Source organism: Chelonoidis abingdonii, chromosome 5, assembly GCF_003597395.2.
Source record: "Chelonoidis abingdonii isolate Lonesome George chromosome 5, CheloAbing_2.0, whole genome shotgun sequence".
Lineage (NCBI taxonomy): Eukaryota > Metazoa > Chordata > Testudines > Testudinidae > Chelonoidis > Chelonoidis abingdonii.
In genome coordinates this window covers 12382625-12449969 of record NC_133773.1, presented here as the reverse complement: position 1 = coordinate 12449969, position 67345 = coordinate 12382625, and the positions used below count along the sequence as shown (strand labels likewise).

The 67345-nt window shown below is 49.2% G+C and overlaps 1 protein-coding gene across 2 annotated transcripts; it reads left to right on the top strand.

Moving 5' to 3' along the window:
* The first annotated feature begins 7078 nt into the window (after window positions 1-7078).
* On the top strand, window positions 7079-37466 carry LOC116814586 (interleukin-8-like). 2 transcript variants are annotated; one of them, XM_032762318.2, is made up of 4 exons: window positions 7079-7258; window positions 7536-7662; window positions 7762-7845; window positions 9159-9243. In XM_032762318.2, exons 1-4 carry the CDS (start codon window positions 7180-7182, stop codon window positions 9178-9180), a joined length of 312 nt encoding a protein of 103 aa, XP_032618209.1. In that variant the 5' UTR covers window positions 7079-7179; the 3' UTR covers window positions 9181-9243. The 2 variants fall into 2 exon arrangements, with proteins under 2 accessions (XP_032618209.1, XP_032618208.1); XM_032762317.2 differs by lacking the exon at window positions 9159-9243 and adding an exon at window positions 37098-37466 and having other exon boundaries at window positions 7085-7258.
* The last annotated feature ends 29879 nt before the right edge of the window (window positions 37467-67345 follow it).

The following is a 67345-nucleotide window of genomic DNA, read 5'->3' as shown; positions in this document are numbered from 1 at the left end:
TCTCCTCCCTTGATTTTCACACCTCAGCTGCTAAAAGAGGGCATCATCCTCCCTGACTGAACTAACCTCATTATCTCTAGCCTGCTTCTTGCTTGCATATATATACCTGCCCCTGGAAATTTCCACTACATGCATCTGACGAAGTGGGTATTCACCCACGAAAGCTCATGCTCCAAAACATCTGTTAGTCTATAAGGTGTCACAGGACTTTTTGCTGCTTTTACAGATCCAGACTAACACGGCTGCCCCTCTGATAGTATAAACAAGAGAGATTTTGATTATATTCCTACTAACACTAAAAAGAAAAAAGCAAAACATCATTCGTGCCCCTTACTAATTTTATTCTAGCTTCTTAAGTTGAAATTTAATCAATTTCTTTCAGACTTTCAGTTGCTGGTGATGGGGGTGCGAACTGGTGATGCTAGTCACTGGTTACCAGCTGCTAATTATGGCACTGCATATAGTACTGTTTTCACCTCGGTCCAATTAAATATCTGGTTAACAATTTCGAAGCAGAGGATTGACAGTAAAGCTACATTAGAAAGAGAGAAAATCGTAAGCCAGTTGCCCACACTTACTAGCTTTCTCTGCTGGTACTGCTTCAGACAGGGGCAGCAGGTTTGTAGAAATTTTGGTGGTGCCCAAACTTTGTCCCCCCTCAACTCTGCCCCCTACCTGCCCAAGGCTCTGGGAGGGAGTTTGGGTGAGGGAGGGGTGCAGAGGGATGGGGTGCAGGAGTGAGGGCTATGGGGTGTGGCTACAGATGAGGGGTTTGGAGTGTGGGAGGGGCTCAGGGCTAGAGTAGGGGTGTAGGAGGTGAGGGCTATATCTGGGGCTGACAATGGGGGTCTTGGGATGTGGGAGGGGCTCAGGGTGAGAGTAGGAGTGTGGGGGGTGAGGGCTCTGGCTGGGACTGGGGATAAGGTGTTTGGGGTGCTGGAGGGGCTCAGGGCTTGGACAGATGGTTGAGGATGCAGTGGGGGCTGAAAGCTCTGGCTGGGGTGTGGGCTCTGGGGTGGGGCAGGGCTGGGGATGAGTTTGGGATGTAGGCAGGCTGCTCCGGGACAGGGGCCAGAGAGGAGGACTCCCCCCAGCCCTTCCCTGTCAGCTGCAGCAAACTCTGGGGAAGAAGCCCCCCTTTCCTGTCCCCCCAGCAGCACACTCACCCCCACCACTGTCACTACATGTGCTTCTAGGGCCTCTCTCAGGTCCAGGAATCTCCCCCACCTCCCCCGTGGTGGGTGCCGGGGGGTGCTGAGTGCACCTCTTCCCTTGCTGTTGTCCCGACTGTAGCCTCACTGGGGGTGAGGGAGGGGGCTGCCTCCTTGTCCAGCATGGGGCAGGAGCAGTGACTGTGGGCCAGAGGGGTGGGGCTGTGCTGCTGGAGGGTCCTGCTAGAAAAGGGAAAGGAAGGGCAGGCTCAGAGTCAGTCTGCCCTGCCAGTGAGCTGGGGGCACTAGGACCCTGTGGCAGCAGTTGCTTCAGGTAGGCAACATGGAGCTGCCCTGAAGAGACTGTGGGTCAGTGGCTCTCTGCTCTGGAGCCCAGGAAAGGCAAGCGGGGGGTGGGGGCAGCAAATCGGGGCCCGGGCATCCTCGGGGAAGGCATGCGGGGGCCACAGGTGGGGCTGGGTCTCCCCCCACCAGCCCTAAATATTCGTAGAGCTGGGCCCGTAGGCTCTGAATATTGCTGGTGCCCGAGTACCACGTGGGTATGGAACTCGCCGCCTATGGCTTCAGAATCATCTTCCAAAGATGACGGAGCATCTTTCTTGGAAAACAATAATTAAAGTGAAGATACGGATATGAACTTGGTCCCTTAGGAGAGGGCAGAAGACAAAACAAGCATTTCTGAAATCCAGGGCAAAAGCGATGAAGAAAGGGATGATCTACTTTTCCAACCACCTGACCAAACAGAAGATGGAAAGAATAACAGTGCTAAAGAGGATAGAGTTGCCATTAACATCAAACAAGATCTGTCTAAATGGCCTTCTTTGAGGAGGAGTTTCATACTCAGTGTATCGAGAGAGGTTTACTCTATTTTCAGAGTTGTAACAACAAACTTATAGATTCCGAGGTGCAGTACAAACAGCGGAAACAATCTCTCTGCCCTCTTTTTGAACAAAAACTACCAACAGGGAGTGTTATCTGAGGCATTTGATGATGAATTCTAGACCCTCAAGAGTGGATTTCTGTTTTGTGTGAAAACTCTTTCATTACCTAGCAATCTTAGCACTGTCATAGTCCCAGGCTTTATTGATAAGAAAAAAGTAGTGGAGAAGATTTGTTTTCATGAAAACGGTGTGAACATTGCAATGCAATGGTAGCATGGCTCGTGCATTCGCAAGGCAAGAACTCATGGACAGGGCAATGACACAGCTGCTTCTAACACAAAATGGTTGGAAGAAAGTTTTAAGGCATATTGTGACAGTTGTTAAGCTTCTTGCTGAACTCAGTTTAGCATTTAGAGGAAGGGAGGAAGTTATCAGCTCTCCTCAGAATGGAAATGATCTAGGTATTCTTGAAGCCATTACTGAATTTGACCCTTATCTAAGTAAGCATATTAAATGCTATGGAAACAAAGGGAAAGATCCCCCATCCTATTTGTCAGAAATAATCTGTGATGAGTTGTCAGGGCTGAATCCCCTTCTATTACTCTTAGTGCAGAAGGTGGGGGCCTGCAAGGATTCTAAAAAATTAATAACTGCCACTCCAGGCTTGTATTAAACTCCCAATGCTACAGTTTTTCTCTGACCTTGGCTTGGTAAATGCTGCCACCACTCAAATGCAAAAAGACAACTTGGACCCAGGGAGGAGCACTTGGGAATCCTCCCTGTGGCATACCTTCAAGCCCTTTCAGCCCCCGGGGATGAGTTGAGAAAGAAAACAAAGAAAATTAGCTGTTGCCACCAGCTAATCAAACAACATGGACAAACCTCTTAGGACACCAAAAATCCAATCCTGCTCTTAAAACAGTAAATTTTATTAAAAACAAAAAGGAAGAAAATACATCTTGAATTTAGGCTTTTGCTAGATTTTAAAAGAGTAATTCCAAAAATTAAGTTCCCAAATTAGCTTTCTTGGGGATTCAGTTTAAAGGTTACAAGCAAACAAAAGCATCCGGGGTTAGAACAGAGGAGATCCACATGGCAAAATAAAGAAATAAACCTGATCGTGTCTATCTAAACATTCCCTATCCCAATGATTCCTTCCAGGTACGGAAAATAATTTTTCATACCTGGTTCAAACCTTATACAGCATTGCTGCTTATAGCATTGATGTTCTGTGTCCCTGCAGCCCAGAGAACAACAGACAAAGGGAAAGTTTCTTTCCTAATTTTTAAAAAGTTTTAGTCTTCTCATTGGCTCTTTTGGTCAGGTGCCCACTTTCTTTTCTTTACCTGGGGGACTTTTTACCCCTTTACAGGTAAAGCAAGAGAGAACAGCTACCAAGAGGGATTTTACAGCTAACTGGCTGGCTGGGTGTCCATCAAAGGGAGCTAACCCCCACCCTTCATTTATCACATGAGTTCTTTGAGCTAATGGGATATAAAGGTTTAGAATTCATTGTAACTGAAGTCAAACAGGTGACTACTCTTTGGTAGTAGACTCAACTTCTGATATCACTCATGTTGATCATTTTTCTGTCATTTTATGATACTGCTTACATGGTGACATGAATGACTTAGGTTTCTACCAACTGAAAACCACACAGTCAAGTCACTCTTCCAGACCATGAAGTCTTTACTGGATGCAAACCACACTGGTATTGAAAACTGGAGAGGTCAGTCATACAATAATGCAAGTAACATGTCTAGAAAGTATGAAGGTCTTGAAGCTCAGAGCAGAAGACTAAACCCACTAGCTCGGTGTGTACCAGGGACAACTCATTCTCTGAACTTAGTTGGAACTTACAGCACTGATTCTTGCATGGAAGCCATAAACTTTTTCAGTTTTGTTCAGAAACTATATGGTTTTCTTGCAGTATCACTCAGGTGATGGAAGTTTTGTGCAAAAATCTTACCAAAAGCGAACAAGGAACTCTCATTCTCCTAGAATCTCTGTCAGATACGAGAGGGTCCTGCCATGCTGAATCTTGTAAAACAATTGTAGTGAACTATGAGAGCATTCAACATTGTTTGAAAGAAATATCAGAGAATGCTGAGGGAAAGAGTGAAATTCAAAAGGAAGCATGATCATTGTACAAAAGGCTTTGCCTACTGGAAACTGCACTTATGAGTAACTTATAGGATGTGATACTAGAAAGTTTTGACAAAACTAGTCTAAAGCTTCAAAAGCCAGATCTGGATCTTGTCGTTGCTTCCTTGTCAGAGTTTGTCATGAACTCACAGTCTCCATTGGATGATTTTGAGTAGTAAGCAAAACAAATGGGAAGTGATGTTGATCATCTAATGCAGGTGCCACTCTATACAAGGCCACAGGCATCAGCTAAAAACTGACAAACTCACAGTGAGAAGCCAGACCAGCTCACTATGATTCAAAGTAGATGATAAAATGTATAAGAATGAGTTTAGTGTTTAAACTTAATGAAAAAACTGGTGAGATGTTGCACATGTAGTTTTCAATAATCTGTACCATTGTAACACTTGTGATGTATATACCCCTGTAACTGAATAACCCATCAAGCGAGAAAGAAGCCTTGGGTAATGCAAATGAAGAACTTTAACAAAAAAGTGTTAAATCCTGTGCATGGAAAGCAAATGGTCTTGATGTGTGAGATCAAAGACTTTGAAGTGCATTCCTTCCCTCTTGTCCTCCGCCATAAAGAAGAGACCTGTATGGGAACTGCTGCTTCCAGCTTAGGTTCTGTGAGAAGCTATAAATAGGGACACAAGGAAAAAACTCTTTATCTCCGGACTGTTTGGGTTCTTACAGAGCAGAATAATGGAATGAGAAGATGAACTTCCCCAAAGTTACTCTGGTTAACCGTAAAATACTTTTGGGAAACTGGCAGATTACTACATCCCTGCCACCTTTTGAAATTATAGACTGTGATTCACCTGTACATATATATTTTTATCTGCTTTAACCTTTCAATAACTCTCATTCCTTTTTCTTAACTAGTCAACTTTTAGTTAGCTTACTACAGAACTGGTACCAGTGTTGTCTTTGGTGTGAGATCTAGGATGCAACGTGCCCTGAATTAGTGACTGGTCTCTTGGGACTGAGTGTAACCTGAATATGTTGTGATTTTGGGTGAAAATTCCCTTTTATCACATAGTCCATCTTGCCTGGGTGGAGAGATATAAAGAGTCACTCAATTATAAGACTGTTAGGGTAGTTCGAGAGTTCCCATTTGTTACTGGCTTGGTGAAATCTAAATACAGAAGATACCACCAGTTTGGGGTGTTTGCCCTGCTTTAGACAGTCTGCCCTGAGGCAGGCCCTCACAGTTGTGAGCCACTTGAGACAGAATCACAGATGAGTCCTACATGAAAAATACAAACACGCTGGAAAGCAAAGTCTTCCCAATGGCAAAAGTGACTTCCTTCAGGGAGGAAGGAAATGTGAGGTTGAGTGGTTCTGTGTTATTTAACCTTGACAAGCGAAGTTCAGAACTAAAACGAATACATCGATGTTACGCTGAGCCAGCCACAAGATCTGGCTTCTTTATGTCTCTGGATCAAATTTGAAGGGAAAAGAAGATGAGAACATGCACTCAGGAGATGCTCTATGCTCATGAGAATGATCCAGAACCTGCGCTTTTGGCTACAATGTATTTTCAACATTAATTAATTTTCAACATTGTTACGATATTGTGACATGCAGGATAAGAGTGCTACTGGAGTCATCGCATTTTTGCATGACAAAGCTGGGAGTAATGTATTCATGGAGATGAGCCTATACTTGGCTGTACCATTGCCAGCTGTGAAGCAGAGAATTGTTCTGCAGCTTGCCTGGGTGAAAACCAGTCTTTGGTCAAGTAGGATAGAAAAACCTTAATGCTCTTCTTGTTCTGATAATCGAATGTAATTTCCTTTGTACACACTTGTTTGAGCAAATAATAACTAAATTTGTGGCACTTAAGGTTTGCAAGATGCCAGTTTAAACATGCAGCATTTCAGTACTCAGTGTTTTTTACTTTTGATGTTTGTCTAGCCAGTCTACAATCTGTTCATTGTGTTCAATTTCCTTTTAGTCAGTAATATGCATGAGGTTAAAGCAGCAAAGAGTCCTGTGGCACCTTATAGACTAACAGACGTATTGGAGCATGAGCTTCCATGGGTGAATACCCACTTGTTGGGATGCAGGACTCTTTGTTGCTTTTATAGATCCAGACTAACAGGGCTACTCCTCTGATAGTTGAATACATGAGGCTGACTTTCACAAACCAGGTACTCTTTGGCTTTCATTACTACCTGTTCACATGAAAGGAAACCTCCAAAAAACATTAGCCCAGGGGTCTCCAATCTCCTTAATTGTGCCCTGCTTAGGAACAATACATCTTTTAGGGGATTTCATCAGCTCTTTTCTCAATCTTTACATACGATTTAGTAATTTGATTGGAGAGCAGGGGCGGAGGGGATCTAGCGTTGGGAATTGATGGTGGCTTAGTCTGTTGAAATAACTAGCTGGGAGCTCAGAGCTGGCGGCTAGCCATTGTAATGGTTCTGTATTCAAGGATTATTAATAACAATAAAAATATTCATGCATATTAACTAGTTGTGTATTAACTACCAAGCTTGGTACCTTAGCGTTACATTTCCTCCTGAAATGGAACCTCTGCCAGGCTGGTTAATGTTATTTTCCCCGGGGGAGTCCCAGGCACAGGTGGGGCGCTGGGTGTAGAGAGAACACAGCTCACTCCTACTAATGATTACCTGGCTGCTGCTCAGCACGCAGGGCCAGTGACCCCCAGGCAGGCTGACCCCGCCTGGGAAGGGCCGCGGCGGGTTAGCCCCAGGCCAGGGTGTTACGCTCGCAGCCTGACTGTGCCTGACCCATCCACGGCCCATGTGAGCCACGGGATGGGGAATGGGAACTCCCCGCCTCCCCTCCCCGGGTGAGTGAGCCCCGCACCACGGGATGGGGCTCCCAGGAATTCCCCGGACTGCGGGTAGCTGACCCAGCGGGGATAAAAGCGGCCGCGGGGCGCTGCGGTGGCTCACAGCTGAGCCGGGCCCAGATCCCAGCACCAGCCTCCGCCGCCAGCCCGAACCATGAGCCGCCCCTGGAGCTTCGCCCCCGGCAGCGCCCTGCTGCTGCTGCTGCTGGCTGCCTGCGCCGCGCTGTGCCGGGGTAAGGGGCTCGCTGCGCCGGGGTGGCCCCGGGCTGGGGGAGTCTCGCTTCCCACTGGGGCTCGGAAGGACGGACCGGATCCAGGTGTCCGAGAGCCGGGCGGATGCGGGGAGTCCCGGGGGGATGGATGGGACCCAGGTGTCCGAGAGCCGGACGGATGCGGGGAGTGCCCGGGCCGGGGGCATGAACCGGACCCAGGGTGTGTCCCGGCCCCCACCCCTCTGCAGAGTATCTGACCGCTGGCAGGAGCTGACTCTTTCTCCCCCTCCCCGAGCAGGCGCCCCCATGGCCGGCGAGCTGCGGTGCCAGTGCCTGCAGACCGAGACCGCGGTGATCCACCCCAAGCGCGTCGCCCACGTGGAGCTGATCCCCGAGGGGCCCCACTGCGAGGTGCCAGAAGTCATGTAAGTGTCGGGGCCCTGCTGCCCCCCCGCCAGCCTGCGCCCCCCTCCCCGCTCCGCCAGCCCCGCGCTCACCCCGCTTTCCCCTCTGCCTCCCCGCAGAGCCACCACGAAACACGGCAAGAAAGTCTGTCTGGATCCCACCGCGCCCTGGGTCAAGCTGATCGTCACCAAGATCATGAACAGGTACCTGCCTGGGGGTGCTCCGGGTGCTCCCAGCAGGAGCCAGCTCTAATCTGGGCGCTGCCGGGTGTGGAAGGGGGTGTATCGATGTAATGAGCCGCCCCTGGGGGGTAAAAGGAAAATGAGACTTGCCTATAGCAAAAACAAACCCAAATCCCAGGCTTGGCTTCCTCATTGATTTAATAACCCAACCCAGTGCATTGGCTGGAAGCGGGACTGGGCTGGCAGAAGACTGTTCTTTACAGAAATGTTTCTCTTCCCCTGAATAGACTGTTTGTCATCATTCAGAAATTGTCCTGTGAATTGGTTCAAGCATCAGCACAGGTTAATAGTCAAAGCCTTTTAAAAAGGGAGCTGGATTCACCTTAGGACAGTATATGAGATTTCCAGCCTTTAGAAATGATGTGATGAGGGTGCAACTTGGTATTGGCTACCCCAGGTTCTCCAAAGCCATGATATAGACAGGCACGTTTTTTCTCCACCACTGTGCTGGCTGAAAAATACTAACTATATTTACAAAGCAATAGAAAGAAAAGTAGGAGCCTTACAAAGCCACATGCAAATCAGGGCTTACTATTAATTTTCAGATATCCAGAAATCTGATTAGTGTGACTTCTGTGATTAAAGAGCCCATTCCAGCAGCCTGGTGCTGGACCCAGTTCTGCAAACACTTACACTTCTATCTTCATTACTGGCTTAATGAATAAAACTATTAGTCTGTGCATTGTAGAACTGGGTCCTAGATTGCTTTCTTTGATGCTACACTAACCCTATCTATTTCTGTTCTCTTCCAACACAAATGAAGGTAGTTTTAATGATGATTAGCATATCTCTATCGGTAGAAATTCATGTCCTAAAATTGACCTTATGTCTCTTGTAAATATAAAAAACAAAACAAAAACAAATAACCTTTTAATATCCAAGTGACTTGTCATCCATTCCCATTGGGTCCAGATTCTGCCACTCTTGCTCATCCTGAGTAGTATCTCATTCCCCCAGAAGTATCACTGAAGTCAGCTACAACTGGTTCCTGCTACCTATTTCCCTTTATCAGTCTGGCTGAGACAACCTTTACCAAATAATGGACCCTATGACTTCAAGGGAGAAAGCCTGGCTCTGAAACACTCATTGTTCAAAGCAATATATAGCTGAGGGTTATTAGTTATTTTGGAGTTCTCCGTTCAGTTTTCAAAATACTAAGTGCTGAGATAACACCATTCTTGGCAAAAACTATTTTCCTTCAAAGCTAGTCTGGGATGTATCACATTGGCTAAGCGCATAAGTGCTGATTTTAGTTCATTTCATTTTCCTTTCAGTACAACATCAAAAAAACCATGAAGAAAACCTCTGGATTTGCCTGCCAAGAAAATGGCATTTTGTGTCCCTGGACTACAAAAAATTTTTTTTATCTGAATTTGTGCTCATCCTATTTATTAAATATTTGTTTGTAATACTGCAAGATTTTACTGTATTTATTTAAATATTGCAGCATGCTTTGTAATTAAGGTGGCTACATTAACCCCTCACTAAGAGAAAACAGAATCAGAAAGCAGGATTCACTGTGTTCTAGTAGCACACGCTTTTACAAGCATTCCCTTGGTGGACCATTTCAGAAGATGATCTTACGGACTGTCTCATCCCACCACTCTGATGATGTCCACTATTTGATTAACTTTCCGCATACCATCAGGAAGAGCTCTAGACCATGGAAAAGAGTTTAGGAACCGCAGTATTCATGTATTTCATGACGGCATCTCCAGTGTAATACATGGCAGCCCAGAGTTCAAAAGTAAGATATGGATTTTTGTTTAGATTTTCATTTTTTTATATAGCAGCCAAGGGAAGATGATTTGCATAGCTAATCCCCAAAACATCTGATCATTTCTGTTCTGCACACACTCCTGACTGATAGGAAAACGTTTTCCTAGCTAATGTAGCAGTGTTTCTCAAACTGGGGGGCCTGACCCAAAAGGGAGGGTCACAAGCCTATTGTAGGTGGGTTGTGAGATCGTAACAATGTCACTGGGGGAAAGAGCAGTCGGGGGGGACTGGAACAACATCCATTGCTCTCTGGCTGCCCAGCTCTGAAGGCAGCACCGTCACCAGCAGCAGCAGCACAGAAGTAAGGGTGACAGTACCATACAGTGGCACTGCCTCCAGAGCTGGGCACCCAGCCAGCAGTTGCCAGCCACCCTGCTCGGAAGGCAGCACTGCCACCAGCAGCAGAGCAGCCGGAAGGGTGGCAATAGCATGAGTATACTGTACGTACCCATGGCTGCAATTTGCTATCGCTTTTTCTGGGAGGTTGTCACAGCCCGAAATATTTTCAAAGAGGGGCCCAGCAAAAAGAAAAGTTTGAGAACCCCTGTAATATAGGAAAACGGTAAGAGAGGAGAAGCTTCATCCAGACTCCGGTGGGTGTTGGACAGAACCCAAAGTGAACCCAGCAGTTGTTCTTTCCATCAGCTTCACATTCACCCTCCCCAAAAGAAAAGCTCATGCACTGAACTTGTTCATACAAGTGTATATTGCTTTTGTCTAATCTCCAGTGCTCAAATCTGAAGGGAGCTGGTGTATATTGTTCCCTGCAACCTTAGACGTGTTTCGCCATTTAGGTTTGGCACAATGTCCATTTGTCTATGAAAAATGCTGTGCTGCTGATGAATGGTTCATTTATTATGGACAGAATTCTGTCTTTGGATTCCATGTGCACAATTTCCCCTGTCCTTGCTCACATCCTGCCTGGCAGAAAATCTACATTGAAATGAAGAGGAATCTAAGCTAATATTTTCAAGGCCAAACTGACATTTAGATGATTAAGGACTCTAGGATTTGGCCCAAAATAACTAATCAGATCCCTTTTATGTGAGGACATAGTCATTAGGACTGTGACGCTGGTAAGCCAAGAGCCAGCTCCAGCCAGGGCCGTGTCAGCTGAGAACTGACAAACGCAGATGGAAACCAGACAATAAGTTAAATGTATAAGAATGGTATAAATGCATTGTTAAATGTACATGAATATATTTGGTATTTAAACTTCATGAAAACTAATGGGATGCTACTTGCATTATTTTCACTTCGGTGTATCCTGTTATAATGGAATAGCAAACATGTACATTGTATATCTCCCCTTTCTAACGAAAAAACCCATCACATGAGAAAAAAACCTTGTGTAATGCAAATGAAGAACTTTAATAGGGAAGTGCTAATTCTTGCGCGTTTCAAAGCACGTGGTCATTGTGCCTGACCAGAGATCAAAGACTAACTGCACTCCTCTCTGTCTGCTAGCAAAGAAAGAGCCCATGTGGATAGCCAAACTGTCTGTCTGTTTTTCTGTGAGAAGAAGCTATAAGTACGGACACAAGGAAAAGTTCTTCCTCTCTGGACTGTTTGTATTCTAATAGGGCAGAACAGCTGAACGAGAAGATGGAGATCCCCAGAGTTATCCTGGGTAGCCCTAAAAGACTTTTGAGAAAATGGCAGATCACTACATCTCTGCTCCCGTTTGAAATTATAGACTGTGACTCACCTGTACATATATTTTTACCTGTTTTAACCTCCCAATAACTCTCATTCCTTTTTCTTAGCTAATCACCCTTTTATTAGCTTACTACAGAATTAGCTACCTGCATTGGCTTTGCTGTGAGACTAGGATGCAAATTGACCTGGATGAGTGATGGGTCTCTTGGGACTGGGTGTTAGTTGAAATATTTTGTGATTTTTGGTGTCAGTGACCATTTATCACATAGCATGGCTTGCCTGGGTAGCAAGACAGACACTTCAGTAAGGACACTGTCTGTGACTCCATTCTAAGACTGTTGTGGTACTTTGGGAGTTCACACTTGTTACTGGGCTGGGGGAATCTAATTATAGAACATACCACCAGGTTGGGGTGTCTGCCCGGCTTTTGACAGTCTGCCCTGAGGCAGGCGCTCACGGCTATGAGTCACTCCAGACAGCATGATAAGGACTTCAGATGGTACAATAAAAAAAACCAAAACAGAATTTGAATGGACATAATGCCATTCTGAATCTCCTCTTCTTCCTGCCCTTGAATTATTATCCTAGTTATACCATCTGATTTCCATCTGTAAACTCTGTAGGGCAAGGTCCTTATGTTGCACACATTTTGTATCGTGTCTTGCATTTTAAAGCACTAGACTATAACAGTGATGCTTACAAACTATGGAAGAAATCTATTCATCTTCTAAGAAGAATTCACCAAATCAGATAATTTGCTCCCTTTCAAAAATTGCACCAGAGCATAAATACAACAAAAGATTGTTCCAGGCACGTTCTGGGGATTAAATGGACCTTTTGATTCTGGAATTTCCATTGTATGCTCCTAATAGGTTTATTCGTTTTTTTTAAAGAAATAAATGTTTGCTAAAATGTACCTGGCCTTTATTTCCATTCATTGGCATATATTACATAGCTTGGTCTTAAATTATGTATGCAATTAAATCCTGTGAATTTGCCCAAAGGCTCAGCTACACTGTCTAAATTTGCACCGGGATGGAGTTATGGGCCGCAGTGCTTAAACTGAACCTCATATCAGCTCACTGGGAATTCTGCGCGCAGTGGTGGCTCGGTTGGGTCTATGTTGCTTAAATTCCATTTCAAGTGAAACAAAATGACGTGGGCAGTTGATACTTAATCAGCAGCTAAATTCTTAGGAATATTCAGCCCCTTGGGAAGACAAATTTGGTTACAAGCATAAAAAAGGAATAACCTCCTGTCTCTGAAATAAATATTAAAAGTATTGCTTGTAACCGCTCCATCTCAAAACATGTCCCCAGATTAAATTATGAGTTAGCATGACGATTTATTTTATATGGAATGGGGAAAAAAAGAATTCTTGCAGAAGTCAAAATAATTTCCAGGTCAAATCCTGATTGGATGAGCCTTTTCTTTAGAGAAGTAGGGGAAGGCACATTACAAGGTAGCGCCTCACTGTTCTTAAACTGAATGGATCACCTAAATTGGAAAGGCACAGAGGAAGCCTGGGTCTGGTCGTATTCAGTGGAGAGAGGGAGATAAAGGCCTGGGAAAGCCTGAATCCAAGGGAATTTAAGGTGAGTGAAACCACAGGTGGTCTAAGTGTGCTCTCAGTTTCACCAGTGGGGTACATCAAAGGGAGTGGAGTTCAGAAGTGAGATCAGAATCAGATCCCCGCTGTCTCAGAAGGCTTGGAAACTCATCTGCAATTCCAACTCTCCCATCTACATCCCTGCTTCCGTTCTCTCTGACACAAACACTTCTAATGCTGCACCCAGATCAGCAGAGCAATACTTTCCCTCCCTGAGCCACAAATATTTTTTCTCTAAATGACTCTGACTCCTCGATATAAGCGAGGTTGTCAACAGAACTGCCTTTGGCCAGATCCAGTCTGAATAAAGGAGGGGCAAACTTTGCTTACACATCTCAGCCCTGGCATGCAACACACCTGCTCTTCAGGCTGACTCTCTCCTGAGCAAGCCACCAGTTGTGCCAAATTACAGGGTGGTTTCATAAAGTGGGTCAAGCAGCCTCCCAGGGCTTCTGACTTGAGGGGGTTGTTTTGCATTATGTAAAGTTCAATTGTTTTAGAACCCAATTAGCAGTGCCCATGGGATTGTCTCCTGAATCATTTCTTCATACACTCAGAGAAGCCAGACATTTGACTGTCCCAACAGGAACTGTGGCCTATAGACAAGCTATTCTAGCAGTCTGCGTTCATTACATCACTGGTTGGCAATGCCACGGTGTTCACTCTTCCACTATACTGTACATAGGTGTTTCACACTAATGAATTAGGGGAACAGATTATGTAAAATCTTTGGAGCAGCGATTGTCTTCTTGTTGTGGGTTTGTACACAACCTGGCACAATCGGATGCTGGTCTATGATTGGGGTTCCTAGGCATCACCTCAATACAAATAATTAATAGTCAGACTGTAAGAGCCATCTGCCCCAGAAAGTCCCTACACTTGAGGAGGAGAGGAGCATACACTGTATCTCTCTATTCTTGAACACATTGGCCATGGAAAGACGAGCTGAACAGTAGATGACAGACACTTTGCAGGCAGTTCTGCTCATCAGCAAGAGAGGATGGATGCAACAGGAGTACATGGAAGCCAGTTTAGGTATCAGGCTGTGAAACAAGACTAAGAATATGTCTACACTACAAAATTAGGTCAATTTTATAGAAGTTGATTTTTAGAAATCGATTTTATACAGTCGATTGCATATGCGCACACTAAGTGCATTAAGTTGACAGAGTACGTCCTCACTACAGTGGCTAGCATTGACTTATGGAGCAGTGCACTGTGGGTAGCTATCCCACAGTTCCCGCAGCCTCCACCGCCCATTGGAATTCTGGGTTAAGCTCCCAATGCCTGATGGGGCAAAGACATTGTTGTGGGTGGTTTTGGCTACATGTCGTCAGTTGCCCTCCCTCCATGAAAGCAATGGCAGACAATTGTTTCTCAGCTTTTTCCCTGGGTTACCTGTGCAGACGCTATATCACAGCAAGCATGGAGCCCGCTCAGCTCACCATCACTGCTGCTGTTGTGGGCAGGTTTACTGTGGGGGCTGCTGTGATCCAAGTAGCCAATGCAATCATTGACATTCTGTTATCGAGTGTAGTGACTCTGGGAAATGCACGGGCCTTTTTAGATTTTAGGTGCATCATATTCCTGTTCTTTGTCACTGGTGAAGAAGTCTTGCAGCTGTTCACTCCAGTCTGGTTGGCGCTGTAACACCCCATAGCACTTCTGTGGTTGTCACATATAACAGCTCCAGAGCTCTTGCTCTTTTGCCTTGGCCCAGGTACCTTGCCCTACCCGGACCTTCAAGCATTTGACACAGAAGCACTTGCAGCAGCTGGCATTGCTACACAGCAGCAGCTCCTTGCCTTTGCAGCAGACGGTGCAGTAGGACTGTTAACCATCCTCGTCGGACATGTAGGTTGGCTGGGGGTTCTGGGAACTTCTTCCCTGGCTGGCTCCTAGCAACCTCCAGGGCATGGTGTACAACTCCACCGCTTCCACCGCAACTCTGCTCTCCTGCTCCCCAGTGATGAGCTCAGGGGATCCATTCAGGTACTCCTGGGTGCTGCTGGCAGCAGACGGTGCAGTAGGACTGCTAACTGTCCTTGTCCACCAGTTCTGCTGCAACTCTGCTCTCCTGCTCCCCAGCAATGAGCTCAGGGGATCCGTTCATGAAGCCTGGACAGTAGCAAGGAGCAGTTCAACTATAGGCTGACCAAGTGCAGAATGGTGGTAGAATGTGCCTTTGAACGTTTAAAAGCTTGCTGGTACTGTTGGTCAGACCTCAGCGCAACCAACGCTCCCACTGCTATTGCTGCTTGCTGTGTGCTCCATAATATCTGTGAGAGTAAGGGGGAGACGTTTATGGCGGGGTGATAGGTTGAGGCAAATCTGATTTTGAGCAGCCAGACACTAAGGTGATTAGAAGAGCACAGCAAGGTGTGTTTCGCATCAGAGGGACTTTGAAAACCAGTTTCATGACTGGCCAGGCTTCAGTGTGACAGTTGTGTGTGTTTCTCCTTGAGGCAAACCCACCCCCTTTGTTGATTTTAATTTCCTGTAAGCCAACCACCCTCCCCCCTTCGAAATAAAGTAACTATTTTTTTGAAACCAAACATTTTTTCTTTATTAATTAAAAAAAAAATTAGATAGCAGAGAAGGTAGCCCGGGTGGGGTGGGGGAGGAGGGAAGGACAAGGCCACATTGCTTATTGTAGCCACACTTAATATCAAACTGCTTGAATGACAGCCTTCTGTTGCTTAAGCCATCCTCTGGAGTGGAGTGGCTGGGTGCCCGGAGCCTCCCCTCCCCCACCCCATGTTCTGGGGTGTCTGGGTAAGGAGGCTATGGAACATGGGGAGGAGGGTAGGTGGTTAGACAGTGGATGAAGCAGGGGTCTGTGCTCTTTTTGGCTTTTGTGCAGCTCCAAAAGATGTTTCATCATGTCTGTTTGCTCCCCCATTAGCCTCAGCACCAGATCCTGCCTCTGCTCTTCACACTCACTTAATTCTTTCCTGGCCTCTGCCACTGAATGCCTCCATGCATTAAGCTGTGCCCTATCAGTGCACGATGACTGCATGAGCTCAGAAAACATGTCATCATGAGTGAGTTTTTTTCACCTTCTAATCTGTGATAACCTCAGGGACAGAGATGATAGGGGGAGTGTAGAAACATTCTATGCTCTACGATTCTGGAGGGACTGCACTGTCACCTGTGCTTCTGAGTACTCCTGAGTTCACCACACTGACCAAACAGAAAACGAAATTCAAAAGTTCCCGGGGCTTTTCCTGTGTTTCTGGCTACTGCATCAGAGTTCAAACTGCTGTCCAGAGCGGTCACAATGGAGCACTCTGGGATAGCTTCCGGAGGCCAATACCATTGATTTGAATCCACACTACCCCAAATTCGACCTAGTAAGGTCAATTTTAGCGCTACTTCCCTAGTGGAGGACGAGTACAGAAGTTAATTTTAAGAGCCCTTTAGGTAGACGGAACGAGGTTGGTTGTGTGGACACAGTCATTTTTAAATCGACCTCACATGGCTAAATTGGACCTAACCCCACAGTGTAGACGAGGGCTAAGACCCTCAGTGAAAGCAGTGGTCTAACCACCCACAAAGCAGAGAACATGACAGAGAGGGCTACAATAAGCTGTGTGGCTGCAAACAACAGACCTTGCCGGCATCAGCTAAATGACACACATGCCATATCCCAGACTGAAGCCAGAACTTTGACTTCAGCACCACAAAGCCCCTGCCTCTGGTAGCTAAAGAAGAGTGTTGGTCACCTGTGGTCTTCATACTACGGATTAGGCCTTCTGGGGTTGCAGTCACGAGCGAGCGACATAGTTACACCCACTTGAGCAGGTCTGACATACAGATGGCATCAATACACACACACACACTTAGCCAATGAAATTGCAGAAATTAAAACGGGCACCTGATAGCCTCTCGGTGCCCAGATCACAAAGGCCGCCAGCAATATTGACTGTATCTGCAATAAAACTGAGGCTGGACTAGTCATGGAGACTGTCCTCTCATCCCTGGAGATGTTCTTTTGAGATCAGCAAAAGGAGAAGTGTGCAGAAGCTCATGTGATCACTGGATAAAGAGAGGGCTTTGGGCTACTGGGCTATCCATCCAGTTTTTCATTATGAACATGGGTTTTTAAATGTTTGAGTAAATTTGGGAACAGACGGTTATGACAAATTGTGGCTTTTTGCTCTGTTTCCAGAGCCTGGGATGGCAGCTCTGTTAATGGTGGATAGGCCAGGCTGAAAGTTTCCAACCCAGGCTGAAGTGCAGTGGCTGAGAACTCCAGGAATAGAAGACTGGAGTAGATGCCTATTCACTATGCTGTTGGTGTTGCCTTTCAGTGCTACACCTGAAAAAAACAGAGCACTTTGGGCAAACTCTGCTGCCAACTGAAGTCAATGCTGGGTGCTGGATGCTCACTCAGCCATTTTGAAAACCAAGTTACTTAATACAGGCAACTAAATATGTATTTAGGATTATAACTTTAGGCACTGCTAAAAAAATCCATGGCCTGTATTCAAAAGCTAAGGGCCACCTTTTCAACAGAGTTCATCACACGACAGCTTCTATTTGGAAAGTCTGGGCTCTCCCCCTGTGTTTAAAGTGCCCATTATCCAGTAACTCTGGTGGATCCGCGGAAGACAGAACTCTTTTGGAAATCTGACCATCTAAGTGGGAGCTGAGCGGTTTTGAAAATCCAGCCCAATGCTGCTTTTGGCTGTATTCTTCTAAGGATACCCGAAGTGTCCTACAAAGGCATTCACTTACTGGGAGCCGGGACAGGCCCTACCTTGTCCTGTGTCAAGGACGAACAAAGTTAGCACAGCCACTTTCTGATGCCCTCACAAAAACCAAGAAGAATGTCTTCATTCCCCATCCAGAGTGTGACAGTGACATGAAACCAATTGCTGGGAAGTGGAAAATGTGGCTTGCACATTTATCCTTCGATTACAACATTTATTTTGTCTTCTCTGTGTCATCACTTCGAGCAGTTGACATGCTATCCCCTACGAAGATGCATGCTTGTGCAGTTACTCCCATTTCTGAGGTCTTCCCTGTTTCAGACACGTCAGCATGTCTGAGCATGAAATCTGATCCATTGACCTTTGCTGTGCCAACTGTACCGATACAAGAGATTAATGTATTCACTGCTGCTCACTGCTTTAATAGGCACTGAACCACTCAGTCACTCTCGTATTTCACCATCTCCTGGCTGTGTAACCACCCATATGCATATATTGAGGCCTCTACTTATATAGTGGAAGAGTCTAGCCATGAGTTAATCCCAGTTTTGGAATCTAGATGCTGTGCAGATAATTTTCTAGTGTCATGCAGCTCTCACCCTGGAAGGAGTTCGCTCTTTCAGGATGAGCACTCAGTTGTGGTTTCTATTTAATTTTGTGGACAGTGTCTAACCCAAGACGTGAACCTGTGTTACATTGAGATGAATGAGTCTCAAATGTTTTGAAGTTTCCTTATCTGAAAGCTAATTATTAATTATTAATCATTAGTGTTATTATCATTGCAGTAGCACCTTGAAACCATAGTCAAGGGCCACATTATGGTAGGTGCCATAGAAACATGGAGTGAAAAATAAAAAGACCACCTTCCTGGCACCACAGAGACCTCATGGGTTGGAATCCAGGCCCTAAGTCAATGGGAATTTTGCCATTTGCTTCAGTAAGGCAGGATTTCACCTATGATGTGTAACAGAAATGTACACAAATGCAGAGCTAACAAGAAGAACCTGTCTGTGTTAAGTAGGGTGTCTTGCCATGTAGGAGCAGCACCAGCCAGGGTATTTCATGAGGCTCCAGGAAGAGCTCCTCACCTTGCTCTGCTCTCAGGCAGCACAAAAAGCAGCACACAGTTAACAGAAAGGTGACGCATGTGCAGAGCTCTTGTGTGATGGAGAAAGTGCACATAATTTGAGGGCGGGGCAGGGCAGAGAATGGAGCAGGATAGTAGCACAAATGAGAAGGGTTGGGAGAACCATGGCAGAGTGAACTGGAGAAGAGAACAAGCCTGGCCTGGGAGAAGGAGACGGGGGACCCAGCTAGGGACGAACAGAGATGGGGGAATGGGAAGAAGGTTGTGAGAAGCAGATATAGAGAGTGTGGAGACCAACGGGGATGGGAGAGGGATAGGCAGGACAGGGATGATGTGTGAGTGAGAACAGCAAGGGCAAGGGAAGCAGAGGAAGAGAAAATGGAAGAATGAAGAGAAAACATGGAAAGAGGAGGAGACAGAAGCAAACAAACTTCACAGTCAGGCAAGAGGTGAGTTCCCTCTAGAGAAACTTAAACAAGTTTCAGAGTTGGAGAAGCACCAGGAGGCTCAGCCACCTGAGCTAAGGCAAGAAAGCTGGACATGGGGTGGAAGACAAAGGAGACACACATGAGGGAGAGGATGTGGAGAGATCTCCTTTCTCTTGCATGGAGAAATTCCTTGAATGCATCCTTGTATCCAAACCCAACTTCTGCATTTCTCTTGGCTTTCCTTCCCCACCCCCATTCCCTCACCCATTGCATTTGGAGAAGCTGCCTCACCTCTGCCTGCCTACAACTCCCTGGCAGGCGTCAGGCACTCAGCCGCCTTTTGGCTGCTAGCCGTGCTGGGTAGTTGTGTAACATGATTATTGCTGGCTCTGGCTCCAGGGTAATGTGCTTACTTTATTTTCTGAGCCGTGGTTAAATAATTGGTGTTTTCTTGGTGGCTAACTGCTCTGGATTCTGTGGTTACACACCATGATCGGACTTACTTGGAGTGATCTAGTTACTATTATTAGCCTGTTTCTTCCCTCCTTTCCTTTTCCCATCACTGGAATCATTTTGGCGTGTCTCCCACTAGGACGTTATGTTTGTTCCTTTGGGTTGGTTCACCACCTATCTGCAAAACTGGGATGCCTTCTCCTTGGTTCGGTATGTTTTGGGAGAGGACACAAAGCACAGGGCCTGCTCGTGTTCTGCCCAATCAGTGGGCCACACGTCCTCCTCAAAACAAATGTCTCTGTTAAGTAGGTTGTCTTGCCATGTAGGAACAGCACCGCCCAGGGTATCTCATGAGGCTCTAGAGAAGAGCTCCTCACCTTGCTCCCCTATCAGGAAGCAAAATCACCTTATGCACGATGCTGTTGGTATCCTGACTCCAGCCCATCTGGCTTAGTGTAGTAGAACAGAGCTGTGGAGTTCTATCCCCAGACACTGCATCACTGCCACTGTCATGACTCTAAGATGAGTGATTTTGGGACAATGCTCTAGAATCCACCCCCCGTCATACTTTTCCTTACTAGGGATGGCAAATGCCTGTCCTAACTAGCCAGGGAGAAAATATCAGGACCTTGTCAGAACAAATTCTTTTTAACCACCTCACAAGTGCGAAGCGTATTCATCTTTGGCCAAAACTGGACAAAACATAGTGAACAGATACTAAAAAAAAAAAAAAAAAAAAGCACCCCAAACCTTTCCATCTCCAGCGTCAGCTCCTTCATAGCACAAGCCTCATTAAAGAACATTATGCACAGACCTCTGCTTCCACTGACAGCTCCTTTAAAGCCTGCAGTGTAATGTCAGGCCTTTTTTAAAATACCATTTTCAAAACACCAGTGGAGTGCAATGTTGGTTTTGGTTCATGGGGACAGAGAGGATGATGCTTATCATCAGACATTTCTGATCTTGCTATTTTCTAAATGGTTTCCACTGGGCTTGATTTTGACCCCCATTGTGATGTGGGCCCGATGTGAAGGGCATTGAGCGCTGTTGCCCAAATCTTGACCCGATGCCAGAGTTGAGAAGCTGGGTGGATGTGCAGCTATGAAGCAAGAATTCTTCTCCCAGGCCAGCTGTGGCTACTCAAACCCAGTGCCTGGAATATCCTCCGCAGCTCCTTTGCACAGTCTTCTGCAGGGATTGAAAAAGGATCCATATAATAACGAATCCTTGGCCTCTGCCCATCACCCCTGCCTGTACCATGCCTTCCCACACCTGTGCTGCAACTCATGCTCAGGTGAGAAACTCTGGTTGACCCCTTCACACTCAGGCTCCCCATCACATGGCAGAACCCACATCACGTTTCTGCCTGGCAAGTCTCCAGCCACCCTGTGAAGGAATAGGGCTGGGATTCACCTTCAGAGCTTTTCTCAAAGTATTCCTGTTCCTAGTTCTGACTGCATCTTTCATGTTCCAGTGTTACCTTACGGTGAGTTTGTTATAGATCCCCACTGTGCCTGATCCACAGAGGATATGAGTCTGTTATTGCCTCCACCAGAGAACCTGGCTCTGAGGTGACAACCACCATCTTGGCTGACAAAACTGGTGTTGGACCTGAGATCTTTAGAGCTAAAAGCCATGAGTTACTGAGGCTGAGCTAAAGTCCCCTAGCTAGGCCTGTAGCAGACTCCTATCCTATGTAGAAGGGGCACGGCCGGGGGAGACCTGTAACACACACTCCCTAGTGGATTACACAAGTCCTACTGCTGTAAACATCCCCACATCGCAAATTCTTCTTTGCACATCAGCAAAATCTGCAATCTTATTGCTCTAACAGTCATGGAAAGTGAACACAGAATGGGCATAAGCCTGAATGAAGAGAATTCAGTTCAAGGCAATATTTATCTATCATTTTTGCACTCCAAGTACATCTCTAATTTCTCTGTCATTCAATGTGTGGTAGGTGTTTGTAAAAGGCCTCAAAACTAGTTCAGGGCAGGTTTAACTTTCAGGCCAAGGTCCAGGTCAATTCTTGGGCAAGTTAAACACTTTGGTCACAGGGTTAAGACATTCTGATGCGTCATAGTTGTCCTTCTGCCTTGCATTACAACAAATGGGTTTAGTTAGTTACAACACAGGAAAGTGAACTGGAAGTGACTGAGGAAAAAGGTTCCTACTCCCTGAATAATATTGCTGAAGTTAAATGTTTGCTGACAAGTCATGTTTGCTGATCAAGGAGGTCTTCCTTCTAGATGTAATTAAGCAATTCTCAATGGTGTCTTTTAGCTCCTTAATGCAATGGGTTGCTGCTGCCTCTTTCATGAGTTAAGATTACCTCATTCCTGGAGGATGCCTGAAACTCAACTTCACCTTTAAAAAATAAATGTATCTTAAATAGAAGCTCTGATGAACTAATGCTGTATCATATTGGAATTCACCAAAAGGCAAGTTAGTGACACAATTTTTTCAGGGTGAACCTTCTAGTAAGTAAGTGTCAGTTGACGTCGTAAGAACGATTTTTCCTTTAAAAATGCACTCACGTATTTTATCCCACATGGGATGGGAACTGTCCAGCAAGGACTGTAACACATATCAAAAGAGGTCTTGTCAACTTTCTATTCAGCTGCATGAGACTTTAGAAAGCTGTTGCTGGAAATACAGTTATTCCATTAAAAGGTGAAGTCCCATACTGCACTCTGGCAGCACTAGTGAATATCCCATTATCCAAGATTTGGAAGTAGCATGGTTATTTTCTTAAAAGTGACAGAATATTTCGTAATTCCAAGTAAAATTAGATTTTACTACAGGTGGCTTGGTTATGGTTTTGTTTGAACTTAAAGAGCATTTTTTCATATACTAAAGTTCTCAGCTACTCTTTTATCAAAAAATATATCTCTTGCTAAATGCAAAAGCAGGCAATAAATAGTTTTGCTTGATGATTTCTATGATTTCAGATTTTAACAAACTATTGTACACATTTGACAAGGTGGCAGAAAATTGATTGTACTTAAGAAAGTACTGCTCAAGACTTCTGTGTGAAACCAGTGGAATTGGAGGTACCTAAAAGAGGCACTTGTACTCCCCAGAGAACTTGAAACTGCTGCGGTATGCTTTGCATGTCTATTATTAATTTCTGACATACTTTTGTCAATAGACCTGTTATGGGGCATAAACTGCTGCTTGCAGGACTTTACAGTTCTGTTCCTGCTATAGGACATAAATCATTCTATATGCCAAAATTCCCTCTCTATAAGAAACATATAAGTAAGTGGGCTACACTGCTCTACCAGCTGCGATTACTGTTGCCAGAATAGGCCCAACATGTATCATTCAAAAACTTTCAGAAAAGTCAAATAAAAATAAAACCTGATCCATTTAAGCATCAATTGTTTACGCATTCTTTGTCCACCTAAAGCACCAACTAAAGTCAACCCGAACCCCATTGATGTCTATGAGAGTCTTGCCACTAATTTCAAGGAAGCCAGGATTTTGCCCAGTGGCCCATTCTGCTCCTGCTGAAACCAAAGTGAGTTTTGCTGTTAATTTTAATTGGACCTAGATTGAGTCCCAGAACAGACCTGCTATTGATCTGTTATTTTGAAATGGGAGAAAAGATGTTCAACTGTTCCCCGCAGTTTGGAATGTGTTGTCGTTTTCAGGTGTTTCTGTAATTTGCCCATAAGGCTGCTCAGCAAGAAACGTTTAGGGCTGCCATAGCTGTCAGATTAGACAGACATCTCACCCACTGGTCAACTACATTTTAGGCATTAGTGTAATTTAAATAAATAATAAGGTTATGTCAATGACGTGGAATGAACGATTCCCTCCCTCCAACTATGTGCTTTCAGTCATTTGCAATAAACCAGATATGGAGTTTTAGTTTTGATAGAGAACAGTGAAATCTGAGCTCCTCATCAGATGAGGAGGAAGACCACCCCTGGATTAATCTAACAGCTAACTGTGCTTGCTGTGCCAATAAATATATGACCTCCCGAATGTCACTATACTGTTTACTTTCTTAGCTTCCCCTTTCCTGTACAAATTTTGCAATTATGGAGAGCATGAGCCTGCAGATGGAAAAAACCCTCAGAGTCATCTTAAAATACAGGGCCTATACTGCTTCCTATCAAATCATGCTGATGGTGCAGACTGATTGTGTGAATGCTGCCATGGAGTGTTAGAATAAGTGAACTAGTTTAATAGAGGGAGTGTTAGAGGCCTAATAAAAAGCTATGCCACTGAATGGAGAAGCAATGTGCACTAAGATCCCAGGAACTAGCCTGGGCAGGGAGTTGGATGGAGACAGTACATTACAGGGCCGCCCAGAGGATTCAAGGGGCCTGGGGTCTTCAGCAGCAGGAGGCCCTTGCCGCTGAATTGCCTCCGAAGACCTAGTGCTTTGGCAGTGGGTCCCAGGGCGGAAGGAGCCCCCCACTGTGGGTCTTCGGGGCACTTCAGCAGCGGGTCACTGGGTGGAAGGACCCCCCACCACCGAATTTCCACCGAAGATCCGGAGCAGAAGAAGCTCCATGGGGCCCGGGCCCCACAAGAGTTTTCCGGGGCCCCCGGAGCGAGTGAAGGACCCCGCTCTGGGCCCCCAAAAAACTCTCATGGGAGCCCCTGTGGGGCCCGGGGTCTGGGGCAAATTGCCCCACTTGCCCCTCCACCCTGGGCGGCTCTGGTACATTAAATACGAGGAACAAATCTGCCCTCTGCTACACCTGTTCACCCAGTCGCTTCACTGTAACCAAGCGCAGAATTTGATACATGGCGTCATCACCTTTAGCTGATGTGTACAGGCCAAACCCTATGTGCACTATGTGGGTCTGCCCCTGCCTTCATTACACAAGGGGCACAGGATCTGCCCCTCTGCACTGCCCGGCAGCCTACTTTGTTGTCATTACATATTGATCAGTAGTAAAATGACTTGTGTATGAGGAAATACTTCTCCCAACTGACCCCAGAGCTCTCCCCACCCCCACCAGATCACTGATACTCAGCTCGGGGTTGAAACCGATTTTGGAATTGAAGGAGTTTGAAGGACACAAACTCCAGCAGGATTCTAGGCTGAACTATGTCATCATTCCCCCCTCAAGCTTAGAAATCACAGGACTGTGCATATCTCAGACCCCCCAGGTTGGTGGCTGCGCCCAGTTCCCGTCCCCTTCCCCGCCCCGCCCCCCTGCACCGGGCGATTCACTGGCTAGGACAGTGGTGGCCGAACTGTCTGAGCCTTGGAGTCGCATGTGACAATCTTCAGAAGTTCAAGAGCCGGTCGCACCTGCCGGGGCTCAGCACTTCAGTCCGGGGGACCGTCCTGCCCTGGTGAAGCACATGAGGGTCACATGCCCCCCTAGACTTTTGCCGGGGTTTGCTGGCCCTGCTCGGTCACATGGTGTCACCAGGCTCTCTCCCTACAGGGCAGCTGCTGGAACCAGCAAGCCGGGAGCTGTGGCCTGGGAAGAGGCAGAGGAACAGCTGGGCGCTGCAGGGAGCCGCTGCCTTTGCTGCTGCCTCTCCGCGTGCAGCTAAAGCAGCGCCCCCTCCCCGCAGCTTCGCGCTGTTCGCCGCCAGGTCTCCGCTGGCAGCTGCCGCCTGGGAGCTGCAGGGAGGGGCCCCAGAGCCCGGGTAAGGCGGCAGGGGAGCCCGGGGCGCAGGACTCCCGCTGCTGGGATGGGGACAAACCTTTCAATTGTCCCGTCCCCCCAGCGAGCACCAGTTCTCGCTGCCAGAAGCCGCTGGTTCACCCCACGGCAGGGAACGGGCGGGAGGGTGTGTCAGCCCGTGTGGCCCCCCGGGGCTACGAGACCACGTGAAGCTGAAACCCACCAGCGACCTCCTCCCCTGGCTCCCCCCTGCTGCTGCTCGGCCGGCCCGTGTGGCCCCCGCTCTGCTCGGGGCGCCCTGGTGGCGCTGGGCAGATCCCCGAGTCCAGCCCTTGGCGCGGGACCGGGGCAGGCGGGGCCCGGCTGAAGCGGGTTTCTCCGGCTGCTCCGCCCCCTCTGTCCCGGGAATTTCCCGGCCGGGTCCCGCGGGAATAATGCCGGCTGCGGGGCCGCTGCGGGCTCAGAGCTCGAGCGAGCCCTAGATCCACACCGAGCCTCCGGCCGCCAGCCCGAACCATGAACCGTCCGCGAGCGTGTCGCACCCCGGCTAGCGCCCGCTGCTGCTGGGCTGCTGCTGGCTTGGGCTGCCTGCGACCGCGCGGTGCCGGTAATAAGGGGCCGCTCGCGCCGGGTGCCCGGCTGGGGGAGTCTCGCTCCCACTGGGGTCTGCGGAAGACCCCGGACCGGATCCAGGTGGCGCGAGAGCGGGCGGATGCGGGGGATTCCCTTGGGGGTGGGGGGGAGGATGGAACCCGCCCCCGCCCCCCCCCCCCCCCCCCCCCCCCCCCCCCCCCCCACCCCCCCCCCCCCCTCCCCCCCCCCCCCCCCCCCCCCCCTCCCGCCCCCCACCCTACAGGGTGGTTCCTGAAGAGCCTGCACGGATGCCGGGAGTAGTGGAGGGGTGGCGGAATGGATGGACTTGTCAGGGTCGCGAGAGCCGGACGGATGCCGGGGAGTGCCCGGCCGGGGCATGACCGGCACCCAGGGGTGTCCCGCCCCACAGCCCCCGCAGATATCGTTACCGCGGCTACGAGCTTGACTCTGTCCCCCTCCCCGAGCGCGCCTCCCGTTTTATTTAGGCGCGAGCCTGCGTGGCCAAGGGCCGCAGAACCGAGGACCGCGGTGACGCCACGCCCAAGCGCGTCGCCCACCTGTGACGTGATCGCTAGAGGGGCCTCACTGCGAGGGCCAAAGTCAGTAAGTGTCGGGCCCTTCTGCCCGCCGCAGCCTGCGCCCCGCCCAGCTCCGCCAGCCCCGCGCTCACTCCGCTTTCCCCTCTGCCGCCCCGCAGATACCGACGATAACACGGCAAGAAAGCTGCGTCCTGATCCCAACCTGCGCCCGGTCATTCGACGGCACCCCACAGAGCAGAACATGTACCTGCCGGGGTGTCCTCTCTTGCTGTTTAAATAGTGGGCCGGTTCCCGCGGTGCAGACTCCAAGGTCCGGTGCCCGTCAGCGGAGTGGGCAGCAGTACGCGGGCCGAACAGGTGTCCGGGTGCAGGACAGAGATAGACTGGACCCATTGAGTCGGAGACAAGTGGATCCGCTCATACAAACCGCGGCCCGAGTGCCGATCAGTCCAGCTCCATGTAGGGGGAGAACCTAGCCCAGATTATGTACGGAAAACGAGTAAAGAAGTCTGTGCGCTCGCCAGCACCCCGGGCTGCACCTGGGGCTGGGGGGTCCCTGCACTAAATCGCCATTGGATCTAGCTGTAAGCACGGCTCCTATCCCGTGACAGCACACAGCCTCCCCGGAGGCAGGAGCAGTGCACAGGAAGGAGCGGGGCTGTAGAAGTGGACAGGCTAGGTCAGACATGATCCGGGAGGTCTTCCAGTTCTTCTAAGCGCGCTCTGTTTGCCGACTGTTTGGCAGTAATCTACAACTGTGAGGGACAGAGAAATAACAGCTCTACAAAGAAACGAACCTGTGTAGGGGAAAACCGAGTGAGCGAAATGGAAACTGAGGCTGACAAACTAGCCATGCTCAGCTCTACTCTTTGAGCGGCTGAGAGCAGCCTGCTCCGTCAACTTCACCGTTACCACTGAGTATTACAACCTGCTTATGTTTAGTAATATACTCCGCTAAGTTCGCAACAGCTAGGAACGTAAGCCTTTAGATCTCCCTGACACCTGGAGGCTAAGCAGCATAAGTGCTACCAATAGTGCTGTCGTTAATCAGTACAGCCCACAGCCCATCCCTAGAGCCCTGAGCAGCATCAAAGATAACAGAACCCGAGCTGTGCTTCAAATTCGAGGCCGATTGTCAGGATGCCTGCTGGCTTGTGAATAACCAGAGCTTCAGATTCTGGAGCTGCCAAGCGTTTAGCCTCTGAGCCCACAAATATGAAGGATTCCAAAGTGAAATCCAATTTGAACAAGCACAGTAACTTGCTACAGTCCTGAAATGTGCTGCCAAGGCACATGTCCCTGGGACACACAATCACTTGCTTGCTTGGGTGAAACAGCCTAGCAGCTGCTCTCCTTTCACAGAAAAGCAATCTTTGTGAGAACCTGGCTTCCAGTCACTAGCTGAAGTTTCTGCAAACTCTTTAGGGCTCTTTTGATGAGTGTTAAGTTATTTCTATGCAATTTCAATATTTGGTATTTATGCTGAAGGTTTGAGAACAGTGATGTTCTGAACACCCTTGGACATTTTATGTCTGCATTGTATGACATACTGTCATGTTCTGTGTAGAAGAGGTATTACAAATTGTACTGCACTAGAATGCTGTAATTGTGAGACTGGTGGGAGTTACACCTAAAATAAATATTTTCTGATTAAAAGTGGTTGAGTCGTCAACTCAGTTAAGTGTTCATGTCCCTGTGTCTGTCCCAGTGGGACCCTGGGAAAAGTGTGGTGTGGTGGGAATTGGTCTAGGATACACACCTGCCTTCAAGCTTCATCCTTTTCCCTATCTTATTTAATGTTTGTCTGCATTTAACAGATTCTTGGGTCCAGAGTTGCAATATTTAAACTCCACATCTGCAGACCTCATTGTGAAGGGAAATTCAGCCTCAGAAAGTGGTTTGTGGCTATGAAAGCTGCAAGCATTTGCACATTTGCTTAACTTGCCATGCGACTACTCACGTGCTTAAAGCACTGTGCAAGATCAGGCACATAATGATTCTTTGCTGTTATAGGAAACAAGACAGCTCCAAGGAAAATGAGCATAGAAGACGCTTACTTTATATATAAAGTAATTGTCAGGACATATGCATGCTCTAGCTGTTTTTTTGTTTTGTTTGTTTGTTTTTAAAGGAAAAAAAAAAGGCAGGGTGCTTAACTGTAGACATTTGTAAAAGTGCTGTGTCCCTGTCATAAACAGATGGTTAATGCCTCTTTTACCTGTAAAGAGTTAAGAAGTTCACTTAGCCTAGCTGACACCTGACCAGAGGAACCAATGGGGGAACAAGATGCTTCAAAAGGAAGGAGAGAAGTTTCCTTTGTTTAGAGTCAGTTTCAGTTTTGGCTGTTTATTTTCTTTTTGTGACTTTGTCTTTGTGCAATTAGAGGAATAATCAAATTGGGAATTCTTTTGTGTACTAAGTTTTTGCTCAGGGGAACATCCTCTGTGTTTTGAATCTGTTGTCTGTGAGAGTAGCTGGTATGCTAATCTCTCCCAGAGGTTTTTTCTTTCCTTTTACCTTTCTTTTCTTTAAAAGTCTTATTTTTAAGAACCTGATTGATTTTTCCTTGTGTTAAGATCCAAGGGAATTGGATCTGGACTCACCAGGAATTGGTGGGGGAAAGGAAAGGAGGGGATAGCTCAGTGGTTTGAGCATTGGCCTGTTAAACCCAGGATTCTTAACATCGGAGCATTGATCCAGATCTGCAGAAGCCTGGCTTCACCCCTTCCCTATCTAACTCATTTGGCCAGTGAAGTTAAAGGAAGCAACTAGTTGGTAACAACAACAAGATGGAGTGTGTTTGTGTGTATGTGAGTGCATGAGTGTAATATAGATCATATGCATATGATACAGTGTTGATTGATGCATGTATTACCAATGAATGTGGTGTTTGCCTTATTCCCCCTGAAAAGATCCTGTGCAGTACTTTAAGTACAACAACCCCACCTCCCCCTGCAGCCAGACTCTCCTCCCTCCCCCCTGCTGAGCTCCAACCACTTTCACTTGGTCCTCCCTGCAGACCCCCATTGACCCTTCACCTGGCACCTCCCTGAGCATAGAGATCTCCCACTGAGCTGCCTGCACCCAGACTGCCCCCCACAGAACCCTCTTACTCCCCACATAGAACCCTCTTAGTCCCATCTGGATACCCCCATGCTAAGTCCCTCTGCACCTGGATCTTGCTGCCAGGCTCAGCCTCCCTGTCCACACCTGGTGTGCTTGGCACAAAAGGGGCAGGGCCTCAGGGTGTTTGTGGGGCAGGCCTGGCCCTTGTGCTGTGTCAGGGTCAGCTTCAGCCTCACTGCCAAGTCCCTGTCCCAGGGGGGTGGGGGAGGCTGCAGGGTGTTTTCTCACCTCCATGCAGCCAGTGGCCTATGCTCCCCACTGCCATGGTGGAGCCTCCACATTTATTTATTATTAAAAAAAATCAGAATTTTAAAATATTATGCACAGAATTTGATGCAGAATTCCTTCAGGAGTATGGGGCACTGTACAGCTCTGATGGTAGGACTGTGAAGGGGGTGCTGAACAGTAGGGGATCTGTGGGTGGGGAGCTGCGCAGGGAGTATGGTGGGCAGGGTGCTGTGTTATTGTGGTGGGATGTCAGCAGGAGAGGTCTCTAGGCAGTGGGTGCTGGGCATAGGGATCTGTGGGGGAAGTCTCTGGGTGAGGGGGCACTGGCATAAGAGCAGGGCACTGGGGAAGGGTCACGCTGGCAGTGCAGGGCTGGGCAGGCCAGTGTGCATCTAGCAGTTTGGGGTTTGTAAACAGTGCCCTTGTACTGGGCTGAGTGGGGCCACTCCGGCTGCGTTGCATCTCATTGACCACAACCGACCCCTCACTCTGCGGATCGCCCTCCATCACATGCCCTATTTCCCCAATGGAGGCCCACAAAAAGTTAATCTGGCCCTGCATCATGGTATTTTACTGTTTTCTTAAAGCCAGAAGGAGTTAAAGCAAGCAGAATATAGTCACTCTGTCCAATAGAGATATGACCTTACATTCCTAGACTCATCAAGGAAACCTGCACGTCACCGTAAACAGGCAAGTGTGGGAACTTAATTTCATAAGGGCTGGAAACTGAGGCCCGGTCTACAATATGCGTTTATACCGAATTTAGCAGCGTTAAACCGATTTAACCTTGCACCTGTCCACACAACGAAGCCCTTTATATCGAGATAAAGGGCTCTTAAAACTGATTTCTGTACTCCTCCCCGACGAGGGGAGTAGCGCTGAAATCAGTATTGCCATGTTGGATTAGGGTTAGTGTGGCCGCAACACACAGCACCGCCCGCAGGTTAGCTGATGTCTAGCAGCAGGGCACCCGGCTTTCTCGGGGAAAGGTAAGTGTTTCTTGCACCGCAATGTTAATGCAGGTTTGGAAACATGAAAACTTCGATCTTTCCCAATTTTTTCATCGGGCCGAGCTAGGCGCATGGCAGTTTCGTTGTTAACTGGAAACTCTCCCCGATTGGGTAAACCAAAAAATTACGGGATATTCCAACTTGGATGCGCTTAGTGTGAGGGAGGGAATATCGATGAACTGTAATTTCATGTGCCTGAATGGCACCTCGCCGCCCCCCCCCCAATCTATTGACACGTTCTTTGGTTTATTTGGTCTGGGGCAGCCAGGGAATGTAACGGTGCCGTCTCTGTTGCTTTAGTTGGGCGGAGCGGGCCCAGCTGCCCTCCCCCCGCTGCACGCTTGCTGGTGGAACACAGAACAGCTGCCTGCTTCAATGCTATAGCTGCTAGCCCGATTGAGCTGGATCCTTACTCCCATGCTCTTAATGAGGCTTGGAGGCCAGTGGTGTCGTAGCCGGCCCTGGTGCGCGTTGTGGGTCCCAATTAAGAGTGCTTGGATGATCAGCTGGGTTTTTAATCACGACATACAATTCAGAATGGCCTTTATAGGCCCCCTTTGAATAAGGTGATAGTCATGTTTCTTGTTATCGTTGGCCAGCTGTGAACTGTTATTAGCATACCAGCGGGTGTGTGTAGTGTCTGATTCTAACGTGCACTGGGTGGTGCACTGGCTGTGCCCTTCCACCGTGTGCTCCTGTTGCCCCGCGAGAAGTCGTTTGCGGTGCTATTTCCCTAGAGCACCCGCTCCATGAGCTACGGAGAGCCAGCTGAAGGTCTTTGCTCCGTCACTTCTGTGAGGGAGAGAGCTTGACTGGGTGTGCTATCTGTGCACCTGGAGCGGGCAGTGGTGTTTCCCAGCTTCACCCAGGTAACCCTGCCCAGTGCTGCGGCAAGCCATTGTGTCGTGGCAACAGGTGGGTGGCCCGGGGGCAGGCTGCTACGCACCACATACGGTGCTGGCGTCAGGTGTAAAGGCCCCAACCGTCAGTACCGCTTGGGTTGGGTAGGACGGGGCCGTGTCCTACCCTTTCAGGTACACCGGCACTTGCAGTCGAGCAAGCCTGGGCTCAGACGGGTCCCCCTGCCCCACCCGGGCCGGGTTGGTTGGGTTGAGGAGCCGGGGTGGACTGGACTGGAAGGCCTGGGGACTGATCGCCACACTCAGGCTGTGGGGCCTTTGCTTTGCTGACTCAACTGTTACACTGCACAGTTAATTTTCGAATTAGCTTAAACGATATTACAAAACAAATCTAATAAATCGGTTACTATGTCGACGTCCACAGGGGACTGTGGTCCTGAAATCGATGTTTTACGTCCATGGTCCAACTACCATCGATTTCGAAGCGGTTGCACTTGGGTAGCTGTTCCTCAGCATATCCATAGTTCACTTCCGTTGCGTTGGAGCACAGTGCTGATGGGGCAGAAAACATTTCCCTGGTGGTGCTGGGTACAGCCTTCACCCTCCCTTTGTGAAGGCAGCAGACAACCCTTTTGGCTGCCTTTTTGTTCGCGAGCGATGCGTGCATTGAGCAAACGCATAGCCAGCAATCTTTCCCTTTTTTTTCACATGTGGGGGGAAATAACTGAGGAGCTGTTCCTGACACCAGACACTATGTGTTTGAACCTACAGACATTTGGGAGCTCAGCCAAGAATGCAATAATTTTCACGAGACTGCTTGTGAACTGTGGGATAGCTGGAGTCCTCAGTACCCCCTCCCTCCCTTCATGAGCGGTCCATTTGCGGTCTCTGGCTTCCGTTCGTCTGTCACGCAGCGTTGGTTCTTCTGGAGTTTTTTATTCAAACGCTTTGGCATTTCTGTGGATTCACTGTTGTTCTGGTACGGGGGTGTTACAACAGGTATTGTCTCCCAATACGCGCGATTCAGACTCTACGTATGTATCTCCCGTACGGTCTATGCTGGAGCTCTTTTTCGATTTCAGACTGCATCGCCGCAGATGCTGATCAGAGCTCCACGCTGGGCAGCAGGAAATGTAATTCAAAGTTCACGGGCTTTTCCTGTTTACCTGCCCCGCTGATCTCGAGTTCAGATTGCTGTCCAGAGCGGTCAGTGCTGCACTCTGGGATGCCACCCGAGTGCACATAACGTCGATTTCTGTCACACCAGAACCCTAATCCGAGTTTATCGCTATCGAATTTAGCGCTATCCTTCTCGTTTGGAGGAGTTCCGAATCGATTTAGGAGCCGTTTAACTCAATATTATATGCGACGTATGTGAACGATACGCAGGTTAAATCGGTATATCGGCCATTAAACCGATTTAAAGTCGAGTGTAGACTGGCCTCAGCCTGGGGACTCTGAACTAGGGCTCTGAGCGCCGTGTGAACGATTGGTAGGTGCTTCCCTGCGGCTGCTTAGGGATGGGAATCTTTGTTTGTGAGTTAGCCTCAGCTTCCCCCTTTAAGCAAGTAACACCGCTACCTCAAATCAGAGTATCACCTGTTCAATCACTGGAACACCCAGGTAGCTCAGCCGGGGACATTGGTTGCAGGGTATTGTAGCTGGACTGGTCCAGGGCAGGAAAGAGAGAGGAGAGTTTGGTGAAGCGACGGCTTTGTTGGACAATTCTGTTGGAGTAAGGACAGCTCTTGAGCGTCTCCGAGCTCTTCTTTCTTGTGGTCTGGCGAGAAGTTGCGTGTCCAAGCTATACAATGTGGGGCAAGATTGTTAAGGTAAGGCGTTACACGTTTGTAAAGATGAGTTAAATGAAGTGGCATGAAGGGCCAATGAGGACTGACTATGGGGTTATTTTAGGCAGCAGGGTTTGTTCCAAGTGTATCGTTGTGATGTCATGAACCAGCGTCTGTTAAATCCATGGTTTTTGGTTATGTTCTCACTACGGGTTTATTCGATTTACATTAACCGGTTTTTTTTAAAACAGTTGTATAAAGGTCTAGTGCACGTGCGCCACTAAGCACATGAATTCATGGTGGCATCCATGTACGAGGCTGCGTCGATTACCAGAGCTGTGGTAGTTGCACTGTGGGTATTTATCCATAGTTCCGCGGTCCTCCCTGCCATTGGAATTCTGGGATTGACTCACATGTTGTGGAGCAAAAACAGTTGTTGCAGGTGATTCTGGGTATAAATGCCGTCACTCATTCTTCCTCTGTGAAGCAACGGCAGACCGATCATTTTGCCTTTCCTCTGGATTGCCCTTGCAGATGCAATGCATGGTATCCTGGAAGCCCATTTAAGCCTTTTTCAGAATAAGAGAGAGATAGCCAGAGTAAACGCGTATCCGTTCCACATCGAACGTCGCATTAATATTGAGTTTAAACGGCTCCTTAATTCGATTTCGGAACTCCTCCTAAACGAGAAGGAGTAGCGCTAAATTCGATAGCGATAACTCGATTAGGGTTCGTGTGACAGAAATCGACGTTGGCCCGTGGGGTGGCATCCCAAGTGCAGCACGACCGCTCTGGACAGCAATCTGAACAATCGGATGCAGGCGGGCAGGTAACGGAAAAGCACTCCGTGAACTTTATGAATTACATTATCCGCTGCCAGGCGTGGAGGCTTCTGATCAGCACGCTGGCGAGTGGCAGTCTGAAATGCGAAAAAGAGCTCCCAGCATAGACCGTGACGGGAGATACTAAGGTCTGAATCGCGTATTGGGAGGACATCTGTTGAAACCAGCTCCGTTACAGAGACACGTAATTGCCAAAGCGTTTGGAAATTAAAACTCCAGGAAAGCACCAGCGCTGCGGACAAGCGTAACGGAAAGCCAGAGACTCAAAAATGGACGCTCATAAGGGAGGGAGGTGGGTACTTGAAGGACTCAGCTATCCCTAAGTTCACAGCATCTCGTGAAATATTATTGCATTCTTGGCTGAGCTCCCAGATGTCTGTGGTTTCAAACACTAGTGGGTCTGGTGTGGTTCAGGAACAGCTTCCTCCGTATTTCCCCCCACCATGTTGAAAAAAAAGGGAGAAGATTGGCTGCTAGTGGCGGTTGCTCTAGCACTCCGCGAAAAAGGACGCCAAAAGGGTTGTCTGCTGCCTTCACAAAGGGAGGGGTGAAGGCTGTACCCAGCACCCCAGGAAGTGTTTCTGCCCCATCAAGGCACTGTGCCGCACACGGAAGTGGCAACTATGGATAGCTGAGGAACAGCTACCACAGTGCATCGCTTTCTGAAATCCGATGGTAGGTCTTGGACCAGCGGGACGTAAACAATCGATTTCAGGATCCCAGCTGTGGATCGCGAAAGCCGTTTATTAGTATTATGTTATGTAAATCGGTTAAGCTAATCGTAAATGTAACTGCAGTGTATAGACTTGAGTCAGCAAGCAAAGGTCCCACCAAGCCTGAGTTGTGCGATCAGCCCAGGCCTTCCTAGTCATCCACCCGGCATTCTTCTACCCACCTCCAGCCGGCCGGGTGGGCAGGGGGACCCGTCCTGAGCCCAGGCTTGCTCGGCTGCAAGTGCCGGTGTACCTGAAAGGGTAGGACATTGCGCACGTCTACCCAACGCCAAGCGGTACTGACGGGTTGGTGGTGCCTTTACACTGACGCCAGCAGGCACGTATTGGGTGGCGTAGCAGCATGCCCTCGGCCGACCCATGTGTCCCAGCCAACTGGCTTTGCCGCAGCACTGCAGGGTTAGCCTGGTGGAGAGCTGGGAAACCCACCCCCGCTCCAAGGTGCACAAGTACACACCAGTCAAGCTCCCCTCACAGAAGTTGTACGCGAGCAAAGACCTTCAGTCATCATGCTCTTCCTGTAGCCTCAATGGAGCGGGCTGCTCAGGGAATAATATGCCGCAGAACGTTCTTGCGCGGGGCCACCAGGAGCCACCGGTGGAAGGGCACAGCCAGCGTGCACACCCATGCACGTTAGAACCACAACACCCGCTGGTGATGCTAAGAACAGTTCACCAAGCTGGCCCAAACGAGATAACAAAGCCTCCACGATAGGGATATCGTGAAACAAGATCTGCGAGAGTGTCAACAAGATCTTTTCTGAACTGCCGGATCATGACCATGACGTTGTACCTCAATGCCATTTTCATGGTAAGAGCGGATACTCCAGGCTATGTCGGGCTACATGCCGGGTAGTACATTGAAGCAGCAGCTGTTTCCTGTGTTCCCAGATGCATGCGTAGCTACGGCCGGACGCGGGCAGCCGGCCGCCTCCCCACCTAAGTCACAAGCGGCAACCGTTTTACATTCCTTGTTGCTGTCCCCGCAGATCCAATAAACCATGAAGCACATTTTGGGTGCCAATTAGTCAACAGTGAATAACGAGTCATGCCAGACCGCCAAGGGGGTTCAGTAACAGCGAACTGCCAAGTTGCTGCTTAGCTGCGCCCGTGATCTGGGAAGTTGTGTCAGTGTTTCCAGCCTGGCACATTGCTGAGTGCTAATGACAACCCCCGCAGAAAGCCGGGTCCCTGCGTCTTAACATCCAGCTAACGCTGCTGGCGCGGGTTCGCTGGTGTGCTGGGCAGGGTTGTCCGAGAAGTGAACCAGTCTCCTAACGGGAGCGACAGCAGCGTGGGCAGAGCTGTGCCTCTGCACCCCAGGGAGAGCCCGCGTGGGAACTAGCCCCTAGCTGCGAGGGAGACTGGGGCACGGCGGGGCACGGGCGGGACCCTCCCGCCCCATCCCGCTCCCTGCTCCAGCCGTTCCCCCACCCCGGCTTCGCTGTAAGAATTGGGGCCACGGCGCCTTCATCGTTAGCCTGAAATAGCTCCACGGAAACCGCTCCCTGCAGGATCCCGGCTCGGTGTGTGCACCGCTACTCCGGGAGCGAAGGTGTCTGGATTTGGGGTTCCGGGCGGGGATCCAGGGCCCCGGGCCAATCCCGGAGCCCAGCCCTTGGGCCCGGGGCAGGCGGGGCCCGGCTGAAGCGGGTTTCTCCGGCTGCTCCGCCCCCTCTGTCCCGGGAATTTCCCGGCCGGGTCCTGCGGGTATAAAAGATCTTGACCACAGTCTCTGGTAAGAACCTTTCACATAGGCCCAAATTCCAGGGCCTGCTCTGAGGCATAAGGCCTAGTTAACAGTGGACAATACATGGCTGAAGAAAAGCTGGGATGAGCAGGGACCAACCTTGTATGTTTCAACCATACATAAAGCTGAGCCAGCCTAACTCCAGGTGCGGAACAGTAATTGGGAGACTTATCAGGAGTTATAGGCACAGAGCTCACTGAGAGGAACCTTGCAGGCTACTCCCTGGTTCTGGAAGAGAATATGGTGCATATTCCCCGGAGGCGGCCAGAGTTCAGGGAGAGGCCTAACATGATAGCATGAGTTATGGCATCCTCCCTCCCAGAGGCCAGTCCTAGTTCACAGGATCGCATTGGTAACCCACACACAATTGTATTTGCTGTGCACTGTTCTTTTTGCTTTAAAACCCTCAAGGAATGCACCCGTGGACCAACCTGCCCCGACTGACGCCTCATTCCTATGGACCGAAAATAAGGATTTAACTTACACGTTGCAAGAGGAGAATTTTGAGGGATAGCACCTGTGAATTAGCAAACATGCTAACCTGGGCTATGGGCGGAGCCATGATGTCATCTTTTAGACTATTGGCCTGTTGTGCTAATTTTGTCTTGCTGCTAGAACCTATCCGGAGGCTTGGGAACTCCCACCCCGGCGCTTCTCTCAGCCCACTGGCACCATATATAATCTGTTGTTATCAATTGTTTAGCAGTGTCTCACTGAGCCTAATAAGCAAAGTGACACTTGGGCAGAGCTGTGCATAATAAACCCGCGTGCTTGACTCTACCTGGTGTCCAACTTCTGTTCAATCAACCAGTCCCAGGTGCTGTCAAGGGAGCAAGTGTGGGTGTCCCAGTGACAATGGGCCAGATTTTATCAGAACTGTCCATTGGTTAGGACTCAGTAGTCCAGGCTATATTATGGGACGAGAAAACCCGGGAGTCACCCAGCATAACAGTTCACATATAATGTTTGCTTGTTCTCTCACCCATCAAACGGGGCTGCAACCTGGGGCTGGCGGAGTAGCGATCCCCACACCGTGCCCGGGATCCCCGCCCGGAACCCCAAATCCAGACACCTTCACTCCCGGAGTAGCGATGCACACACCGAGCCCGGATCCCCTGCCCTGCAGGGAGCGGTTTCCGTGGAGTTTTGATAACCCAGTTTCCTAAACCCGAAAGCGCGTGGTTCGCTATTCGTGTTTAATTACACCTAAAACCGCGTGTGGCAGGGCGGGGCGGCAGCCCGTGTGCCCCGGGCGAGGAAGCGGGCTCGGACCACAGACTGGGATTTGGGGGAGCTATTTCAGGCTAACGATGAAGGCCCCGTGGCCCCAGTTCTTACAGCGAAGCCGGGGTGGGGGAACAGCTGGAGCAGGGAGCGGGATGGGTCCAGCCCGTGCCCCAGTCTCCCTCGCAGCTAGGGGCTAGTTCCCACGCGGGCTCTCCCTGGGGTGCAGAGGCACAGCTCTGCCCACGCTGCTGTCGCTCCCGTTAGGAGACTGGTTCACTTCTCGGACAACCCTGCCCAGCCTGAGCACCAGCGACCCGCCCCAGCAGCATTGGCTGATGTTAAGNGCTGCTGTGTAGCACTGCAGTACCACGTCTGTCAGCAGCATCAGTACACATATGGTGACAGTGAAAAAAGGCTAAATGGGCTCCATGGTTACCATGCTATGGCGTCTGCAAGGGCAATCCAGAGGAAAAGGGTGCAAAATGATCGTCTGCCGTTGCTTTCACAGAGGAAGGAATGAGTGACGACATTTACCCAGAATCACCTGCAACACTGTTTTTGCTCCATCATGCATTGTGATCTCAACCCAGAATTCCAATGGGCAGGGAGGACCGCGGGAACTATGGGATAACTACCCACAGTGCAACTACCACAGCTCTGGTAATCGACGCTAGCCTCGGTACATGGATGCACACCACTGAATTCATGTGCTTAGTGTGGCCGCGTGCACTAGACTTTATACAATCTGTTTTAAAAAAAACGGTTTATGTAAAATCGGAATAATCCCGTAGTGTAGACATACCCTAAAAACCATGGATTTAACAGAGACGCTGGTTTCATGATCCATTACAACAGCTTGGAACAAACCTGCTGCCTAAAATAACTCTCCATAGTCCTTCATTGGCCACTTCATTGCCCACTTCATTTTAACTCATCTCTTACAATACGTGTTAACGCCTTACGCTTAACAATCTGCCCCACATTGTATTTAGCTTGGACACGCTACTTTCTTCGCCAGACCCACAGAAAGAAGAGCTCGGAGACGCTCAAGAGCTTGTCCTTCCTCCAACAGAATTTGGTCCAACAAAAAGCCGTCGTCTCACCAAACTCCTCTCTTTCCTGCCCTGGGACCAGTCCAGCTACAATAACCCTGCAACCAATGTCCCCGGGCTGCTAGCCTGGGTGTTCTCCAGTGATTTTGAACAGGTTACTCTGATTGCAGGTAGCTGGGTGTTACCCGTTGTAAAGGGGGAAGCTGAGGCTAACTCACAAAACAAAGATTCCCATCCCTAAGGCAGCCGCAGGGAAGGCACCTACCAGTCGTTCACACGGCGCTCAGAGCCCTAGTTCAGAGTCCCCAGGCTGAGGCCAGGTCTACACTGCGACTTTAAATCGGTTTAATGGCCGATATACCGATTTAACGCTGTATCCGTTCACATGACGTCGTCATTAATATTGAGTTAAACGGCTCCTTAAATCGATTTCGGAACTCCTCCCAAACGAGAGGAGTAGCGCTAAATTCGATAGCGATAACTCGGATTATTAGGGTTCGTGTGGACTAGAAATCGACGGTTATTTGGCCTCGTGCGGGTGGCATCCCAGAGTGCCAAGCACTGACCGCTCTGGACAGCATATCTGAACTCGGATGCAGGCGGGCAGGTAAACAGGAAAAGCCTCCGTGAATTTATGAAATTACATTATCCTGCTTGCCGCAGGCGTGGAGGCTCTTGATCAGTCACGGCTGGCGATGGCAGTCTGAAATTCGAAAAAGAAGCTCGCAGATAGACGGACGGGAGATAACTAAGGTCTGATCGGCTGTAATGGGAGACATCTGTTGTACACCAGCTGCCGTTAACTAGAGACACGTAAATTGCCAAAGCGTTTGGAATAAAACTCCAGGAATAAGCACAGCGCTGCGTGACAAGACGTAACGGAACGCCAGAGACTCGAAAAATGGACCGCTCATGAAGGGAGGGAGGTTGGGTAGCTTGAAGGACTCAGCTATCCACTAAGTTCACAGCAAACGTCTCTCGCACATCATATTATGCATTCTTGGCTGAGCTCCCAGATGTCTGATAGGTTTCAAACACTAGTGGGTCTGGTGTGCGTTCAGTGGAACAGCTCCTCCAGTTTATTTCCCCCCACACATGTTGAAAAAAAAGGGAGAAGATTTTGCTGTAGCTGAGTGGCGGTTTGCTCTATGCACTGCGCGGGGGCAAATTGCGCCAAAACGGGTTGTCGTGCATGCCTTCACAAAGCGGAGAGCGGTGAAGGCCTGTAACCGCAGCACCCCAGGAAATGTTTCTGCCCCATCAGGCACTGTGCTCCAACAACGGAAGTGGGATACTATGGGATATGCTGAGGAACAGCTACCCAGTGCATCCTGCTTTCTGAAATCGATGGTATCTTTTGGACCCATGGACGCTAAACAATCGATTTCAGGAATCCCACTGTGGATCGTCGCTCAAGTCCGATTCTATTAGTATTATGTTATGTAATATCGGTTTAAGCTAATTCGTAAATTAATCGTGCAGTGTTAGACGTTGAGTCAGCAAAGCAAAGGAGTTCCCCCCACAGCCTGAGTTGTGCGATCAGCCCCAGCCTTCCAGTCAGTCCACACTCGGCATTCCTTTTATCCTCAACTCCAGCTCCGGCCCGGGTTGGGGCAGGGGGACCCGTCCTGAGCCCAGGCTTGCTTCGAGCTTGCAAGTTGCCGGATGTACCTGAAAGGGGATACTAGGAACATGCCCCGTCCTACGCCAACGCCAAGCGGTACTGAGAGGTTGGTGGTGCCTTTACCACTGACGCCAGCAGGCACGTATGTGTGGTGGCCTAGCAAGCATTGCCCCAGGGCCTGACCCACCTGTTGCCCAGCCACACTGGCTTTGCGCCAGCACCTGGGCAGGGGTTGAGCCTGGGTGGAGAGCTGGGAAACCCACCTGCCCGCTCCAAGTGGTGCACAATACACACTCAGTTCAAGCTCTTCCCTCACAGAAGTTGTACGGAGCACAAGACCTTCAGTCATGGGTCTCCTGTAGCCTCAATGGAGCGGGCTGCCTCTCAGGGAATAATATGTCAACCGCAGAACGTTCTCGCGGGCCACCAGGAGCACCGGTGGAAGGGCACAGCCACAGTTGCACCACCCAGTTGCACGTTTTAGACTCACAACCGCTGGTGATGCTAAGTAACAGTTCAGCCACAGCTGGCCCAAAACGAGATATACAAAGTAGATGGGCGCATTTCTGTGAAAACCTGCTGTGATTTCAACAAGCATCCTTTTTGACACCGGGCCGGGATATGACCCAGCGCGTTGTCCTCCCAAGTAGCCTTTTCATTAAGAGCTGGGACTATCCAGGCTATGCGGGCTACATGCTGGGTGAGCTACATTGAAGGCAAGCAGCTGTTTCTGTGTTCCCAGCAGCGTAGCTAGCGGGGGGAGGGGCAGCCGGCCGCTCCCCACTAAGCACAAGCGGCACCGTTTTACATTCCTTGGTTGCTGTCCCCCAGATCCAATAAACCATGAAGCACGATTTTGGGTGCCATTAGTCAACAGTGAATTACGAGTTCATTTGCTCCAGACCCAAGGGGGTTCAGTTTAACAGCGAACTGCCAAAGTTGCTGCCTTAGCTCGCCCGTGATTGGGGAAGTTTGTCAGTGTTTCCAAGCCTGCACTTGCTGAGTGCTAATGACAACCCCCGAGAAAGCCGGGTCCCTGCTTGCTTAACATCCAGCTAACGCTGCTGGCGCGGGTCGCTGGTGTTCAGGCTGGGCAGTGCGGTTGTCCGCGCGAGAAGTGAACACAGTCTGCCTAACGGGAGCGACAGCAGCGTGGTCAGAGCTGTGCCTCTGCACCCCAGGGAGAGCCCGTCGTGGGAAACTAGCCCCCATGCTGCGAGGTGAGACTGGGGCAGCGGCGGGCAGCGGGCGGAGACCTTGGCCTCCTCCGCAAGCCATCCCGCTCCCTGCTCCAGCTCGTTCCCCACCCACGGCTTCGCTGTAGAATTGGTAGGCCACGGCGCCTTCATCGTTAGCCTCTCACTGAAATAGCTCCCACGGAAACCGCTCCCTGCAGGATCCCGGCTCGGTGTGCTGCACCGCTACTCCAGCCCGGAGCGAGGTGTCTGGATTTGGGGTCCGGGCGGCCGATCCAGGGGCCCGGGCCAATCCCGGAGCCCAGCCCTTGGGCCGGGGCAGGCGGGGAGCCCGGCTGAAGCGGGTTTCTCCGGCCGCTCCGCCCCTTTGCCTCGGGAATTTCCCGGCCGGGTCTGCGGGTATAAAAGATCTTGACCACAGTCTCTGGTAAGAACCTTTCACATAGGCCCAAATTCCAGGGCCTGCTCTGAGGCATAAGGCCTAGTTAACAGTGGACGAATACATGGCTGAAGAAAGCTGGGATGAGCAGGGACAAGGACCTTTGTACAACCTTGTATGTTTCAACCATAGGTTGGACATAAAAGCTTGTCTTTCAGATTCCAGCCTAACTCCAGGTGTGCGGAACAGTAATTGGGGACTTATCAGGAGTTATAGGCACAGAGCTCACTGAGAGGAACCTTGCAGGCTACTCCCTGGTTCTGGAAGAGAATATGGTGCATATTCCCGGAGGCGGCCAGAGTTCAGGGAGAGGCCTAACATGATAGCATGAGTTATGGCATCCTCGTCCTCCCCCCAGAGGCCAGTCCTAGTTTCACAGGATCGCATTGGTAACCCACACACAATTGTATTTGCTGTGCACTGTTCTTTTTTGCTTTTTTAAAACCCTCAAGGAATGCACCCGTTGGACCAACCTGCCCCGACTGACGCCTCATTCCTATGGACCGAGAAATAAGGATTTAACTTACACGTTGCAAGAGGAGAATTTTGAGGGATAGCCCCTGTGAATTAGCAAACATGCTAACCTGGGCTAAATGGCGGAGCATGATGTCATCTTTTAGACTATTGGCCTTGTTGTGCTAATTTTGTCTTGCTGCTAGAACCTATCGGAGGCTTGGAACTCCCACCCGGCGCTTCTCTCAGCCCACTGGCACCATTATAATCTGTTGTTATCAATTGTTTAGCAGTGTCTCACTGAGCCTAATAAGCAAAGTGACACTTGGGCAGAGCTGTGCATAATAAACCCGCGTGTTGACTCTAACTGGTGGTCCAACTTCGTGTTCAATTGCAACCAGTCCCAGGTGCTGTCAAGGGAGCAAGTGTGGGTGTCCCAGTGACAATGGGCCAGATTTTATCAGAACTGTCCATTGGTTAGGACTCAGTAGTCCAGGCTATATTATGGGACGAGAAACCCGGGAGTCACCCAGCATAACAGTTCACATATAATGTTTGCTTGTTCTCTCACCCATTCAAACGGGGCTGCAACTGGGGCTTGGCGGAAGTAGCGATCCCCACACCGTGCCCGGGATCCCGCGCCGAAACCCCAAATCCAGACACCTTCACTCCCGGAGTAGCGATGCACACACCGAGCCCGGATCCCCCTGCCCTGCAGGGAGCGGTTTCCGTGGAGTTTTGATAACCCAGTTTCCTAAACCCGAAAGCGCGTGGTCTCGCTATTCGTGTTTTAATTACACCTAAAACCTGCGCGGTTGAGTGTGGCAATGCGGGGCGGCAAGCCCGTGTGCCCCGGCGAGGAAGCGGGCTCGGACCACAGACTGGGATTTGGCGGGGGAGCTATTCAGGCTAACGATTTTAGAAGGCCCGTGGCCCCAGTTCTTACAGCGAAGCCGGGTGGTGGGAACAGCTGGAGCAGGGAGCGGGGTATGGGTCCAGGCCCGTGCCCCAGTCTCCCTCGCAGCTAGGGGCTAGTTCCCACGCGGGCTCCTCCCTGGGGTGCAGAGGCACAGCTCTGCCCACGCTGCTGTCGCTCCCGTTAGGAGACTGGTTCACTTCTCGGACACCCTGCCCAGCCTGAGCACCAGCGACCCGCCCCAGCAGCATTGGCTGATGTTAAGCAGCAGGGACCCGGCTTTCTCGCCTTTTTGGGTTGTCATTAGCACTCAGCAATGTGCAGGCTTGGAACACTGACAAACTTCCCCAATCACGGGCGAGCTAAAGGCAGCAACTTGGCAGTTCGCTGTTAACTGAACCCCCTTGGGTCTGAGCATGAACTCGATATTTCACTGTTGACTAATGGCACCCAAAATCTGCTTCTGGTTATTGGATCTGGGGCGACAGCAACCAAGGAATGTAAACGGTGCCGCTTGTGCTTAGTGGGGGAGCGCGCTGCCCCTCCCACACCCTAGCTACCCTACTGTAAAGCCCAGGACAAATCACTCAGTGCAGCACGGTGATGTGAAAGTCTCATGACTATTTATTTACAAACACTAACTCAGGGGTAGGCAACCTATGGCAGGGTGCCAAAGGCCAGCAGGCCAGCTGATTTTCAGTGACACTCACCCTGCCTGGGGCCTGGTCACAGGTCTGGGGTTCTGCATTTTAATTATAATTTTAAATGAAGCGTCTTAAACATTTAAAAAACCTTATTTACTTTGCATACAACAATAGTTTTAGTTCTATATTATAGACCTATAGAAAGAAACCTTCTAAAAACATTAAAATGTTTACGGCACGCGAAACCTTAAATTAGAGTGAAATAAATGAAGGCTTGGCACATCACTTCTGAAAGGTTGCCGACCCCTGCACTAACTTAACAGTGAGCAAGACTTCTGTCTCTCCCAGGCTGACAGTGAGCACACGTTGGAACAATTCCTGCTTCTTGCAGCCAGATGGACCAAAAGAGAGAAGCCATAAAAATGACGGGACGTTTCAAACAGTAAAACCGGTGTGATCCGCGGGAACTGCAACACACACAAAACCAAGAAGCAGCTGTGCAGAAAACCCAGGGCATGTGTCATATAGGAAGCTATTGCGAGGCTGTTTTTTTTTTTCTGTTCAAAGCACAGATGCCTCTGAACCAGCTCAGTCCACAAAAGAAATAGAGCCTGATTCTGGCAGTCTGTAGGCAAAACTTCCCTCTGCAGTTAGTGGGAGCTTCCCCTAAGAGCTGCATGATCTAGCCCCATAATCACCCAGCTTCAGAATCAAAATTCGTCCCACGGGCGTTTCTCTGCCTGGGACTCCGAAGCTGAGGAAGGGCGCTGCATGTGGGTGAGGACGGGCTTTAACATTTGCTGTGGTCCCGGAGAAGGCGGTGCTTGCATAGACAATCGTGTTCCTCCTACCAAGCAGCCAGAGCTGGAAAGCCACTGATGCGCGAGGTCTGCCACAGGCACATCAGAGCCACAAAGAATGTTTTTCCATTTCAAAAACATGGTCTTGTGTTCGGCGGTTTTCGCCACTAGCCCCCCGTGGTTCCCGATGGTTGCCATTATTTGGCAGAAGAGCAAAAAAGTGACAGAATTAAAGGAATGTTTTTCGGCCCCCTGTTTCAGTTTCTGTTCCCTTTGTGCAGTAAAGTAGGCGTAGTGAGGCTGTGCAATACGTTTTCTCCTTTAAAAATGACAAACCACAGCAAGCTTTGTTTCTAACCCCGTCCTGCTGCAGCTGTAATGAAGGGCAACCTCCCTTTCACTTCCGAGGGGCCAGGGTTTCATTAGCAGTGATTCACTTGGTGTTTGTAGGTGGACAAGGATCAGGGCAACAGCTGCTGCTTTCAAGTGCACCCCGCATGTAGCCCGCATAGCCTGGATATCCCGCCTCTTAATGAAAGGCTCATGCTGGAGGTACACCGCTTGGGGTCCATAGCCCGGTCCGGGTGGTCAAGGTGCTTGTTGAAATCACAGCTGGTTTTCACGAAATGGCCCCATCTGTTGTTATCTGTTTGCCAGCTGTCTGAACTGTTACTTAGCATCCCAGCGGTGTGAGTTCTAATGTGCCACTGGGTGTGCACTGGCTGTGCCCTATCCACCGGTGCTCCTGTGCCCCGCGAGAAACGTCCTGCGGATGATATATTCCCCTGAGAGCAGCCCGCTCCCATGAGCTCCAGGAGAGCCGGCTGAAAGACTTTGCACCGTCACTTCTGTGAGGGAAGAGTTTGAACTGAAGTGTGTATGTGCACCCTGGAGCGGGCAGGTGTTTCCCAGCTCCACCAGGTAACCCTGCCAGTGCTGCGCAAGCCAGTGTGCTGGCAACAGGTGGGTGGCCCGGGGGGCAGGCTGCTAGCCACTCACATACGTGCCTGCTGGCGTCAGTGTAAAGGCACCACACCCGTCAGTACCGCTGGGTTGGGTAGGACGGGGCAGTGTCCTACCCCTTTCAGGTACACCGGTGCTTGCAGCTCGAGCAAGCCTGGGCTCAAGGAAGGGTCCCCCTGCCCTGCCCGGCCGGGCTGGTTGAGGATGAAAAGGAAGCCGGGGTGGACAGACTGGAAGGCCTGGAGGCTGATCGCACACTCAGGCTGTGGGGGACCTTTGCTTTGCTGACTCAGCCTGGGGACTCTGAACATCCTGTGAACGTAGGTAGGAAGGTGCCTTTCCTGCCGCTACCTAAGGGATCTTACAATATCAGGGTTGGAAGAGACCTTAGGAGATCATCTAGTCCAACCCCCTGCTCAAAGCAGGACCAATTCCCAAACAGATTTTTATCACAGTTTCCTAAATGGTCCCCTCAAGGATTGAGCTCACAACCGTGAGTTTAGCAGGCCAATGCTCAAACTACTGAACTATCCCTGGGAATCTTTGTTTTGCGAGTTAGCCCCACCTTCCCCCTCTACAACGGGCAACTCCCCGCTACCTGCAATCAGAGTAACCTGTTCAAAATCACTGGAGAACACCCAGGCTAGCGGCCCGGGGACATTGGTTGAAGGGTTGTTGTAGCTGGACTGGTCCCAGGGTAGGAAAGAGAGAAGTTTGATGAGGCAACGACTTTTTGTTGGACCAAATTCTGTTGAAGGAAGGACAAGCTCTTGAGCGTCTCCGAGCTCTTCTTTCTGTGGGTCTGGTGAAGAAGGTAGCCTGTCCAAGCTAAATACAAGGTGGGGCGGATTGTTAAGCGTAAGGCGTTAACACGTGTTGTAAGAGATGAGTTAAAATGAAGTGGGCAATAACACTCCCTGTTCACTGATGTAGTTCAGGAGTAAGTCTAGTAGAATCAGTGGAATTACCCTGATGTAAAACTAGTGTAAGGGAGAAGAGAATCAGTCTCCATGACTGGTTGAATAGATGCCAGGGGAATTCATGTGCAGTCTTGTAGCTATGTTGGTCCCAGGATATTGGAGAGCCAAGGTGGGTGAGGTAACATCTTTTATTGGACCAACTTCTGTTGGTGAGGGACAAGCTTTCGAGCTACACAGAGCTCTGCCGGTCGGGGAAAGGTAACTAGAGGGATATAAGGTGGAAGGTTGTTTAGCAGAAGTAGTTTGCACATATTGTAAAGAACTACGGGACATAAAAAAGGCAAATTATTGTACTGAAACAATGTCTTTATCAAGACTGTGATGTTTAATGTCTAGTGAACTAATGAATTTAGCCGCCCAGGCTCATCTTTTGAAGGTGCTGTGCAGGTTTCCTTTGAGGTTGAGGACTGAGAGGTCAGCTATGGAGTGATCGCTTTGTGAAAGTGTTTGCTCACCAGTGATGTGGTGTTTTTGTCTCCTTTTTTCTGTGTGTGTTCAAGAGCATCACAATGTGACTTTGCCCACATAATTATTGTGGAATAAACAGCACATAGAATCATTACCCAAGACCTGAGCTTTCTGACAAATATGGGGCTATGTCAAAGCAGTGAAATAGAGGGTTTTGAAGCCCTTGATTTACTGTTCTCTTTGCACCAAATTACCTATTTTGCTTTACTGTGGTGCAGTAAGAAGCAAAGCTCACCTAAAATAAGACATACATGTGAAAAACTTAATTCAATGGTATGGTTCAGTCTCCAGTTTACTAGACTAAGACTGTAATTCTGCAAAGACTTAATCTTCTGCACTGTGACTAATCCCAGTGGACTCAATGGAACTGCTCAGTGGGTCAAGTTAAACCTGGACAAGTCGTTGTATGGTCATGATGTCTTCACAGTAACAGGAGGATTAGTATTAATACTCTCTAGCTCTTGTTTTGGGCTTTTCATCAACCTTTGTCAAAGGAGGCACGGACTTGCTCACGATCACCCATCAGGCCAGAGCCAGGGTTAGTACCCAGAGCTTATTCAGGTTCAAAGTACAACAAGCATTTTACCCTTCAGTACTAGGAATAGAACCCCTATGCCATTAGGAATGGGGGTGTCCCTCTTCTCTCAGGGGGGCAGCATTTCCTTCTAACCTTTGAAAGCTCCTAAATTTTCAGAAAGCCTTTGAAAAGATCCCTCACCAAAAGCTCTTAAGCCAAGTAAGCTGTCATGGGATAAGAGGGAAGATTCTCTCATGGATCGGTAACTGGTTAAAAGATAGGAAACAAAGGGTAGGAATAAATTTTATCCGTTTTCAGAATGGAGAGAGGTAAATAGTGGTGTCCCCCAGGGGTCTGTACTGAGACCAGTCCTATTGAAAATATTCATACATGATCTGGAAAAAGGAGTAAACTGTGAGGTGACAAAATTTGCAGATGATACAAAATTACTCAAAATAGTGAAGTCCCAGGCAGACTGCAAAGAACTACAAAAGGATCTCTCAAACCTAATGATTGGGCAACAAAATGGCTGGTGAATTTCAATGTTGATAAATGCAAAGTAATACATATTGGAAAACATAGAATGATGGGGCCTAAATTAGCTGTTACCGCTCAAGAGAGAGATCTTGGAGTCCTAGTGGATAGTTCTCTGAAAACATCCACTCGTGCAGTGACAGTCAAAAAAGTGAACAAAATGTTGGGAATCATTAAGAAAGGGATAGATAATAAGACAGAAAATNTAAGCAGCAGGGACCCGGCTTTCTCGGGGGTTGTCATTAGCACTCAGCAATGTGCAGGCTTGGAAACACTGACAAACTTCCCCAATCACGGGCGAGCTAAGGCAGCAACTTGGCAGTTCGCTGTTAACTGAACCCCCTTGGGTCTGAGCATGAACTCGTATTTCACTGTTGACTAATGGCACCCAAAATCTGCTTCTGGTTTATTGGATCTGGGGGACAGCAACCAAGGAATGTAAACGGTGCCGCTTGTGCTTAGTGGGGGAGCGGCGCTGCCCCTCCCCACACCCTAGCTACCCTACTGTAAAAGCCCAGGGACAAATCACTCAGTGCAGCACGGTGATGTGAAAGTCTCATGACTATTTATTTACAAACACTAACTCAGGGGTAGGCAACCTATGGCAGGGGTGCCAAAGGCAGCAGGCCAGCTGATTTTCAGTGACACTCACCCTGCCTGGGGCCTGGTCACAGGTCTGGGGTTCTGCATTTTAATTTAATTTTAAATGAAGCGTCTTAAACATTTAAAAAACCTTATTTACTTTGCATACAACAATAGTTTAGTTCTATATTATAGACCTATAGAAAGAAACCTTCTAAAAACATTAAAATGTATTACCGGCACGCGAAACCTTAAATTAGAGTGAATAAATGAAGGCTTGGCACATCACTTCTGAAAGGTTGCCGACCCCTGCACTAACTTAACAGTGAGCAAGACCTTCTGTCTCTCCAGGCTGACAGTGAGCACACGTTGGAACAATTCCTGCTCTGGCAGCCAGATGGACCAAAGAGAGAAGCCATAAAAATGACGGGACGTTCAAAACAGTAAAACCGGTGTGATCCGCGGGAACTGCAACACACACACAAACCAAGAAGCAGCTGTGCAGAAAACCCAGGGCATGTGTCATATAAGGAAGCTATTGCGAGGCTGTTTTTTTTTTTCTGTTCAAAGCACAGATGCCTCTGAACCAGCTCAGTCCACAAAAGAAATAGAGCCTGATTCTGCAGTCTGTAGGCAAAACTTCCCTCTGCAGTTAGTGGGAGCTTCCCCTAAGAGCTGCATGATCTAGCCCCATATCACCCAAGCTTCAGAATCAAAATTCGTCCCACGGGGCGTTCTCTGCCTGGGACTCCGAAGCTGAGGAAGGGCGCTGCATGTGGGTGAGGACGGGCTTTAACATTTGCTGTGTCCCGGAGAAGGCGGTGCTTGCATAGACAATCGTGTTCCTCCTACCCAAGCAGCCAGAGCTGGAAAGCCACTGATGCGCGAGGTCTGCCACAGGCACACAGAGCCACAAAGATGTTTTCCATTTCAAAAACATGGTCTTGTGTTCGGCGTTTTCCACTAGCCCCCGTGTTCCCTGGTTTGCCATTATTTGGCAGAAGAAGCAAAAGTGACAGAATTAAAGGAATGTTTTCGGCCCCCTGATTTTCAGTTTCTGTTCCCTTGTGCAGTAAGTAGGCTGTGAAAATACGTTTTCTCCCTTTAAAAATGACAAACCAACAGCAGCTTTGTTCTAAGCCCCCGTCCTGCTGCAGCTGTAATGAAGGGCAAAACTCCCTTTCACTTCCGAGGGGCCAGGGTTTCAGCAGTGACTTCACTTGGTGTTGTAGGTGGACAAGGATCAGGGCAACAGCTGCTGCTTCAATGCACCCCCAGCATGTAGCCCGCATAGCCTGGATATCCCGCTCTTAATGAAAGGCTCTGGAGGACACCGCTGGGGTCATAGCCCGGTCCGGGTGTCAAAGGTGCTTGTTGAAATCACAGCTGGTTTCACGAAATGGCCCCACTTTGTTATCTGTTTGGCCAGCTGTGAACTGTTACTTAGCATCCCAGCGGTGTGAGTTCTAATGTGCACTGGGTGTGCACTGGCTGTGCCCTTCCACCGGTGCTCCTGTGCCCCGCGAGAAACGTCCTGCGGATGATATATTCCCTGAGAGCAGCCCGCTCCCATGAGCTCCAGGAGAGCCCGGCTGAAAGACTTTGCACCGTCACTTCTGTGAGGGGAAGAGTTTGAACTGAGTGTGTATGTGCACCCTGGAGCGGGCAGGTGTTTCCCAGCTCCACCAGGTAACCCTGCCAGTGCTGCGCAAGCCAGTGTGCTGGCAACAGGTGGGTGGCCCGGGGGGCAGGCTGCTAGCCACCCACATACGTGCCTGCTGGCGTCAGTGTAAAGGCACCACACCCGTCAGTACCGCTGGGTTGGGTAGGACGGGGCAGTGTCCTACCCCTTTCAGGTACACCGGCACTTGCAGCTCGAGCAAGCCTGGGCTCAAGGACGGGTCCCCCTGCCCCACCCGGGCCGGGCTGGTTGAGGATGAAAAGGAAGCCGGGGTGGACTGACTGGAAGGCCTGGGGGCTGATCGCACACTCAGGCTGTGGGGGACCTTTGCTTTGCTGACTCAACGTCTACACTGCACGATTATTTCGAATTAGCTTAAACCGATATTACAAAACAAATCTAATAAAATCGGTTTAGCGCGTCCACAGTGGGATCCTGAAATCGATTGTTTACGTCCATGGTCCACCAAAAATTATTTTCACAGTTTCCTATGGTCCCAAGGATTGAGACTTATCTAACTGTGGATTTAGGCGCAATGCTCAACTACGAACTAGCCCCGGAATCTTTGTTTTGCGAGTTACCACCTTCTCTCTACAACGGTTAACTCCCTAACTGTCAAATCGAGTACCTGTTTCAAAATCACTGAAACACCCAGGCTAGCGGCCCGGGACATTGGTTTGAAGGGTGTTGTAGCTGGGACTGGTCCCAGGGTAGGAAAGAGAGAAGTTTGATGAGGCAACGGACTTTTGTTGGACCAAATTTCTGTGAAGGAAGGACAAGCTTCTGAAGCGTCCGAGCTCTTTCTTTCTGTGGGTCTGGTGAAGAAGGTAGCCTGTCCAAGCTAATACAAGGTGGGGCGGATGTGTTAAGCGTAAGGCGTTAAACACGTGTTGTAAGAGATGAGTTAAAATGAAGTGGCAATAACACACTCCCTGTTCACTGATGTAGTTCAGGAGTAAGTCTAGTATAGAATCAGTGGAATTACCCTGATGTAAAACTAGTGTAAGGAGAAGAGAATCAGTCTCCATGACTACTGAATAGATGCCGGGGATTCATGTGCAGTCTTGTAGCTATGTTGGTCCCAGGATATTGAGAGCCCAAGTTCAGGTGGAGGTAACATCTTTTATTGGACCAACTTCTGTTGTGTGAGGGACAAGCTTTCGAGCTACACAGAGCTCTGCGGTCGGGAAAGGTAACTAGAGGGATTATAAGGTGGAAGGTTGTTTAGCAGAAGTAGTTTGCACATATTGTAAAGAAACTACGGGACATAAAAAAAGGCAAATTATGTACTGAACCAATGTCTTTAATCAAGACTGTGATGTTTAATGTCTATGAAACTAATGAATTTAGCCGCCCAGGCTCATCTTTGAAGGTGCTGTGCAGGTTCCTTTGAGGTTGAGGACTGAGAGGTCAGCTATGAGTGATCGCTTTGTGAAAGTGTTTGCTCACCAGTGATGTGGTGTTTTGTCTCCTTTTTCTGTGTGTGTTTTTCAAGAGCATCACAATGTGACTTTGCCCAATATTATTGTGGAATAAACAGCACATAGAATCATTACCCAAGACCTGAGCTTTCTGACAAATATGGGGCTTATGTCAAAGCAGTGAAATAGAGGGTTTTGAAGCCCTTGATTTACTGTTCTCTTTGCACCAAATTACCTATTTTGCTTTACTGTGGTGCAGTTAAGAAGCAAAGCTCACCTAAAATAAGACATACATGTGAAAAACTTAATTCAATGGTATGGTTCAGTCTCCAGGTTTACTAGACTAAGACTGTAATTCTGCAAAGACTTAATCTTCTGCACTGTGACTAATCCCAGTGGGAACTCAATGGAACTGCTCAGTGGGTCAAAGTTAACCTGGACAATCGTTGTATGGTCATGATGTCTTCACACGTAACAGAGGATTGTATTATAATTACTCTCTAGCTCTTGTTTTTTGGGCTTTTCATCAACCTTTGTCAAAGGAGGCACGGACTTGCTCACGATCACCCATTCAGGGCCAGAGCCAGGGTAGTACCCAGAGCTTATTCAGGTTCAAAGTACAACAAGCATTTTACCCTTCAGTACTAGGAATAGAACCCTATGCATTAGAATGGGGGGGTCCCTCTTCTCTCAGGGGGCAGCATTTCCTTCTAACTTTTGAAAGCTCCTAAATTTTCAGAAAGCCTTTGAAAAGATCCCTCACCAAAAGCTCTTAGCCAAGTAAGCTGTCATGGGATAAGAGGGAAGATTCTCTCATGGATCGGTAACTGGTTAAAAGATAGGAAACAAAGGGTAGAATAAATTTTATCCGTTTTCAAGAATGGAGAGAGGTAAATAGTGGTGTCCCCCAGGGGTCTGTACTGAGACCAGTCCTTCATTGAAAATATTCATACATGATCTGGAAAAAGGAGTAAACTGTGAGGTGACAAAATTTGCAGATGATACAAAATTACTCAAAATAGTGAAGTCCCAGGCAGACTGCAAAGAACTACAAAAGGATCTCTCAAACCTAATGATTGGGCAACAAAATGGCTGGGTGAATTTCAATGTTGATAAATGCAAAGTAATACATATTGGAAAAACATAGAATGATGGGGCCTAAATAGCTGTTACCGCTCAGAGAGAGATCTTTGGAGTCCTAGTGGATAGTTCTCTGAAAAACATCCACTCGTGCAGTGACAGTCAAAAAATGTGAACAAAATGTTGGGAATCATTAAGAAAGGGATAGATAATAAGACAGAAAATATCATGTTTGCCTCTATATAAATCCATGGTATGCCAAATCTTGAATATTGCTTGCAGATGTGTTCACCCCATCTCAAAAAGGGTATATTAAACTTGAAAAGGTTCAGAAAAAGGGCAACAAAATGATTAGGGGTATGGAACAGCTTCCAAGTGAGGAGAGATTAATAAGACTGGGCCTTTTCATCTTAGAAAGAGATGACTAAGGGGAGCTATGATACAGTCTATGAAATAATGACTGGTGTGGAGATAGTAAATAAGCAAGTTTACTCCTTCTCATAGCACAAGAACTAAGGGTCATCAAATGAAATTAATAGGCAGCAGGTTTAAAACAAACAAAAGGAAGTTTTTTTCACACAATGCACAGTCAACCTGTGGAACTCTTTGCCAGAGGATATTGTGAAGGCCAAGACTATAACAAGCGTTCAAGAAAAAACTAGATAATTGATGGAGGATAGGTCCATCAATGGCTATAGCCAGGATGGGCAGGGATGGTGTCCCTAGCCTCTGTTTGCCAGAAGCTGGGAATGGGCTACAGGGGATGGATCACTTGATGATTTACCTGTTGTGTTTATTCCCTCTGGGTCACTGTTAGAAGACAGGTACTGGGCATAGATGGAACTTTGGTCTGACTCAGTATGGCCATTCCTTTCTTACAGTAGTGGATCCTAAACATATTCACATACAGAAAAGCTAGTGGAGGTCATTGGATTTAAGCCTTCTCCAGCAATTAGAATTTTTCCTCTCTGAGGCCACGTCTATACGACGCGCCATTTCAGCGCGTTAAAATCGAAAAGCTCTGGGTCGATATATCGCGTCTCGTCTAGACGGGGATATATCGAACCCAGAGCGCGCTTACATCGATTCCGGAACTCCACCAAAACAACGGAGTTCCGGATTCGACTTTGCGAGCCGCGCACATCGATTCGGCGCGGTGAAGACGGTGTGAGTAACTCGATTTTAGATATTCGATTTCAGCTACGCTATTCCCGTAGCTGAAATTGCGTATCTAAAATCGAATTTCACGCGTCGTGTAGATGGGGCCTGAGTCTGAGAAGTTGGGTGACTGCGCCGAGGCAGAGTCGCTCTCCAAGGTAGGGACGCAGAGTAGTAATGACAAAAGACGCTCTGGAGGGTAACTGGCCTATAGGTGTAGCCTAGATTACATGACTGTGGAGTTGTGGCGTTAAGGGTTCACTGGTGCTGATTTGCAAGGCAGGGAGATTGAGCCCAAACTGTGGACCCCACTCTTGCTGGCCAGTCCCGCACTGCGCTGGTGGGGCTCAGGAGCAGCAACAAGGTTTTTGGCGCCCGAGGCGCAGGTTGGCTCGCTGGTCCCTGCGGCTCCGCTGGAGCATCCGCAGGCACGCCTGCAGCAGGTCCACCAGAAGCAGCAGGACCAGTGGACCATCTGCAGGCATGCCTGCAGCAGGTCCAACCGGAGCAGTCTGCTGCCCTCCCAAAATCCTTGCGCCCTAGACGACCACCTAGGTTGCCTAAATGGAAGCGCCGCCCTGGTGGGCTGCAAAGTGAGAGGCACTCACAGCTGAGTGCCCAGTGCAGCAAGGCGGTGGCAGTGCTTAATTTGTAAGGAAAAAGATACCCGGCTCCAGCAATTTTTTTTTACTTTAATAACTGACACAGCAAACCCGGAGGTGCTGGGGCTATGAACTGTCAAAACCTAGAGGTGCTGGGACTTAGCACTGGCCAAAATTTCAGCACTGGTAGGGGCGGCAGGTCCTGAGCCTGAAAATCTCAAGTTGGCATGTTCAGATCATCCAAACCTCGGACTTGTAGTCAGGTCCTGTGTGGGTCAGGTTGTAAGGCTCAATACCCCACCATCACACAGGCTGATCTAATATAATGATGCAGCAAGCCTCCCAATTCCATAAGGAGCAGCAGTCGATCTTTTCACCCACTAAATTATATGTCCCCATGGACGATGTCGTGAGTCTGTGCCTATAGGTCTAAAACTTCCTTCTGGGAATATCCTCCATGAAACACAGTTAGGATGGAACCAGATAAAGGGACACTGCGCTTTTACAAATGTTTACAGTTAAAAAAAAAAAAAGGCACGGGTGGGGGTGCTTAACAGCTAGAGCATGCACATGCCCTGAAAATTACTTAATATATAAAGCAAATGTCTTCTATGCGCATTTTCCTGGAGCTGTCTTGTTTGCTATAACAGCAAAGAATCTTATGTGCCTGATCTTGCACAGTGCGTCGCATGGCAAGTTTAAGCATATGGTGCAAAATTGCTTTGCAGCTTTTTTCTCAGCCACCAAACCATTTTGAGGCTGGAATTTTTCCCTTCACAATGAGGTTGCTGAGATGTGGAGTTCTATTTAATATTGCAAACTTGGACCAAGAATCTGTTAAATGAACACTTAAATAAGATGGGAAAGGGATGAAGCATTGAAGGACAGGCTGTGTATCCTAGACCAATTCCACCACACTTTTCCCAGGGTCCCACTGGGACAGACACAGGGACATGAACACTTAACTGAGTTGACGACTCAACCACTTTTAATCAGAAAATATTTATTTTATGTGTAACTCCCACCAGTCTCACAATTACAGCATTCTAGTGCAGTACAATTTGTAATACCTCTTCTACACAGAACATGACAGTATGTCATACAATGCAGACATAAAATGTCCAAGGGTGTTCAGAACATCACTGTTCTCAAACCTTCAGCATAAATACCAAATATTGAAATTGCATAGAAATAACTTAACACTCATCAAAAGAGCCCTAAAGAGTTTGCAGAAACTTCAGCTAGTGACTGGAAGCCAGGTTCTCACAAAGATTGCTTTTCTGTGAAAGGAGAGCAGCTGCTAGGCTGTTTCACCCAAGCAAGCAAGTGATTGTGTGTCCCAGGGACATGTGCCTTGGCAGCACATTTCAGGACTGTAGCAAGTTACTGTGCTTGTTCAAATTGGATTTCACTTTGGAATCCTTCATATTTGTGGGCTCAGAGGCTAAACGCTTGGCAGCTCCAGAATCTGAAGCTCTGGTTATTCACAAGCCAGCAGGCATCCTGCACATCGGCAATGTGAAAGGCACAGCTTCGGGGTACTGTCCATCTTGAGCTGCTCAGAGGATCTGAGGGGATGGGCTGTTTGGATCGTGTACTAGATTAACAAGCCAGCTCTTGAGCCACTACTGCAGCATTATCCCTCCAGGTGCTCAGGAAGATCTAAAGGGCTTAACAATACCTAGCTGTTGCAGAACTCTACGGAGATATATTAATAAATAAGCACAGGTTGTAATAACTCAGTGGAACAGGTTGAAGTTGAACGGAGCAGGCTGGTCTCTCAGACGCTCAAAAGAAGAGAGTTCAGCATGGCTAGTTGTCCAGCCTCAGGTTCCCATTCTCGCTCACATCGGTTTCCCCCTGTACACACAGGTAGTTTCTGCTGTAGAGCCTTGTTCATTTCCTCTGCTCCCCTCACAGCTTGGTAGATTTACTGCAACAGTCAGACAACAGAGCAGCGCTTAGAAGTGACACCTGGAAAGACCTCACCTGGACTCATGTCTGCTCCTGCCTGTCCCCTCTACAGGCCCCCAGCCTGCATTCCCTGTGCACTGCCTCCTGCCCTCCGGGGAGCTGTGTGTGTCACGGGGAATAGGGGCAGTGCTGATACAGCTAATCAATGGCGTTTAGTGGCAGGGACCCCACCAGCCCCAGGTAGCAGCCCGGGGTGATGGCGAAGAGCACAGACACTTCTTTAAACTCGTTTTCCTACATGACATCTGGGCTTGGCTTCTCCCCCTACAATGGAGCTGGACTGATGGGGCCAGCTCGGGCCCGCGGTTTGTAATGAGCAGGATCCACTGGTTAAGACTCAGTGGCCCATCTCATCCCTTGTCCCTGCAACACGGACACCTGCTTCGGACCGAGTCTGCTGCCCACTCCCCTGACAGGGCACAACGGACATTGGAGCTGCACCCGCGGGACACCGGCCACTAGCACAACAGGGAGAGCGACACCCCAGGCAGGTACCTGTTCATGATCTTGGTGACGATCAGCTTGACCCAGGGCGCGGTGGGATCCAGACAGACTTTCTTGCCGTGTTTCGTGGTGGCTCTGCGGGGAGGCAGAGGGGAAAGCGGGGTGAGCGCGGGGCTGGCGGAGCGGGGAGGGGGGCGCAGGCTGGCGGGGGGGCAGCAGGGCCCCGACACTTACATGACTTNTGAGTAACTCGATTTTAGATATTCGATTTCAGCTACGCTATTCCCGTAGCTGAAATTGCGTATCTAAAATCGAATTTCACGCGTCGTGTAGATGGGGCCTGAGTCTGAGAAGTTGGGTGACTGCGCCGAGGCAGAGTCGCTCTCCAAGGTAGGGACGCAGAGTAGTAATGACAAAAGAGCTCTAGGAGGGTAACTGGCCTATAGGTTGTAGCCTAGATTACATGACTGTGGAGTGTGGCGTTAAGGGTTCACTGGTGCTGATTTGCAAGGCAGGGAGATGAGCCCAAACTGTGGACCCCACTCTTGCTGGCAGTCCCCGCACTGCGCTGGTGGGGCTCAGGAGCAGCAACAAGGTTTTTGGCGCCCGAGGCGCAGGGTTGGCTCGCTGGTCCCGCGGCTCCGCTGGAGCATCCGCAGGCACGCCTGCAGCAGGTCCACCAGAGCAGCAGGACCAGTGGACCATCTGCAGGCATGCCTGCAGCAGGTCCACCGGAGCAGTCTGCTGCCCTCCCAAATCCTTGCGCCCTAGACGACCACCTAGGTTGCCTAAATGGAAGCGCCGGCCCTGGTGGGGCTGCAAAGTGAGAGGCACTCACAGCTGAGTGCCCAGTGCAGCAAGGCGGTGGCAGTGCTTAATTTGTAAGGAAAAAGATACCCGGGCTCCAGCAATTTTTTTTTACTTTAATAACTGACACAGCAAACCCGGAGGTGCTGGGGCTATGAACTGTCAAACCTAGAGGTGCTGGGACTTAGCACTGGCCAAAATTCAGCACTGGTAGGGGCCGGCAGGTCCTGAGCCTGAAAATCTCAAGTTGGCATGTTCAGATCAATCCAAACCTCGGACTTGTAGTCAGGTCCTGTGTGGGTCAGGTTGTAAGGCTCAATACCCCACCATCACACAGGCTGTCTAATATAATGATGCAGCAAGCCTCCCAAATTCCATAAGGAAGCAGCAGTCGATCTTTCACCCACTAAATTATATGTCCATGGACGATGTCGTGAGTCTGTGCCTATAGGTCTAAAACTTCCTTCTGGGAATATCCTCCATGAAACACAGTTAGGATGGAACCAGATAAAGGGACACTGCGCTTTTACAAATGTTTACAGTTAAAAAAAAAAAGGCACGGGGTGGGGGTGCTTAACAGCTAGAGCATGCACATGCCCTGAAAATTACTTATATATAAAGCAAATGTCTTCTATGCGCATTTTCCTTGGAGCTGTCTTGTTTTCTATAACAGCAAAGAATCATTATGTGCCTGATCTTGCACAGTGCTTTAAGCACGTGAGTAGTCGCATGGCAAGTTAAAGAAATGTGCAAGTCCTTGCAGCTTTCAGAGCCACAAACCATTTTCTGAGGCTGAATTTCCCTTCACAATGAGGTCTGCAGATGTGGAGTTTAAATATTGCAACTCTGGACCCAAGAATCTGTTAAATGCAGACAAACATTAAATAAGATAGGGAAAAGGATGAAGCTTGAAGGCAGGTGTGTATCCTAGACCAATTCCCACCACACCACACTTTTCCCAGGGTCCCACTGGGACAGACACAGGGACATGAACACTTAACTGAGTTGACGACTCAACCACTTTTAATCAGAAAATATTTATTTTAGGTGTAACTCCCACCAGTCTCACAATTACAGCATTCTAGTGCAGTACAATTTGTAATACCTCTTCTACACAGAACATGACAGTATGTCATACAATGCAGACATAAAATGTCCAAGGGTGTTCAGAACATCACTGTTCTCAAACCTTCAGCATAAATACCAAATATTGAAATTGCATAGAAATAACTTAACACTCATCAAAAGAGCCCTAAAGAGTTTGCAGAAACTTCAGCTAGTGACTGGAAGCCAGGTTCTCACAAAGATTGCTTTTCTGTGAAAGGAGAGCAGCTGCTAGGCTGTTTCACCCAAGCAAGCAAGTGATTGTGTGTCCCAGGGACATGTGCCTTGGCAGCACATTTCAGGACTGTAGCAAGTTACTGTGCTTGTTCAAATTGGATTTCACTTTGGAATCCTTCATATTTGTGGGCTCAGAGGCTAAACGCTTGGCAGCTCCAGAATCTGAAGCTCTGGTTATTCACAAGCCAGCAGGCATCCTGCACATCGGCAATGTGAAAGGCACAGCTTCGCGGTACTGTCCATCTTGAGCTGCTCAGAGGACCTGAGGGGATGGGCTATTTGGAATGGTGTACTGCAGATAACAAGACAGCTCTTGAGCCACTACTGCAGCTTATCCCTCCAGGTGCTCAGGAAGATCTAAAGGGCTTAACAATACTAGCTGTTGCAGAACTCTCGGAGTATATTAATAAATAAGCACAGGTTGTAATAACTCAGTGGAACAGGTTGAAGTTGAACGGAGCAGGCTGGTCTCTCAGACGCTCAAAGAAGAGAGTTCAGCATGGCTTAGTTGTCCAGCCTCAGGTTCCCATTCTCGCTCACATCGGTTTCCCCCTGTACACAGGTAGTTTCTGCTGTAGAGCCTTGTTCATTTCCTGCTCCCCTCACAGCTTGGTAGATTTACTGCAACAGTCAGACAACAGAGCAGCGCTTAGAGTGACACCTGGAAAGACCTCACCTTGGACTCATGTCTGCTCCTGCCTGTCCCTCTACAGGCCCCCAGCCTGCATTCCCTGTGCACTTCCTCCTGCCCTCCGGGGAGCTGTGTGTGTCACGGGGAATAGGGGCAGTGCTGATACAGCTAATCAATGGCGTTATAGTGGCAGGGACCCACCAGCCCAGGTAGCAGCCCGGGGATGTGCGAAGAGCACAGACACTTCTTTAAACTCGTTTTCTACATGACATCTGGGCTTGGCTTCTCCCCCACATGGAGCTGGACTGATGGGGCACGCTCGGGCCCGCGGTTTGTAATGAGCAGGATCCACTGGTTAGACTCAGTGGCCATCTCATCCTTGTCCCTGCAACAGGACACCTGCTTCGGACCGAGTCTGCTGTCCCATCCCTGACAGGGCACAACGGACTTGGAGCTGCACCGCGGGACACCGGCCACTAGCACAACAGGGAGAGCGGAACCCCGGCAGGTCCTGTTCATGATCTTTGGTGACGATCAGCTTGACCCAGGGCGCGGTGGGATCAGACAGACTTTCTTGCCGTGTTTCGTGGTGGCTCTGCGGGGAGCAGAGGGGAAAGCGGGGTGAGCGCGGGGCTGGCGGAGCGGGGAGGGGGCGCAGGCTGGTGGGGGGGGCAGCAGGGCCCCGACACTTACATGACTTCTGGCACTCGCAGTGGGGCCCCTCAGGGATCAGCTCACGTGGGCGACGCGCTTGGGGTGGATCACGCGGTCTCGGTCTGCAGGCACTGGCACCGCAGCTCGCCGGCCATGGGGCACCTGCCCGGAGAGGAGAAAGAGTCAGCTCCTGCCGGCGGTCAGATACTCTGCAGAGGGTGGGGGCCGGGACACACCCTGGGTCGGTTCATGCCCGGCCCGGGCACTCCCCGCATCCGTCCGGCTCTCGGACACCTGGTCCATCCATTCCCCACCCTCCCGGGAACTCCCGCATCCGGCAGGCTCTCGGACACCTGGGTCCCATCCATCCCCCCCACCCCCGGAACTCCCCGCATCCGCCCGGCTCTCGGACACCTGGATCCGGTCCGTCCTTCCGAGCCCCAGTGGGAACGAGACTCCCCAGCCCGGGCCACCCCGGCACAGCGAGCCCCTTACCCCGGCACGCGCGGCGCAGGCAAGCAGCAGCCGCAGCAGCAGCAGCAGGGCGCTGCCGGGGGCGAAGCTCCGGGGGCGGCTCATGGTCGGGCTGGCGGCGGAGGCTGGTGCTGGGATCTGGGCTGGCCTCAGCTCTGAGCCACTGCAGCGCCCCGCGGCCGCTTTTATCCCCGCGGGACCCGGCCGGGAAATTCCCGGGACAGAGGGGGCGGAGCAGCCGGAGAAACCCGCTTCAGCCGGGCCCCGCCTGCCCCGGTCCCGCGCCAAGGGCTGGACTCGGGGATCTGCCCAGCGCCACCAGGGCGCCCCGAGCAGAGCGGGGGCCACACGGGCCGGCCGAGCAGCAGCAGGGGGGAGCCAGGGGAGGAGGTCGCTGGTGGGTTTCAGCTTCACGTGGTCTCGTAGCCCCGGGGGGCCACACGGGCTGACACACCCTCCCGCCCGTTCCCTGCCGTGGGGTGAACCAGCGGCTTCTGGCAGCGAGAACTGGTGCTCGCTGGGGGGACGGGACAATTGAAAGGTTTGTCCCCATCCCAGCAGCGGGAGTCCTGCGCCCCGGGCTCCCCTGCCGCCTTACCCGGGCTCTGGGGCCCCTCCCTGCAGCTCCCAGGCGGCAGCTGCCAGCGGAGACCTGGCGGCGAACAGCGCGAAGCTGCGGGGAGGGGGCGCTGCTTTAGCTGCACGCGGAGAGGCAGCAGCAAAGGCAGCGGCTCCCTGCAGCGCCCAGCTGTTCCTCTGCCTCTTCCCAGGCCACAGCTCCCGGCTTGCTGGTTCCAGCAGCTGCCCTGTAGGGAGAGAGCCTGGTGACACCATGTGACCGAGCAGGGCCAGCAAACCCCGGCAAAAGTCTAGGGGGGCATGTGACCCTCATGTGCTTCACCAGGGCAGGACGGTCCCCCGGACTGAAGTGCTGAGCCCCGGCAGGTGCGACCGGCTCTTGAACTTCTGAAGATTGTCACATGCGGCTCAAAGGCTGAGACACTTTGGCCACCACTGTCCTAGCCAGTGAATCGCCCTGTGGGGGGGAAGGGGACGGGAACTGGGCGCAGCCACCAACCTGGGGGGTCTGAGATATGCACAGTCCTGTGATTTCTAAGCTTGAGGGGGGAATGATGACATAGTTCAGCCTAGAATCCTGCTGGAGTTTGTGTCCTTCAAACTCCTTCAATTCCAAAATCGGTACCAACCCGGAGCTGAGTATCAGTGATCTGGTGGGGGTGGGGAGAGCTCTGGGGTCAGTTTGGAGAAGTATTTCCTCATACACAAGTCATTTTACTACTGATCAATATGTCATGACAACAAAGTAGGCTGCCTGGCAGGGGCGGCTCTAGGGCTGCGGGAGGTCCGCCGAAGCCGCGGGACCAGCGGACGCTCCTCACGCAAGCCGCCCTTGCGGCGACAGACAAAGCGCCCCCAGTGACTTGCCGCCCAAAGCACGCGCTTGGTGTGCTGGTGCCTGGAGCTGCCCCTGCTGCTGGGCAGTGCAGAGGGGCAGATCCTGTGCCCCTTGTGCAATGAAGGCAGGGGCAGACCTGCATAGTGCACATAGGGTTTGGCCTGTACACATCAGCTAAAGGTGATGACGCCATGTATCAAATTCTGCCCTTGGTCACAGCGAAGCTAGTCTGGGTGAACAGATGTAGCGGAGGGCAGATTTGTCCCTGGTGTTTAATGTACTGTTTCCATCCAACTTCCTGCCCAGGCTAGTTCCTGGGATCTTAGTGCCTATTGCTGCTCCATTCAGTGGTATAGCTTTTTATTAGGCCTCTAACACTCCCTCTATTAAACTAGTTCACTTATTCTAACATTCCACGGCAGCATTCGCACAATTAATCTGCACCATCAGCATGATTTGATAGGAAGCAGTATGGGCCCTGCATTTTAAGATGACTCTGCAGGGTTTTTTTACATCTGCAGGCTCAGGCTCTCCATAATTGCAAAATTTGTACAGGAAAGGGGAGGCTAAGAATGTAAACAGTATAGTGACATTCGGGAGGTCATATATTTATTGGCACAGCAAGCACAGTTAGCTGTTAGATTAATCCAGAGGTGGTCTTCCTCCTCATCTGATGAGGAGCTCAGATTTCACTGTTCTCTATCAAAACTAAAACTCCATATCTGGTTTATTGCAAATGACTGAAAGCACATAGTCGGAGGGGGGGAATCATTCATTCCACGTCATTGACATAACCTTATTATTTATTTAAATTACACTAATGCCTAAAATGTAGTTGACCAGTGAGTGAGATGTCTATCTAATCTGACAGCTATGGCAGCCCTGAACGTTTCTTGCTCTGCAACCTTATAGGCAAATTACAGAAACACCTGAAAATGACAACACATTCCAAAACTGCGGGGAACAGTTTTACACACAAGTAGCTGTGCACTGAAACCGCCCCGGAACGATGCATCTTCCAAAGCTAGAGGAATTCTGAGAATTGTGTGGGTCTTTCTGCCAACCTTGTTTATAATATCCAGCAACAGTGTGTCAAGATTGTTCCTTTGGTAAAATTTTCAATTTAATTTTTTTCATGCAGCAAATAGGCTGTATGAACATCTTTTCTCCCATTTCAAAATAACAGATCATTAGCAGGTCTGTTCTGGGACTCAGTCTAGGTCCAATTGAAATTAACAGCAGAACTCACTTTGGTTTCAGTAGGAGCAGAATGGGCCAGTGGGCAATATCCTGGCTTCATTGAAATCAGTGGCAAGACTCTCACAGACATCAATGGGGTCAGGGTTTCACCATTGACTTTAGCTGGTGCTTTAGGTGGACAAAGAATGCAGAAACAATTGACGCTTAAATAGAGCAGGTTTTATTTTTTGTTTATTTCATGAAAGATTTTAAATGATACATGCTGGGCCATTTCTGGCAACAGTAATCACAGCTGGTGGAGCAGTGTAGCCCACTTTCTTATATGTTTCTTACAGAGGAGGAATTTTGGCATATAGAATGATTTATGCCCTGTAGCAGGAACAGAACTGTAAAGTCCTGTAAGCAGCAGTTTATGCCCCATAGCAGATATGACGACAAAGATATGTCAGAAATTAATAATGGTTACTGCCTTAGCTAACTTAACTAATACACTAGACATGCAAATCATACATAGCTGAAATCACAGAAAGCATCAAGCAAAACTATTTACTGTCGTGCTTTTGCATTTAGCAAGTGATATATTTTGTGATAAAAGAATAGCTGAGAATTCTAGTATGTGACAATATGCTCTTTAAGTTTAAACAAAACCATAACCAAGCCATCTGTAGTGGAGTCTATTTTTGCTAGGAATTATGAAACATTCTGTCACTTTTAAGAAAATACCCATGCTACTTCCAAATCTTGGACAATTGGATATTCCCTAGTGAGGCCAGATTGCAGTATGGGACTTTGTCTTTTAATGGAATATCTGTTTTTCCAGCAACAACTCTGTAAAGTCTCATGCAGCTGAATAGAAAGTTGGCAAGACCTCTTTTGACATGTGTTACAGTCCTGGACAGATCCCATTCCATGTGAGACAAAATATGTGAGTGCATTTTTAAAGGAAAAATCATTCCTACTATGTCAACCGACACTTACATACTAGAAGGTTCACCATGAAAAACCTGTGTCACTAACTTGGATTTTGGTGAATTCCAATATGATACAGCATTAGTTCATCAGGGCTTCTGTTTAAGATACATTTATTTTTTAAAGGTGAAGTTGAGTTTCAGGCATCCTCCAGGAATGAGGTAATCAACTCACGAAAGAGGCAGCAGCAACTCATTGCATAAAGGAGCTAAAAGACACCCTTGAGAATTGCTTAATTATATCTAGAAGGAAGACCTCCTTGATCAGCAAACATGACTTGTCAGTAAACATGTAACTTCAGCAATATTATTCAGGGAGTAGGAGCCTATTTCCTCAGTCACTTCCAGTTCACTTTCCTGTGTTGTAACTAACTAAACCCATTTGTCGTAATGCAAGGCAGAAGGACAACTATGACGCGTCAGAATGTCTTAACCCTGTGACCAAAGTGTTTAACTTGCCCAAGAATTGACCTGGACCTTGGCCTGAAAGTTAAATCTGCCCTGAACTAGTTTTGAGGCCTTGTACGAACACCTACCACACACTGAATGGCAGAGAAATTAGAGATGTACTTAGAGTGCAAAAATGGTGAATCAATATTTCCTTGAACTGAATTCTCTTCATTCAGGCTAATGCCCATTCTGTGTTCACTTTCCATGACTGTTAGAGCAATAAGATTGTAGATTTTGCTGATGTGCAAAGAAGAATTTGCGATGTGGGGATGTTTACACCAGTAGGACTTGTGTAATCCACTAGGGAGTGTGTGTTACAGGTCCCCCCCGGCCGTGCCCCTTCTACATAGGATAGGAGTCTGCTACAGGCCTAGCTAGGGGGCTTTAGCTCAGCCTCAGTAGCTCGTGGCTTTTAGCTCTGAAGATCCCAGGTCCAACACCAGTTTTGTCAGCCAAGATGGTGGTTGTCACCTCAGAGCCAGGTTCTCTGGTGGAGGCAATAACAGACTCATATCCTCTGTGGATCAGGCACAGTGGGGATCTATAACAAACTCACCGTAAGGTAACACTGGCACATGAAAGATGCAGTCAGGACTAGGAACAGGAATACTTTGAGAAAAGCTCTGAAGGTGAATCCCAGCCCTATTCCTTCACAGGTGTGGAGACTTGCCAGGCAGAATACGTGATGTGGTTCTGCCATGTGATGGGGGAGCCTGAGTGTGAGGGGTCAACCAGAGTATTCTCACCTGAGCATGAGTTGCAGCACAGGTGGTGGGAAGGCTTGGACAGGCAGGGTGATGGGCAGAGGCCAAGGATTCGTTATTATATGGATCCTTTTTCAATCCCTGCAGAAGACTTTGCAAAGGAGCTGCGGAGGATATTCCAGGCACTGGGTTTGAGTAGCACAGCTGGCCTGGGAGAAGAATTCTTGCTTCATAGCTGCACATCCACCCAGCTTCTCAACTCTGGCATCGGAGTCAAGATTTGGGCAACAGCGCTCAATGCCCTTCACATCGGGCCCACATCACAATGGGGTCAAAATCAAGCCCAGTGGAAACCATTTAGAAATAGCAAGATCAGAAATGTCTGATGATAAGCATCATCCTCTCTGTCCCCATGAACCAAAACCAACATGCACTGTCCACTGGTGTTTTGAAATGGTATTAGAAAAAGGCCTGACATTACACTGCAGGCTTTAAAGGAGCTGTCAGTGGAAGCAGAGGTCTGTGCATAATGTTCTTTAATGAGGCTTGTGCTATGAAGGAGCTGACGCTGGAGATGGAAAGGTTTGAGGGTGCTTTTTTTTTTTTTTTTTTAGTATCTGTTCACTACGTTTTGTCAGTTTTGGCCAAAGATGAATCGCTTCGCACTTGTGAGGTGTTAAAAGAATTTGTTCTGACAAGGTCCTGATATTTTCTCCCTGGCTAGTTAGGACAGGCATTTGCCATCCCTAGTAAGGAAGTATGACGGGATTCTAGAGCATGTCCAAAATCACTCATCTTAGAGTCATGACAGTGGAGTGATGCAGTGTCTGGGGATAGAACTCCACAGCTCTGTTCTCTACACTAAGCCAGATGGCTGGAGTCAGGATACCAACAGCATCGGCATAAGGTGATTTTGCTTTCCGTATAGGGAGAAAGGTGAGGAGCTCTTCTCTAGAGCCTCATGAGATACCCTGGGCGGTGCTGTTCCTACATGGCAAGACAACCTACTTAACAGAGACATTTGTTTTGAGGAGGACGTGTGGCCCACTGATTGGGCAGAACACGAGCAGGCCCTGTGCTTTGTGTCCTCTCCCAAACCATACCGAACCAAGGAGAAGGCATCCCAGTTTTGCAGATAGGTGGTGAACCAACCCAAAGGAACAAACATAACGTCCTAGTGGGAGACACGCCAAAATGATTCCAGTGATGAGAAAAGGAAAGGAGGGAAGAAATGAGCTAATAATAGTAACTAGATCAC

Excerpts from the sequence above, each read along its gene's own strand:
- LOC116814586 (XM_032762317.2), top strand. The coding sequence starts at position 7,180 with ATGAGCCGCCCCTGGAGCTTCGCCCCCGGCAGCGCCCTGCTGCTGCTG. Across the intron at positions 7,663-7,761 it reads TGCGAGGTGCCAGAAGTCAT|AGCCACCACGAAACACGGCA; the intron begins GTAAGTGTCGGG and ends GCCTCCCCGCAG. Across the intron at positions 7,846-37,097 it reads GTCACCAAGATCATGAACAG|GAATGCACCCGTGGACCAAC; the intron begins GTACCTGCCTGG and ends AAAACCCTCAAG.